The sequence below is a fragment of the Acomys russatus genome, chromosome 22 (genome assembly GCF_903995435.1).
Source record: "Acomys russatus chromosome 22, mAcoRus1.1, whole genome shotgun sequence".
NCBI classification, from domain to species: domain Eukaryota; kingdom Metazoa; phylum Chordata; class Mammalia; order Rodentia; family Muridae; genus Acomys; species Acomys russatus.
The window spans coordinates 42,846,336-42,898,817 of NC_067158.1; the positions used below are offsets into that span (position 1 = coordinate 42,846,336).

At 42.2% G+C, this 52,482-nt stretch overlaps 1 protein-coding gene across 1 annotated transcript; it reads left to right on the plus strand.

Moving 5' to 3' along the window:
* Positions 1–22,007: 22,007 nt before the first annotated feature.
* Pi4k2b (phosphatidylinositol 4-kinase type 2 beta) lies at positions 22,008–51,595 on the plus strand. The gene is made up of 10 exons (XM_051164796.1): positions 22,008–22,269; positions 30,143–30,279; positions 32,481–32,681; positions 33,273–33,404; positions 34,750–34,903; positions 36,260–36,327; positions 39,470–39,566; positions 42,197–42,330; positions 44,524–44,583; positions 50,747–51,595. The coding sequence occupies exons 1-10, from the start codon at positions 22,032–22,034 to the stop codon at positions 50,918–50,920; spliced, it is 1,395 nt and encodes a 464-aa protein (XP_051020753.1). The 5' UTR covers positions 22,008–22,031; the 3' UTR covers positions 50,921–51,595.
* Positions 51,596–52,482: the final 887 nt, after the last annotated feature.

Below are 52,482 nucleotides of genomic sequence, written 5' to 3' on the forward strand. Positions count from 1 at the left end.
TGAAGCCTAGTAAAAGATTTCAAGTAGTCGAAGCAATGTTCTCAAAGGGAGTTGTGAACTACCAGTCACTTCAACTTTGTTTTCTCTTGCTTCTCAGCCATATGCAATGGCTGATCACAGACTGGACCCTCCAATATTATGAGCCATGTATGTTTGTTCTTGATAAGTTAGTTTGTTTCAGGCACCTATTACAATGACAAAAAGCTGACTAGAAGATATTTAGTCCATTACTTTGCCTGTGGACAACCTCTGATCTGCCTTTTGCTATCATGGAGTTTTTCTTTGCTTCTTTGAGGGCTTAATTTGTTTAAATATCTATCTATCTATCTATCTATCTATCTATCTATCTATCTATCTATATGTTTATATGAGTGTTCTATTTGCAGGTATACCTACATGACAGAAGAGGGCATCCGATCCCATTACAGAAGGTTGTGAGTCACCATGTGGTTGCTGGGAATTGAACTCAGAACCTTTGGAAGAGCAGCCAGTGTAAGAAGAAGGATCTGAGGAGATGCCAGGCTTGCCTATAACAGTCTATCTCCTTAGTTACTAATCAAGATGCACAGGAAAATATTATTCTCTTCTTGAGGATAAAGATGGCTGCCTGACTTACCCTCCACTTAGACCCATCTCCTAAAGATCTTCTCACTGCTAGCCCAGAGACAAGCTTCCAGCATCATGAGTTTTTAGACAACAAACCACAGCCCCGAGCACATCAGTATATATTAAGGTTCAGCCTGGTCCTCTCCACATTGACCACAATGTCGTGCTTTCCTAAGACTCACTGCAATGTAGAAATTTCAGGATCAAAAAGACACAACACTCAATTCTACGCAGAATACAAAGAGCCTTCAGTCAGAAGGTTTCCAAACCTTTCCCTTAATTTAGATAACCCCTCCCCCTAATGAGTTAAGAGTGTTTTGAGGGGAGACTCCTGGAGTCCTATAGGTCTGTTTCAGACGACCTTGGAGGCTGGCCTTTCTTCTGACATGGGACACACCTTCCCTCTTTACACACTTCCCGCCAGGGCGAAACTGAGCTCCATCACCTCTGAGTATTATTCTCTTCTCTCAATTAAGACACACAGGAACATCTTTGTTCTCTCTGTTTTCAAATAGAAATATCCAGGCAACTTAGCATGGCCTCCGGCAAAGGAGCACTGACTAGATAGTGCATATGACATCACACGTTCTCCTTTGTCACTTCAAGTACAGGGCTCCTCTTCTGCAGCTCTACCAACCTCATCCACCCCAAGCAGTGTCACCTCTCACTCAGCTGCTACTTGAGAGTTTCCAGGGGCAAAGAAGAGAAATGAAGAAGAGGAGGAAGAAGGAGCTACCAAAGAGCCAACAGGACCAGTCATTGGCCTCCACATAGTTAGCAAGAACGGAACACAGCACTGCCTGCCTGATTCCAACTGTCAATCATTGGCCTTCCTCCCGCACTGAAACTGGCTGGCTCAGCATCTGCTCTGTCCTCACCACTTTCACCTACAGTGGATACCTTCTCCTGGAAATAGTGAAAAGGCTCTAATAGGGCATTTGCTTGTGCGTGTTTATGTTTGTTTTATTCCTACTGAATTTGCTAAGAGTAGGTGCTAATAGGTACCCTGTCAGAACTGAGGATTGAATTATCTGAGACTTGGGCCAAAACAGAGAAAAGCAGGCAAGGCAGGAAACATGCAAACTAATCCTTCTACAAAGGAGGTTCTCCACCTGTGCGTTGTGACCCCTTTTCGGGGGCCAAAAGACCCTTTCACAGGGGTTGCCTGACACCATCAGAAAACACAGGTACTTATATCAGGATTCTTAACAGTAGCAAAATTAGTTATGAAGTACCAATGAAATAATGTTATGGGTTGGGACAACACAACATGAGGAACTGTATTAAGGAGCAGCATTAGGAAGCTTGAGAAGCACTGCTCTAGATATCGTCATATCTGCAGTCAGTGTAACCTATGCATTTTGGTTGTTGGGGCCAATCAATTCTCTTTTTATAGTAAAGAAGTTAAGCTTAGCCTCTGGTGTTGAAACCCCAGAGGCAATGCTCCCAATGACATAACTGCCTCCCACCAAGCCTCACTTCTTTCTTTTTTAAATAATTTTAATATACTTTATTTTCACATTTTATTTAAGTTGATGGGCAAAATTGCATGCGTTTACTATATACAACATGATGTGTTGAGGAATTTATACGTTTTAGAATTGTTAAATCTAGCTTTTATTTAAGAGAAAATTGCTGTTTTGTTTTGTTGTTTTTAATTTTTATTTTATTAATTTATTCAGATTACAACTAAATTGTTTTGGGGGGAGCTTCTTTTTTGTTTATTAATTCATTCATATTACTTCTAAATTGTTATCTCATCCCTTATGTCCTCCCATTCCTCCCTCCCTCCCACTTTCACCCTATTCCCCTCCCTATGACTGTGACTGAGGGGGACCTCCTCCTCCTGTATATGCTCATAGGGTATCAAGTCTCTTCTTGGTATCCTGCTATCCTTCCTCTGAGTGCCACCAGGCCTCCCCATCCAGGGGACATGGTCAAATATGGGGCACCAGAGTTCATGTGAAAGTCAGTCCCCACTCTTCAGTCATCTGTGGAGAATGTCCTGTCCATTGGCTAGATCTGGGTAGGGGTTCGATGTTTACTGCACGTATTGTCCTTGGTTGGTGCCATAATTTGAGCAGAACCCCTGGACCCAGATCTGCCCATCATAATGTTCTTCTTGTAGGTTTTTAGGACCCTCTGGATTCTTCTATTTCCTCATTCTCCCTGCTTCTCTCACCTAGAGTCCCAATAGGATGTCCTCACATCTATCCCACTTTTCTGGTAGGCGAAGACTTTCATGGGACATGCCCCTTGGGATAGTGTCCAGTTATAAGTGATACAACTCAATTGTTATACCATCACTTGTATCCTCCCGTTTCTCCCTCCCTCCCACTTTCACCCTAGAGCTGATCACCCCCAAGCTTCCAGCACATGAAACTCCACACCATAAATCAGATCAATGACAGAAGCCTTTCAAGTTTGTGTCTTCCGGGAAGATAAAGGACTTAGCTACCAGTGCTAACTATTCACCTACTCTGTGAACCACATATCATCTGCCCTTTTAGTGTTCCAAAGCCAAAATAACAGCCATGTGCCTTACACAGAGGGAGGGGAAAGAGGTGTATAGAAAAAAAATGAGACTCAACCCAAAGAAGGCAAAGTAAACTCATTAGGGATGCTGCCAATTCCCGGGGCCTTAAATTCTGAACCAATCACCCCTTCCCCCCACACTAACACCCTGCAATGTTGAGAAGCAGGAGGAATTGGCATCCAGGAGGGACAGGGAGACAACTGCACATGAAGCCTCCTATTGCTCCACTAAAAAGATTTAGCACTAGAAAGCCACCAGGAAGTCTCACATGCCTCAAATTCATTACAGCCATAAAAAGCGCCGCCATATTTTCATGAACTATTAAAACAAACAGTTAAAAATAAAGCCCATTTGGTAGCCGATATCCTTTGCCCGATCGTATTTTTTCATGTGTACGTGAAGCAGCACAATTTGGTTAACTGCAATCCATCTCCATGTAACTGACTCAAATTTCCACATTCTCTCTGGCACCCTGCACTAATAAACTATGATCTCCTCAGCCGCATAATCGATAAATTGTACAGACTTGTATCTTAACATGAAATGCATTCTCTGTCTCTTTTTGCTTTTTGTCCACTGGCCTCTTGCTTAAGCAATTCGTAGTGAAATCTCTACAAAGATGGAGCACCGTGGGCATAGGATGAGTATCAGAAAAGAGTGTCGACATTTACGCCTATTATGTGCCCCTACACCCAATATTAGTCATTTCATTTAATACTGACTTTAGTCTTCAAAGCCAAGTGTTAACTGTCTCTGGTTTCCTGATGAGAAAGCTACAACAGGAGAAAAAAAATCACTTGGCCAAGTTTAAAATGTCACCAGCTTTGACAGGCATTGTTATAGCTGTGGGCTGATAACAATTTCCTTTACTCTCCACAGACTTCATATGCTACTCACTGAGGGGGTTCAAACTACTGCTCTGCTGTCTCAGACACCGTTGCAGCTGGGGCCTGAGCTGATCACCCCACCCAGCCATGGACACAGAAGGAAGGCGTGCTAGGGATTAGGGAGATTATTTCTTCCATATGAAACAACAAAATAAAATGCACGCGCATGAGGAGAACCTCCCCACTCTCCTTATTTTTGGATGCAGTCGTATAATGACATACAGGAGCTATCTTGAGACCACAGGGGCACAAGCCTATAGATAAAGGCCAACATCGCACTGAGCATCATGAGAAGTGAACCCTGATGACACCTTTGATCTCTCAGTTAACTACCTGGGTCTTAAGGGGATGCCTGGTGCACTGTCTTCGTTTCATTCCTGTTGCTGAGATTAAACACCCTGCCAAAAACAACGTAAGGGGGTGGGGGGTGGGGGGGCTGGGGCTGGGGTGGGGGGGAGGCTTGATTTGTTCCAGGTTCCGGGTGCTTCGCAGGAATCTTAAGTGTGGAGTCAGAGGAAAGGCTTGCATGCTAGTGCTCCTCAGCTCACCTTTTCAATTTGGTCCAGGGTCCTTAGCCCATGAGATGGTGCTTCCCCTCCTTCAGGGTGGATCTTCCCACCTCAATTAACCCAATTAAGCAAACCCCTCACTGGCATGTCCCTACAGGACAACCCAATCTAGACAAGTCTCTCTTGAGACCTTTCCCAGGCAACTCTGGAAGGTGTCAGGTTTACAGTTGAAACTAGCCAACACAGACCCAGCATTTGTTGAATAAGTATTACTCCAGTGTCTGTTACTATTGCAAAATGAGAGAGGCTGAGTTGTTTTGTTTTGTTTTGTTTTGTTTTTAATAAAGAAAAGAGGTTTATTCATGTTGCTGTTTTGGAGTCAAAGGTTGAATTGCCCAACTGCCTCTGATAAAGTCTCCCGTGAGCTGTGTTACAACATAGAGGATGACAGCGTGGAAGGAGTGCATGCGTGAGAGAGGGATCACATGGTGAAAAGGGAAGCCAGAGAGATTCAAGGCCCAGGATTTTTATAATACTTGCCCTCTCAGAACCCCACTGGATCCCCAGATAACCGCCTTAATCTATGCGCAGGCAATGCTCCCACTAGCCTAATCATCTCCTACTGGGCCCCACATCTTCAAGGGCCTGTAGCCTCCCAGCACGGTCACACTGGGAACAAGCTTCTCGCATGAAAACAAACCACATCCAAACTGTAGCAGTGACTTTCAAAGTCCATCCTCCTAGAAAAGAAAGGACACAGTACCAAAGCTAAATAAGTATACACGCATAAGAGAAACGAATCCAGTGTCCACAAGGGACGTGTGCAACAGTGGCCAGAGTAACTAAAAGCCAGAGACCTTTTATGAACATCCTCTCCTGGAGTGTGGATTTATGCACAGAACTTGCCCACATCGGCAAGAAGAGAATGGTTATGCAAAGCTAGTTATTGCAGAATTCATAACAGTGAAAATCTGGACCCATGCTTGTAATATATATCTTAAACCCTGCACTCAGAGGGCAGATCAGAAGCTGGAGGTCACTTTTTGATACATAGGCAGTTCAAGGCCATCTGGGACTAAGTGAGACCCTGTGCAGTGGTAAGTTTTTATGTCAACTTGTTATAAACTGCTGGAGCCATCTGTGAGGAAGGAGCCTCACTCAACTGAGAAAATGCTTCTGTAAGATTTGGCCATAAGCAAGCCTATAAGGCATTTTATTTTGTTTGTTTGATTTTTTTTCAAGGCAGAGTTTCTCTGTGTAGCCCTGGCTGTCACGGAACTCACTTTGTAAGCCAGGCCGGCCTCAAACTAGGAGATCCATCTGCCTCTGCCTCACAAGGGCTGGGGTGAAAGGCATGTGCCTCTGATGGAGGCAACTTGGCAGGTGGGGAGAAGGGTGGTGTAGGGGCAAAGGTAGGGAAGAAGAGGAACATTCACTATTTGCTTTACAAATTCCTTATCTAATTTTCTTTTTATTTCATTGTCATCGTTTTTGAATATTTTGTTTATTCTTTGAGAAGTTCGCCGAAGTATACAATGAACTACTTCATCCCACCTTCAAGTCCTTTTAACCCGAGTCCAACTGAGTTCGGGTAGCATTGGCTAGGTGCACATGGGTGTGACTGGCAACCTGCCAGCAGACAAGGCCTCAAAGAAAAATAACCGTCCCCAAGTAGTCACCAATATCCTCTCAGCTAGGGGTGGGACCTCATGAGCTCCTGTCCCACCCATGCTGGGACATCAACTGGCTTTTGTGTAGTTTTATGAAGGCAATAGCTACTCTGAGTTCATGAGAGTAAGAGCCATGTCTTGTCCAGAAGACAGCAGAATTTTGCAGCACCGCCCCGCCACCATCCTCCAGTTCTTCTATCCTTTCTCTCCCCTATTCCAAGATGATCCCTGAGCCTCCCAGGGTTTGATGTAGATATCTCTTTTAGAGACAAGCATTTCATCTCAGCACTTTCACCAGCTATGAGTCTCTTCACTGACTGTTGCTCATTGTTTCTCTGGTCGAAGTTGAAAGCAGCACTGGTCTATGGATATAGATGCACATATTTAGGAGGCAGTTTGACACCATGTCCACTTGGCAAAACAACAGTAATAGGTTCTCCCCTAGGGCCTACAATCTCCTTTACCGTGTACCTTTTACAGTTTTTACAGAACCGGACATGGATTCCCTACTGTCTAACAGGCCTCTGACCTAATTAGAAGGTGATTGGTTACCTCCATAACCTTCATGACAATATTGCACCAGTGGGATCAACTCGCCTGGCAGGACAGTATTGTAGCATTTGGGGTCCACTGCTGGGTAAGACCATTGATAACTTTTCTTGCAAATGGTCTACGTAACACCATCCAGCACCAGCTGCCAATCAAGAAAGAGATTTCCATGTTAGTTCCAGCTTGATTTCTCTATACTCTACAACCCAAGTATGTTGTGTCTTGTGTCATATGTACTTCGATTTTGTTTTACAATATATAACGCTTATGAACACATAATTTTATGGCTACTCTTTTAATTCATTATAAACAAATTGAATTGTATAAAATAATACGTATATTTGTCTTTGGAGGAAAGGATTTGAGAATTTTTTTTAATTAAAAAAGGTTTAGTGGGGTTTTATTTTGGGGGGGGTAGATGTTGAGACAGGGTTTCTCTGACAGTTTCAGTCTGACCCGAAACTCAATGTGTAGACCACTTTGGTCTCAGACTCAAATTAGTGTTGTTTTTAAGACATGGGGTTCTTGGTACACCCTCTAGACTGGCCCTGAACTCCTGGGCTCAGTGATGCTTCGTCCTCAGACTCCTTCTGGTATACTGCCGGCTTGAAATGTCCTTTTTCCACTTTTCCATGCGTTCTAGTATCCCCTTGATAAGCATTTGTTTCTTTTTATCTGCAGTGGCAACGTACACTTATTTCAAGGAGATGATGCTCTTGAAGGCCCTCTTTACCCTGTGAAGCGCTCGAGTATAAAAGCAATTTTATTACAACTGTAAAAGGTATTAACCGCTGGCCATGCCATTTTGCTGTGGCAGAGGGCGGATCCGCTAGCCACCTGCCAGAGCACTCAGCTCACGCGCCACCGGCACCTTCCAGAGAGTGGGAGGGAAGCCCGGTGAACCACTACCACCCACACGGAGCAACTGTCATACGTCCCTGGCAGAACTCCAGGTACCGAGCTGGAAAAACATTTCTTGGGGCTTTGCTTTTCAGCCCTGGCTGTACTTTAGAATCTCTGAGGGCGTTTTATTCTTTAAAGCCCCACCCCAAAGGTTATAACTCAGTTGCCTCAGGTGAGACCGATGTGTGGGTACTCTTTAACTGCTTCTCGGTTAGTGCCAATACTTTAGCGTGGTGAAAAGTGAAGACTTAGGTTGTTGCTGTAGATAAATTCTCTAGGCCGGCACGGAAGAGCTACCGGGCGTCTGTGGAAAAGTTTAACTCTCTAACCAAGAAATAGTGTTTTTTCATTTCCTTGAATCAGCCTAAATTGTCTTCTTCTTCTTCCTCTTCTTCTTCTTCCTCCTCCTCTTCTTACTCCCTCCCTCTTTTCTTCTTTTCTCCTCCTCCTTCTCCTCCTCCTATTCCTCCTCCTCCTCCTTCCCCTTCCTTCTTCTCCTTTCTCTTGTATAAAAAGAACTTTGTGGAACATGGTGGTGAACACCTTTAATCTCAGAGCTACAGAGGCAGAGAAAGGTAAGTATTTGTGAGTAAGGACAGCCAGAGCTATACAGAGAGAGAGACGCTGATTTTTTTTTTTAAAGGGGGGGGATTTTAAATGCTCTATGATATATTTAGAGTTTATAAAAGGTTCTCAGGAGAAAATGTCTTTTGGTGACTTCACTTAATTGAGATAGTGGCTATAAACTGTGAACAGGTGTTACTGTCGAAATCTGTGGTTCTCAATCTTCCCAGTCTTTATGGCTGCTGTGACCCACAACCATAACATTATTTTGTTGCTACTTTATAACCATAACTTTGCTGCTGCCTTGATTCTCAATGTAAATATCTGTGTTTTCCAGTGGTCTTAGGGAACACCTGTCAAAGGGTAGTTCACTTCTCAAAGGGGCCGTGGCCCACAGGTTGAGAACTGCTGGCCTAGGCAGTTCTGGACAGAAAGCCTTTCATCATGTACTACATCGTGGCATTTTATTATGAGGACCCTGTATAACCATGGACGCCCCAGAAAATTCAAATGAAAAGCTGAAAATTGCCTACCCAGTGATGTGACAGTTATGATAATGTCCCATGAGTCTGTGCTGATATTGGCGTACACAGACCTACTGCACTGCCAATCATGTGAAAGTGTCGCACATACACTTTTGTATGGAACACAATACTGCAAATGATAATTTATGATGGTACTAGATTATATGTTTGCTATTTATTTCAATAGCATTTTCAGGTATTTCCCCACTTATTAAAAAAAAAAAAAGTACTATAAAATAGCCTGTTGTGGTATACTGGCAGCAGGTTCTCAATATGTGGCCATAGACCAAGACTCTTTCTGTAGACCAGGCCTACCATCGCTTGCTGAGAGATGGGATTAAAGGTGTGTTCCACCATTCCTGTCTCCTCAGTGCCTGGCTATCTCTAATATATTTTTATTGCATACGTCTTTCTGTGCTAATTAGTGGCTATATCCTTGAGAGTATGGCCAAATATCTCACAGAAACAACTTCAGGAAAGAAAGAGTTGACTTGTGGTTTCAGAGATGGTGTTCATCACAGAGAGGAGCGAATGAAGGAGTCAAAGTATCCATCTCATGGCAGCCATGAAGCAGAGAGAGAGAAAGGAGATCCAGGGAGGAGTCCAGGGTAAGAAACAGGCACCAGGGACATGCTCTCGGTGACATCTCCTCTGAGCAGGCTCATTTCTACCCAGACTTTCATGTTATGGCCCTATCACCCCTCTATAAAGTCAGAACCCTCCAGTCTCTGGAGATGGCCTCACAGACACACCCAGAGGTCTGCATTACTAATGTGCCCTAGGCTTCCCTCCACCTCATCACAATGACAACGGAACTTGACTATCACAGAGGCCTAAAGCCTCAAGCTATAAAGCCTGTGTGTGCAGCAATCTTACCATTGAGGGCTATGACACTTGTACAATGGCGTAGTCACCAAGACCACATTCCTCAGGACATGGCCCCATCCTTCACTGATGCATGACCACATCCACATTCTCCTTAAGAGGTCACTGAGAAGGAAGAGCTCAAGGTTTTCCCCAAAGCTCATTACTACAGCCTTAAACCCAGGTGCTTCTTTCTCCAGCCACACAAGATCCTTATTAGGAAGCGGCCTACATCTTTGGGTCTCTCATGCTGTCACAAGAAGAGTGAGCAAAGCCTTGTGTGCTGCCTTTCCCACTGCAACCGCAAAGCCTCGAAGGCAAGGGAATGGTGCGTGTGTGGGCTGTGTCACCCAGCAGCAAGCACTGCCTACGACAGAGCCTGTGGGCACCTGCAAATGTTGAATGAATGACAGAATGCTGAATGAAACAATGAAGGATGGTCCAGAATCACTCTGTTGCCATTGTACAGAGCAGTTAACAGAGGTAACAGCAGGGAAGATTACACATCCCCAGAGCTTACAAAGACAGACCCGGAAACCGCCTAGGGAAGACAACAAGGGAGAAACTAAACAAGCAATGAGACAATGTCCAGACCACAGAAAACAATGAACTCAGGGCCATAGTCCATAGAATACAGCCTTCAAAGCCAAACAACCCTTGCAGATAAACAGTCAGGATTTTATCAGTAATGGATATCTTCCTTGATTTTTGTCCTCAATCAGAGAAAACTAGTTATGTTCCCTAAACCAATTACACTGAATGCCCTGCTTGGAGTCAGCCACTGCTCTTCTTCCACCGTGAAGCTTTCCAGACTTGTAGTGGCCAGATTCTCCAGGCCTTGAACATAAGCTCCCACCAGGGAAGGGATATGTTGAACTGTTCACTATGGGTCCAATGGATGGGTTAAAATAAACACACAGGTGCACCATGTTAGTTAGTAAGGAGAAGATGTTCGCATGAGCAGAGCTCTGACCGGCTCATAATGAAAACTTTCCTTGCTTCTCTGAAGTCTTTAACCCCATACAATGTGAGAAAAAGTAGATACAAGTCACCAAATAAGGGCCCAAGAAGACTCCCAGGGCAAGAGTCAAAGACTGGATGCTGCTCTCATTCGCTCATGGTACTCCGTGCTGTGACACAGACATTTTCTAAGTTCCATCTTTCTCTCATGCTCACTGGATGGTAAACATGAGTTGCCATTAATAATAATTTTCCACTGCACGTCCAGAACAATCCATCCAGAGAAAATTGGAACTTCTTCTTTACTGAGGTCCAGTCGCATCAATTTGATGCTCATTTTATAGAAAGGCCATTGAGCAAAATTAATGTACCCAAACAAATAGAGTTTGTCCTTGTAACTGATTCAGAGTATGACAGGAAACAAAGGGGCTGCCTTAATGGCCTCCTTGGGGAAATTTATTTTCAGAACATTGAGTTATTTTCTTCTACTCTATGAGATTAGATTAAAATCTTTTTTAAGAACAAGGAGAGAAAGTAAAACTTAGCTGTCTGTTTTCACAGACATCATTTGAGAGGCAGCCTCTAGCTTATACACTTGTCATTGTCCACATCAGATTAGACGGAAATCTTTGTGTTATTTTATTCCTTGCCACTTTCAGGTCTTTTCTATTTTCTCCATCCCACTCAAGCATGGTTTACCCCAAACATTTTAATATGAAGAGGAAAACAGGGAACTACCATAAGCCAGAAATGAGTGAGCTCCACCCTTTTAACAATATTACTATGTCTGTCTAAGAGATTGCTTTGGACAGTTCGAATGTGTCTTCCAAAGTTCATGTGAGAAATTTGATGATATATGAATTTGGGGCTTTTAAAAGATAGTTAGAGTTAGATGGGGTCATGAGGATGGGGCTTCTATGACATGTTAGTGGCTTGATAAGAGGAAAAAGAGAGACTCTAACTTGTACTGCCATATATCATACCAAGAAAGCCACCACCAAGGGTTCTTTGACTTCCCAATCACTAGAACCATATGCAAGGTAAACCCCTATTATTCATGCATTAATCAGTCTACTACAGGAATGGAACATGGCCTAAGAATACTATTGCTAAAGAACTCTGTCAGTTTCTACTGTCCTGGATAGGTCAATGTTATTATCTACTTTACACTCAGGAATAAGAGAAGGAAAAAAAAAAAAAATGCCCCTATGGTGTCTATGCAGAAAACATATTCTTCTCCATGTGATCTGCCTGCCTCCTAGCCTCTCATTATCATTATCAATGGTAATGATCAACGGTAAAGACAGCTAGTCTGGGGATAGGGAGATGGCCTAGTCGCAAAGCACTTGCTTATTAAGCATGGAAACCCGATTAAATCCCTAGGACCTGGTTAAAAAGCCTGAAGCAAAGGCCAGCACACACAATCCTAGTGTACGGGGGTGGTGGGGGCAGACGGATGGATCTTTAGAGCTTGCTGCCCAGCCAATGTAGGCAAATTGTCAAACTCCAGGTTCAGTGAGAGACCTTGTGACCTGGCCCCGAGTACCCACATCTTTAATGTTTGAACCTCACCACATGTGGTGCCTCTATAAAAAGGAGCTGAGTGTCATAGACCACTGTCTGTCTATGGAGTAATTATGGGTAAGCCGTTTAACATCACTAAACCCACTATTCCTACCACAAATATGGAGTCGGATGAGATGCATTAACTTGGTGTTTAGTGAGAGTCCTCTATGTGACAAGTCCTGTCCTGGCTAATGGGGTGGAGCAGTGAACTAACCAGATTTTGGCTCTTAGGATCATGCTGGTAATACAGAGAGGCAAGTAGGTTAATCTACGGTTGTCATATTAACCTATTGTCTTAGTTTCTTCTGCTGCTGTGAAAGAACAGTCTGACCAAAGCACCTTAAGGGAGAAAGGGTTTATTCTGTCATGGTGAGGGAAATCAAGGCAGCAGAACTTGAGTCAGCTTGCACCCACAGTCAAGAAGCAGAGACTGGGAGATCGCAAGGTGGCTTAGAGGATAAAGGTATTGCCGATCAAAGCTAGTGACATGTGTTGCAGGATCTTTGATCCCATTGTGATCCCTGAGATTGTGCACTGTCAAAGCCCGCCTTTTGTTTGGTGCGTTGAGCCCTAACACACACCTTTAATCCAAGAGCTTCCTGTGCACAGGATTTAATAAAGCCAATCCCAGGTCAAGAGGTGGAGCAAGAAACCAGCTGACAGCAATTAAAGAATAGGAGGAACTTTGAGTTGAGGGACACTTAAGACAGCTGTAGAAGTGGAAGGAGCTCCTGGGTTTTTAGCTTTTAGCTTTTAGCTTTTAGCTGTTTAGCTCTTCAGCTCTTCCTGAGCCCCTTGGCATTTGGCTTTTTGAGCTAGCAAGCCGTTGGTCTTGGGTGTTTTGGCCTTTTCCTTCTGGGCTGTCAGCTGAGCTAGTGAGCCTTTTGGGCCTTTTCCATCAGAAAGTGAGCTAAGTAGGAAGGTCAGCTAGGCGCTTTCTCTCTGGCTTTCTCAGCTAGCAGGTTTTCACCCCAGAGTCTGGCTCCTGAGTCTTTATTAGTCACAGAACGTTTGAGATTTTTGTTCATTAAAGCAACAGACATGAGTTCAAGTCCTGAAACCCACTTTAAGGTAGAGGGGAAGAACCAGCCCCACAGAGTTGTCCTCTGACATCCACACTTGCATGGTGGAATGCACATCCTCTTCTCCAATAATAATAATGAATGAAGAGGAGGAGGGTGGGGGAGTTGGACGATGATGATGAGAGCAAGTGCATCCTGCTGCTCCAATCTCTTTCTCTATTTATACAGCTCAGGGTCCCAGGCAGGAACTTGGGTCACCTATAGTGGACTGGTATTCCTACCTAAATGTAATCAGGCGAATTTCCCACAGGCAAATCCAGAGGCCCATCTCCAAGATGATTCTCGATTGAGCTGAGAATCAGCTCTAACCATCACACTTATGTTAGAAGTTAGTATTTGCATGCAGAAGAATGATGTCTAATTTGGGCTGGGCAGATGTGCCTTGCTAAAAACTCCTAGAGAATACTGAGATCCAGAAGAATAAGGTTTATCCATCATATTGAGAGTAGGTGTGTTCTGACTGAAGAGGGAGAAAGTGGTCCATGTAATAGTTTATGCCTATTTGGCTACAATTTTCACTTGATAAAGTGCAATGCAGTTGTTACTATGAAGCTACTGTGTAAAAATATGGTTCCCATCTGCAGTTAACTTTAATAGGGATTGCTCTCAACAAGGTAAATAGGTCTCGTGCTATTAGTTGAAAGGTCAAAAGAACAATTGAAATTTCCCAAGGAAACAATTCTGCCTCTAGCTGAGGCATCTACTCCTTCCTGAATGTCCATCCTGTAGGCCTTTCCTGGAAACGCTAAACTTTTCAGGTCCCACCACCTCAATAGCCAAGTTTTAAAAATTACTCACCTTACTGTTCTGTTTCTTTGGAGAATCTGACTGATGCAATCTAGGTGCAGGAGTACATCCAAGTCTTAAGACGAAGAGGAGGCCAGAGGGGCTGCCTTCATCAGTGAGGGGCAAAGGCCACGGGGCCTTGTATGTCTACACAAGTGTAGGAAGCTCAGACTCCTTCTGAGAATTTGGAAAACAAAGCATTCTGAAAGGCACAAAAAAACAAAACAAAAAAAAAACCTTGTTAACATGCACACGTGCATGGGAGCTACTGAAGCATGGAAGAGACATGGTTAAGGCTCAAACATCCTTTATCATAGATAAAGGGGGAGCCAATCATGGTGGCACCTGCATGTGATCCCAGCACTGGGAGATTAAAGCAAGAAGGCCAGAAGTTCAAGGCCATCTGCAGTTAGTTATATGTTCAGCTCCAGACCAAGGTAGCTATACAAGCCTCCCCCCTCCCCACACACACACACACACACACACGGGAAGAGAGAGTGGACGGCCGTAAATACTTTTATAATGATAACAAATGATTCTCAGGGAGCATGATGGTGTAAACTACGGTGGGAGTGGTACAAAGGAAGAAAAGCGGATGATTTAAGAGCCACTTCAGAAGCCAAACTAATGAGGTGAAGGATGGAGTAATGGAAGGACGTGTAGACTAAATCATGAGCAAAGTCAAGTACACACTGACAATTACTTAATAGCCTAACGTGACATTTGCAATTTTCTTTCCAGGCAGGAAGGGCTGTGGCTGTGCTTCGGATGCTCTTTTGCATCTCATTTATTGCCCAACAACCCCAACTCTGGGATTAGAAGCTAAAAATAGCATCAGCATGTGAGGGCTTTCAAAAGTTTATTAGCATATACTAGAATCCCAGAGTCAAACTCAGGGACTAGAAACTTCTATTCAGTCACGTGCAAGTGTTTCCAGAGTCAGAACTGATACCTTCCCATTGGTAGAACTTCCTTGGCCCGGTGAGGTACTTTAAATTGAGGCCAGCTTGAGGAAGGCGGGCAAAGAAGCAACTCCAAGAAGGTGTCACGCGGGGCATGTTACTGTAGGTGAGACCGCTCACTGGGTGGATCCAAGAGGTTTGGGCTTGTGGGTAAGTTTTGTACACTGCCTCCTGTCCCTAGTCCTGATGGACCTGTCGCCCAGTCGGTGAGAAAGGGAACTTCTAGCAAGGTCCAGGACATTCAAAATAATATATTTAGCCTGTGGTGTTCCGTGGGAAGGTTTTTAAACAAAGGTCTTTGGTTGTTGGAGATTTGGAAGCTGGTGGGGTCAGGTGAGATGGGACAGTGGGTACAATGCTTGGTGTGTAAATGTGAGGACTGGGACTAGAGTTTATATCCCTCTAGAATTCTCACCCACATAAATGCTGGAGGAGCATGGCCACCTACTTGTAATTCCAGAGCTTGGGAAGCAGAATGGAGGACCTCAGGGCAATCTGGCTAGGTATAACTTTTTCTAGTGATTATAGATAAATTGGCAACCATACAATCTGGATAATCGCTGAGCTCTGAATTCAAATGAGTGCCCCTAACTCAATGAAGGTGGAGATTGATTGAAAAAAGACACCAAGAACCAACCTTAGGCCTCTACACACATGCACACAAACACATCAGCACATGAACATGTGTCTACATGCTCACATGTAAAACACAAATGTATACATAACATAGAAAAAAAGGAGTTTGGTCTTTTTATCCATTTGCTTAAACATAAAAATGGGGCCTCCCCTGTGCGTTGTTTTCTTGTGGCCACTTCTTAAGTTTGTTCCTTTTTAAAGATTTTTTAAAAATGTATGTGTATGTGTATGTGTGTGTCTTTGTGTGTACATGCCAGTGGAGGCCAGGAAAGGGTGTAAGATTCCCCTAGAGTTGGATTGTAAGCTGCCTGACTTGAATGCAGGGAACTGAACTCTGGTCCTCTGGAAGAGGAGCGTGTGCTCTTGACCTCTGAGCCTTCTCTCCAGCTCCAGGGATTCCCTCTTCATGGCAGTCGCAGATTCTGGGAAAGTGATGCTTTTAAACACACTGGGGCTTGACAGCGATGCCTTCCACCACTTTATAATGGATTGGAGAGCATCCTTCTCCCCAACTCATGTCAACTTATTTGGATATAGGATCTTTGAAGATGTTAAGGTGAATCCAGTCTCTGGTGTCCTGATAAGAGTAAGATAGACAGAGCAGGCCATGGTGGCACACGCCTTTAATCCCAGCACTCGGGAGGCAGAGGCTGGTAGATCGCTGTGAGTTCAAGGCCAGCCTCGTCTACAAAGGGAATCCAGGACAGCCAAAGCTACACAGAGAAACCCTGTCTCGAAAAACCAATAACTAACTAACTAACTAAATAAATAAATAAATACATAAAAATAAAATATTAAGATAGACAGGGATTGGAGGTACACCCCTTTAATCCCAGCACTTAGGAGGCAGAAGCAGGTGGATCTCTGAGAGTTCAGCACCTACCTGGTCTACATAGCAAGTTCCAGGACAACCAGGGCTACATAAAGATACCCTGTCTCAAAACAAACAAACAAACAAACAAACAAACAAACAGAATAGGAGAAGACTCACAGGAACCCCTAGAGGAGAAGCCAAGTGACTGATAGAAAGGACATAGACCACTATCCGAGAATGTGATACAAAGTAACTGACTCTGCTTTAAAGGAAATAGAAAAATAGTTTATTCTGAGCAACTATGAGTAATCATGGCCTAGAAATACCATTTCGTGCTTAACAACATGTTCCACCATGGAAGAGGGGACACGTGCAGCTGCAGAACAAAAGAAAGTCACAAATCAAGGTGGGAGCACCAGGTAGGTGGGGCTACAGCAAAGCAGGCTGATTCCTTATACAGCTTAGGATGTTTCTTAGGTATAGGGCTGGTGGAAGCTGGGGCCTGCTAAGATTAGCGCTATATCCTAATGATGTTATTAATCACTAGAATGATACGTTAGGTACAAAAGGTGTGGTGATTGGCTGTTACATTTACTAAGCACAGCTCACAATTATTTCACCTCTACACAACTACTGTGTTCTAGTTAGTCCAGGTCAGTCAGACAGCCTGCAGGATTAATATAGGATCAGTTTCTTCAGGAAATTTGAGCACACAGCTGCAGGAGCCCCTGGTTGTGAGAAGAAAGTAAGGGAGGTACCTTCAGAGGACGCATGTGCCCACTCCTAACACCTTCATTCTGATCCACTAGACTCCAGATCTGTGATTTCTTACAGGGGCCCCGGAAGAGTAGCAGTGAAAGTATCACATGAGTTACTAAAGGCATTAGAATTTACAGAGTTCAAACATGAGGTGTTGACACAGTGAGACAGACAAAAAGACATATGCACACCCGTGTGTGTGTGTGTGTGTGTGTGTGTGTGTGTGTTGCTAGGGATTGAACTTAGACTTTCATACACTCTAAGCAAGTGCCCTATCATGAGGATGTATCCTTAGCCTGACACTGGGACATGTTTTTTTTTTTAATTTTAAAAATTATTTTATTTTTGTACATATACATTTATATTATTACACATATATACAATAGATTACCTCTGGCAAGAAGAACCATGACACAATCAGGAATTACATAAATGTTACATTCTTACTGTTTTGGCTATTTGTATTTGACAGCCTTGAAGAAGACATCTTTCCTATGTTGGTGCATCTAAATTTCTAAATGTAAATTAATCTCCATCACGTGTTGTCATTATCAACTTAGAACACCTATCTAGACCTAAAAACATCTTAACCTCTAAACAATTAAGCCTTATGGTAAAACTAAGCTACCTGGTCTTCAACTCCCTCCGAGACAAAACAAAACAGGGTTTCCTCTGTGTAGTCCTGGCTATCCTGGAACTCACTCTGTAGACCAGGCTGGCCTCAAACTCATAGATCCACCTGCCTTTTGAATGCTGGGATTAAAGGCATGCACCACCACAGCTCAGCCGATTGCCATGATTTTGCTAGTAAAAATATTTTCCATAATTCATCTATATACTTGGAAAGATTGTTTCCCTCAGTGTATAAATCTCTAAAAAAATAAAATAAAATGATGAGCAAAATTGATACTGAATCTTGTCTCACATAAGAGGTAATATTTCTTTACTAACTCACGAACTGAAAAAAACTATTACGCTATTCATTTCACTAAAAGATGTATTTGTAATAAAATATGTCATAGGAGAGTATATCAGACTAGCCCTCTAATGGATCAAAATTATAAACTTTGGACAAAAATCTAAACAATTATTTGAAGATGCTGGCATCCAGCCAGAAGCAGGCAGGCAGAAACTGACGGCATGGCTACTCCTTAAAGGATGTTAACATAATGAGTGAGATTTGTGTTCAAACATTTTGCTTGAGGGCATTTCCTACTATGTACGATGTAAGGCAGCTGGCACTCACTCAGAAAGCTACCATCTTTCTGGGTTAAGGACTTATGGGATGTAGCTAGTGTTCTCAAAGCAGCTGGACATATAGGAGGGCGGTTCTGAGGACTCGCCGAGGTACAGAGCTCCCAAATCTGCACATGTACTCTACCCAAATCCTTGCTGCCATGGGGAGACTATACAAGGAGTCCAAGGAAACAACAGCTGGATTGTTGAAAAACATTATTATGAGTCTGACAGAATTTAGAGGCTCAGTTGCATATCACCCACTGGATGGATGAATGGATATATATCTGTGTGTATATATACACATATAAAAGAACATGAAATATAAATTTTGGCTTGTAGTCAAGAAGTAGGAGAAGAGAGCCAGAGAGATAGCTCAGTGGTTAAGAACACTGTCTGTTCTTCCACCCACATGGCAGCTCACAATTGTAACTGCAAGAGCTGACACCTTCACACAGACATACATGCAGGCTAAACATCAATGCACATAAAATAAATATAAATTATTTTTAAAAAAGAAGTAGAAGAAACTGACTGCAATCTATCCCAGACTTCATTTAAACAGTCATTATGTTTTCAAGCACTCAAGAAAATACCTGCAATCCCAACACTCAGGGAGGCAGAGGCAGGGGATGTTTGTGAGTTCAAGGCCAGCCTGGTCTACAAAGTGAGTCCAGGACAGCCAAGGCTACATAGAAAAACTCGGTCTCAAAATGAACAAACAAGCAAACAAACAAAAAAGAAAAAGAAAATACAGGGGAACAAAGGCGAGTGGGAATAAGAGTTGGACTGGGAGAAGAAATGGGAAGGGGCTGGGATCAGGCTATAAAGTATTTAAATAAATATAACTTTAAAAAAAACTTTGTTAAAAATACAATGTCTGAGCTGGGTATGGTGGCACAGGCCAGGCCCACAATTCCAACATTCAGGAGGCTGGATCTCTCTGAGTTTGAGGCCAGCCTGATCTACAAAGCAAGTCCAGGACAGCCAAGGATACACAGAAAGACCTCTGTCCCCAAAACCAAGAATGCAAACATTACAATGTCTGTCATTTTAGCTAGAAAAAGATGCACATTGTTTCTTAATAACATCTTTTTAATTAAAAAACAAAACAAAACACATGGTTGTGATGAGTTAACAATATACGGGAATCTCAGCAGAGAAATGTGTGGAGGTTCTAGAACTAAGAATAAGGTTTGCAGCCAGGCGGTGGTGGTGTACACCTTTAATCCCAGCACTCAGGAGGCAGAGGCAGGCGGATCGCTGTAAGTTCAAGGCCAGCCTGGTCTACAAAGCGAGTCCAGGACAGCAAAGGCTACACAGAGAAACCCTGTCTCAGAAAAAAACCAAAAAACAACCAAGCAAACAAACAAACAAAAAAAAGATGGCAGATAAGGTAGCTACATTTTTTACAGGGTTTTTGTATTTTATGACACTTAGTATAATAGACTTCAAGGCAGGAAAATAACTCGAGATAAGAAAAATAGCTCATAATAGTTATTAAGAAGGCCAAATTAGGGCTGTGCAGGGCTTGACCCTGATCTTGGGCTTTATTCATCAGGACCTACAGGCTGGAAAGAGGACACTAACTTTTGCAAATTGTTCTTTGACCTTCACACACATACATGTAATTTTTTACTTAAAAAAGTAAATCTATTAGGAAGTCAAAAAAGCCAACCATCCAAAAGAGACAAATCCACCATAATAAAGATTGTAATAACCTCCTCTTAGTACCAGATGAGAAAGCCTCTGGCCAAATGGGCAACCTGAACAACACTGTCAACACTCAATTATTTATAGAATCAACTGGGAGAACAAAACCACCCAACTGCCTTGTGACGGTGGTGCACACCTTTAACCCCAGCGCTTGAAGCAGAGGCAGAGGCAGAGGCAGGAGGATCTCTGATTTGGGGCCAGCCTCATCTACATAGTGAGTTCCAGGGCTACTCAGAGAAACCCTGTCTTGAAAACAACCAACCAACAAACAAACAAAATAAAACCATCTACTGTAGAATATATTTTCTTTATAAAATGCAAATAGAATGTTTGCCAGTGATATACCATGTTGGGCTATGAAATGTCATATTTTTGTATCTTTGTTGTTCACAGCATACTTGTCCTAGGTTGCTTTCCGTTGTTGTGATAGATACCGCGACCCAGAGAAAATTGGGTTTATCTGGCTTACATTTACACATCACAATATACCACTGAGAGAAGTCAGGGTAGGAGCTCAAACAGAAATCTGAAGGCAGGAACTCAAGACCATGAAAGAACACTGCTTACTTGTTTACTCTCTATGGCTGGCTCAGGGTCACCTGCCCAGTAGGTAGTGTGCTTCCATGGAAGTCATTAAGAAATGCCTCAGGGGACTGGAGAGATGGCTCAGAAGCCAAGTGGACTGACTGCTCCTCCAGAGGTCCTGAGTTCAACTCCCAGCAACCAAATGGTGGCTCACCATTCATAATAATAAATAAATATTTAAAAGAAAGAAAAAAAGAAATGCTTCAAAGATACACCCACAGGCTAATCGTATGGAGCCAATTCTTCAATCGAGGGTCCCTCTGCCCAGAAGACTCTATTTTGTGTCAAGTTGACAAAAATTAACCAGCCCAATACTTAAAACTAGAAATAACAGTTTCTGGGGAGCCCTTAAATATTTGAAAATGTACACATTTCAAAGAAGTAGGTCATAGAAGAAAAATCCTAAGAAAAATTAGAAACTATTTTCAGCTGAGTCAAAAATGAAAGCACAATACATAAAAAAACCAGTAGGATGCAGCTAAAGCAAAGCTCTGAGGGCAACTCATAGCTCTAAAGGCATTATATTTAAAAGACATAATGCTTTAAACAACTAGAAAAAGAAAAGTGAAATAATTTAGTAAGAAGTAAAAAAAAAAGTGAAGTAGAAAGCAAAAAATTAACACAGACAAAATATGGCCTTTGAAAAAGATTTCTAAATGATGATACACCTTAGTTTAGATTAGTCAAAGCAGAAGAAAACTTTGTTACCACTACCAAGTACGTCTAAGCAGAAATTCCCTGCTCGATATTAGTTCCAAATAAATATATTTAATGTATAGATTATGGTAACAAGACTTAGGTTATGTCTAGAGAGATGCTCCCCGCTCTATTGCAAGCACTTAGTCAAATAATAATACATAACATATGGGCTATAAAAACAGGAGAAGCTCCCAGCCTTCATGAACTTTTAGTGGAAAGTGCTAGTGAAATAAATAAATGTATATAATGTATGTAGTAATAAGGAGGACTATTTAGGTTGGAAGGGATGCACCTCCGAAGACTCGACGCTGGTCCTGACTCCACGCTGGATCCGCAGCAACTGCACACAACACCTCCCTGAGCAGAGACACAGGTGGCTTGCTGCGCCCTGCCCCGCCCCACCCTCGCTTGTCCCACCCCCGGTCCTTCGGCGCAGGCGTAAGGCGGGCGTCCCGGGGCTCGAGGGGCGGGGCGTGGCCGGCGGCTGGGCGTGGCGGGCGCTGGCTGGTCGACTGGTGAGGTGGCGTCGGTGCGAGCGGTCCGCCGCGGTTTGGCGCGATGCTGAGGTCCCAGCCAGGAGCTTGGCAGCTCTGAGCGTCCGAACCGCCCGCGGAGGCCATGGCGGAGGCCTGCGAGCCCACCCGCCCCCCGGAAGACGAGGAGGAGGAGCGGGAGCCGCTGCTGCCCCGAGTCGCCTGGGCCCAGCCGCGGAGGGGCGCGCCCGGGAGCGCCTTGAGGCTGCAGCGGGACGAGGGCGCGGTCGTCCCCAACGAGCCCTCCACCAAGGACCTGTCGGTGACGTCGACCTCTCTAAGCTCCTCCACCGAGCTGGACCAGACCCGCGTCCCGAACTCAGGTGCGACCCGAATGCGCGCGCAGCCCGACCTCTGCGTGCAGCCCGCCCTTCCCTGCCTCAGTTTCCTCTCACCTCTCCCTCCGTGGCAGGCAGACAGGGACCACTAAAGTCTCACTCTTGAGGCTCCCCAAAAGAGTCAGTCCAAGTGGGAACCAAATATTGAGGGAAACTTCACCCAGGACCGTGCCGTAAGTTGTTTGTTTCAAGTTTGGACTTAAGTTCCGAATTAAGAACTGACAAGGATCCAGAAAGTTCGCCTCGGAGTTGTGAGTTTGCTGGGTGGATGACAGCCTAGAGTTGTAAAACAAAAACAAAAACAAAAACAAAAAGGACCATTTGCCGCGCAGACAAGTTTCAAAACTTTCTGCTAAATGTTGCTATTATGACGTTAGCCAGAGGGGGCAGAGGCGGGTGAAATCCTGCAGCCAGCTCTCCGCAAAATAGATTTGTGCGTTTCAAAAGGAAAATACCTTTTCATTATCATGTGGGCTCATTTTAAGTGGACTGGTTTCCTTTGAAAGGGAGGCTAACAGACGATGTTTAAACTAAAATTAGGGCATGCTATTGCAGGCCTCGGTATCTGTGTGGCGAGTTTGGGCCGGAGGAGTGGAGTTTGGCTAGTTTGACATGGAGTAGGTCATCTGGAGTCCAGACAGGCTTGTTGTTTTTGTTTATTTGTGGGTTTGGTTGTTTTGGTTTGGTTGATTTTTTTTGTTTTTGTTTTTGATACGGGGTTTTCTCTATGTAGCTCTGGCTGCCTTGGAACTTCATCAATAGACCAGAGATCCGCCTGCATCTGCCGCCCAGGTGCTGGCATTAAAGGCAGGAGCACTACCACCCGGCACTAGATGGGCTTATTCAAACAAACAAACAAACAAACAAACAACCGTCCTACTTATAGATGCTAGGATGGATCCAAAGAAGCGGTATGTGCGACCGTTTATGGAAAAGCCACAAGGAAGGTAGTTTTTATTTCTATTGCTTATTTTTGCAGATGTTGCTAAGTTTTACTTGACCTACTAATAAGCTAATGTGACTTGAAAGGATTTTGGACAGAGCAATTCAGGAGTTCTAACTGAACTTTTATTCAAACACAAACACTCTAATAAGAGACCTAAAGGAATCTGTCTCTGACCTGCATTAAATGCATGCCGGTCATTACCGCGGCATTGGCAGATGGACGGACTAACAGAGCAAAGCCGTGAGAAGTTTTTCCGCTTTTACAAATGAACCTCTGTTCAACCAGCTGCAGTGGACACCTGGCCATATATGATGTAGGATCCAGTCTGTGAGGTAGCTGAGATCCATATGGCTGCTACTAGCCTTTTCTTGCCCCAGAGTTACCTTGTGTGTTAGATTTAAATAAAGCCTCAGGTCTTAAAAGCACTTACTGTTTGACAGGGTTTTTTTTTCCTCCTGTTTGTTGTAAATACTAGTAAGGCTTGAAAAAGTCAAAAGAGGATAAGAATACAGTAGTTAGAATACAAGTGGATAATCAGAATTCCTAGCTTCCCAGTGGTGATGTTTATATCACAGTTTACCGTTTGTTAAGATGATTTTTTGACATTGCATCAGTTCTTACAGCAGCACACAGTAGGCTAGTTGTCACTGACCCTCTTTGTTGTGAGAGCTGAAAATTAATAAAATTGTAATGACTCGGTAGAACTTAAACAGTAAGTAGTTTGCACAAAGTCAGATATCCAGGAAGTGGTAAAACTAAGCAGCCTACCTCTTTCTTTCTTTCTTTTTCGTTTTTCTTTCTTTTTTTTTCCCAGGTCCTGAACTTTGTCCATTTTGCGATAGAACTTTGTGTTATAAAACAACTGCTACTTTGGTGTGTTATATAGGTTTTTAGTTTTTATAGGATATTAAAATAGTTTCAAACTTAAAAACTAATTAAAATGTTTAAGACTTTTAAAGGGTTTATGATGGAATAATTTAACTAGATTTTTAAGTTTAATTATTTTAAAAGTGTTTTGTTTTGTTTTGTTTTTGTCTGTTTACCTACCCACCATTCAGTTGTCATGAAAACCATCTTTAATGGCTATCGTGGTCTCGCTTTGTAGAAAGGGCTGGCCTCAAACTCACAGCGATCCGCCTGCCTCTGCCTCCAGAGTGCTGAGATTAAAGGCATGCGTCACTGTGCGCAGCTGAGCTTTATGTTCTTGAGCCAGTGGAGAATGTCATGCACCTATTATCTTTATATTAACAGTGTAGTTGGCAAAGTCTAGAAGTCGAATAAAGTGTAATGTTAAGTCAGTGTTCAGTCGTCCATGTCAGTGATTCAGATTATAATAAAGATGGTAGTTAATACCTGTGTGCTGGTTGTGCATGCTGGGCATAGTGCTCTGCACGTCATGTGTAATAATAGATCATAGCTTGGCGTGGTGGTACATACCTGTAATCTCAGTAGTTAGATGGGGAAAACAGAAGGACAGTCATGAGTTCAAGGCTAGCCTGGGCTGTATACAGTAAGTACCGTGCTGGCCAGGGTTGCATAGCAAGATAGTCTCACTCACTCACTCACCCTCTCTAAAAGAAAGAAAGAAAAGGTAAAAATAAAGGGTTTTAGAAAGAAGCAGGGGGTAGAGAGAGGGCCTGACAGTTAACAGAGGACTCAGCATCCGCATGGTGGTTCACAGCTTTTGTAACTCCAGTTCTTCCTTGGCATCTGATGCAGTCTCTGATCTCCATGACACCAGGCATGCGCATGATGCACATACACAAAGGCAAAACATTCACACCATAAGATGAAATAAGTAAATGTAAAAAGTAAATAAAAAGGCAGAAATATACCTTCCTGAAGCCCATTTCAGAGGAAGGAATTCTGATAACTGGTGATAGCTGTGTTGCCTGCTCAAGGATCAAGAGGCCTTAACTATTTTAGGGAAAGTTTTATAAGGATACATGTTTCCTGTGTCTTGACAGTCCACCATTACTGAGCTTTGAAAGCAAGCAATTATGGTAATAAAGTTTATTGCTCAGCCAGTGCTTAAAATACAGTTATTACAAGCTGAAAATACTGACTCTCTCCTGTAATTCTAGCACAGAGACAGCTGAGGCAAGGAGAATCCAGCATGGGTTTAAGGCCAGTTTTGGGTACATACTGATCAAGGCCAGCCTGGCCTTATCTACAAAACAAAACAAAATTTGTGGCTATTCTTATCCATTTGTTATAGAAATGGACACCATTCTCAAATATTTGATTATTTATTGGGTGCCAGTAGAAACAGTAGTGACCTGTATCAAATGGTGGCCTGTGGTTGACTATGTCCCAACACAGCTTAGTAGCCCAGTGGAGGTAATGGTCATTAGCACAATTCTGATGGGCTGTGTATGGGACCTGACAGGGAAAAGCTAAAGGTTCCTGGGAGGCCTGGGACACAGGTCTTAGAGGAGAGGACCAGGAGAGTGGCATCAGATGGAACCTTTGAGGCTTGTTTAATCACAAAACTCATTAGCACTTTTTCTAGAAGAAATTCTAACTAGTCGGTAAGATGTAGTTTAATCTTCAAGGATGGATGAGTACTTGTTGACGTATTTCAATGAAACCATGTTGTTACCATGCCTGCTGACGTCCTGCCACTGTAAAAGGAAACACAATAGCTTTTTAGGGACTGACCTTTCCAGAGCACCCACAATAGCCTTTGGTGTGGTCAAACGGACACTTTGTTAACTTTTTAGACTGATTTATTGAGGTCTGTTCATGTAACACATCAGAAATCAGAACAAAGTTCTGTGCTTTCCCAGATTTCAGGTCATTTTGTTACAGTTTTTACTGAACAGTGAATGAGAGTCGTGGGAAGCTTGGTTTTCTGTGGGAACAGTAAAGACAAGTCAGCCGGTAAGCTGGATGGATGCCTTTGAAAATCAGAAACCCGAGAAAGGCTGGAACTTGACTACGAGGCCAGCCCCTCTCAGAGGTGACCCAAATGGTGTTGAAAAGATAATATTGAGGTTCTCCTTAGAAAGTACTTTTGAGGACCAAAGTGATGACTGGAGAGTTAAGAAGGCTCACTGCTCTTGTAGTAGTAGACCCAAGTAAAGTTCAGTTCCTGAAACCCAGGTAGGGCAGTTCACAACACTAGTGCCCTCTTGTGGACCCTGGAGGCATCTCTACACACACACACACACACACACACACACACACACACACACACACACACACACACACACACACACACACACTGCACACATACTCTTAATTAAAAATCCTTTTTAAAAGAAGAAAGAAAAATTTGAGAATTTTCTAACGTGGACACAAATCAAAATAAGTTTATTCCTTAAAAGTATGAACGTAAGCCTTTAATCCCAGCACTCAGGAGGCAGAGACAGGCGATTACTGTGAGTTCAAAGCCAGACTTGTCTACAAAGGAAGTCCAGGACAGCCAGGGCTACACAGAGAAATCCTGTCTCGGAAAACAAAAACAAACAAACAAAAAGTATGAACATAATTTCATCAAGAAGAGCCAGGAGTGTAGTATAGTGGTACTCAAGGGACTCTTAAGTGTAGTTCCTTATATAGCCCTTCCCAAAAAGAAAATACAATTAACTATGTCTTCTACTACTGACACTCCAACCAGATTATCCATGGCACATCAGGCACAAAACAATGTGATATCTGTGGGTGTTCTTCAAGTTAAACCCACTACTGATGTGTACTTAAATCACCAAAATATGCGGAGCTGTAGGATGTAATTGCCAAGGACACAGTTAGTGAAAAATTAGCTACTGAAAACCAATTGCTTTGATTTGAAAATAGTTGGGAAGTAGCCTTTTCTCATGATAATAAAAGAAGGACCAGGTTTGTTTGTTTGTTTGGATGGTTGGTTGGGTTTTGTTGTTGTTGTTGTTTGTTTGCTTTTAAACATATAAATACCTTTATAGATTGTGTTGGTAAATCCAGGGCATCTTCAAATAAGAGAATGGCCATTTCCAGTGGGAAGGCTACTGTTTGATTAAGAGGCTCAGAATATCCTGGCTTATTGTGCAGAAATCCCTCTTGGCTTATCTTATTTTTGTTTGAAGCTGAATTACTAAATATTTAGAGAGTGGTTGTGAATTCCTTGACTGCACGGAGGAGAATCTGTGTGATAAACTCTAAAGTGTAACCCACGTGCCAGTTAAGTAACATTTAATAGTAACTGTGTAGGTGTAGTATCCAAAGGGTCTGCTGAAGATGGGAGGGACCACAGTGGTCTCTGAGTTGAGTCATTTTATTATAAACTGGCAGTGTACGGCAGCATCATAAGGCCTCTTGTTTTGAGTTGCTATCAAGACTAGAGCGTCTCTCTTCTGCAGTGGGTTTCTTGGTTCTGGAAGCCCTGTCTTATGGAGAAACCGTGGAAAACTAAAGCATGGCCCTGGAGAGACGGCTCAGTGTGTAAGATCACTACATACATGGCAAGCTCACTGCCATCTGTAACTCCTGTGCCAGGGACTCCAAGCCCGCCTTGGCCTCCGCAGGCACCAGGCACTTGGTGCACTTACAAATATGCCAGTAATACATGTAAAATAAAAATAATACAGCTTTTTTTTTTTTTTTTAATCTCAAAGAAAAGAAAAATGGAGGCATGAACTAGGTAGGAAACTAGGCCATGGAAAGCCTGAACACTTTGAGGTGGAGGTGAAGAGTGAGAGACTTGGGGGAACATGGGGGTAAGTAGACTTTGACTTTGCTCCAGATAGGAGGTCAAGGGTAGAGAGCGAAGCTGCGAGAGACTTCATTTCTGGAAAAAGAGGTTTGTGTTTGTTTTTATGCATACAAAAAACATCAGTAAGGAAAAGAAATGATAGTTCTTTGAAATCATTTTGTGTACATTCCCTCTCATGATCACTTGCTGGGGATATATTTTGAAAGGCACCCTAGCACTAGGAATAAGGTTGAAGTAAATAACTTTGCAAGATTCTTCTGCTTTTAAGAAGCCATCCACTGGGGCTGAAGAGATGGCTCTGCTCACGAGAGGACCTGGGTTCAGTTCCCAGCACCCACACGGCTGTTTGCAACCAGTTCCAACTGAAGGGGGATCCAGCACTGTCTTCTGCCCTGTCAGGTGCCAGGCGGGCACATGTTGCATATACATACATGCAGTAAAACTTTCATGCACGGGAATTATAAATATTTTTAAAGGAACCTGTAAATCTCTGATGTGGAAGACATATCATTTGACTAATGGTTACTGGTGCCTGTATTATTCAAATAAATACGGATGCCCACTACACATTGATCCCTATCCAGAGTCACCAAGGTTCGCCGCTTCGTTCTTAAGGATTGTTTGGAATGAGCATCTTGGTTGTATAGACATGATTAAACTACTTTGCTTATTCTCTTGAGTAGGCAAAGTATGTCCAAATAGTCTTTTTTTGTAATATTTTTGTCAGCAAAGACTTAAAAAAATAGTTAACATTTTTATTTCTGTCTGAATTAAAGAAAGCAGATTGTGTTTTGAATTTTCATAATAATGTACACAGAAAATTGAAGTACCTTCCAAATTAAAGTGGAAGTGGCTTTCGGCTTGTCTTTGCATCCTAAATGATTCCTTATTAATTTATCAACAGGTGATTGTTGCCTGCTTATTATGTTCTGGGAACTACGGGAACTACACGTTCTGGGGACACAACAGTAAAAAAATTCTTGTCTGCTCAGAGCACGAAACAAATCAGGAGATATGCTCAAATAAAGTGGAGATTATCAGGAGTTGGGCCAGGGAAGGTAGAGGCTTAGAGTGAAATGGGAAATCTTTTGTAACTTTGTTTGATACAAAGGAGTGACATGACTGTGAATTGGGTTGATACAATTTAGGAAGGAGTTGATGGGGTGATTTCATTGTAGGAGTAGAGGTTTTGAGTTTGTGTCTTGGATACTTACAGCTTGTTGATAGGTCAGATGTGGAAAGTGAGAGTTAGATCATTGTTGAATCCAAGGTTTTTGGCCTAGGCAACCTGAAGATACAGCATCCGCACCACCTGGAGAAGAGCAGCGTGGCTGTGTTTGGGAGACGCGGTAGAGATAGGGAGTTGAGTTTTGAGGGGAGTAAATCTTGAGCTGTCTTTTAGCAGCCAAGAAAAGAGGTTGGGTACAGTAGTGAGGGAAGGAAAACAGGGCAGCATGAACTGGGGTTGGGTGTGGGTAGGGAGGCTGTGGAGAGAGGTGAGGCCCTGATGTAAATGCTCTTGTGATCCCTGGGGCTCACCAGCTAGCCAGGCTAGGCTAATTGGCAGGCCCCAGTTCCCAAAGAGAGACCCTGTCCATTCTCCCAAAAAAGCTGGGTCCAGGGAGGTAAGGATGCTTGCTGCCACACCTGACCACCAGAGTTTGATCCTCAGGACCCATGCGGCGGAAACAGAAAAGATTCTTAAAGTTGTCCTCTGGCTTCCATGCATGAAAACATGAACACCTATCAAACAGTAAATGAGTAAATGAATGAATGTTTAAGGAGATGGAGCTCAAGAGATGGATTGGAACCCTGACTGACCTTCCAGAAGACATGAGTTGTGTAACTCCAGTTGCAGGCTGTCTTTTGAGCCTGTCTAGCCTCCCAGGGTACCAGGCACAGACATATGTGCTGCCAAATGCCCATAGTCATCAAAAGAGAAAGAAGAGAGAAAAGAAAAACATCTAAATATTTTTAAAAGGAGGAACATCCAAGTTTGACCTTTGGCCTCCATGTGTGTACACCCAAATGCACACAGATGCACCCCTGGGGTGAAAACACACACACACACACACACACACACACACACACACACACGATCAGCCAAGGGAATCAAAGCTGACTATCTGTACCTTACTTACTTCCTGAAGCCACTCCCACAGGTCAGTAGGATGTATATGCACACAGCTGGTCTAATGCAGTGATTGCTGTTATTTCAGAAATAAATTCATTCGTGGGAGATCCAGAATTTGCTGATATCATACTGAGAGCAGAGCAAGCAATAGACGTTGGAGTTTTACCAGAAAGAATCTCTCAAGGGTCAAGTGGAAGTTACTTTGTGAAGGATTCTAAAATGGTGAGAACTTCACATGTATTATATAAATCTTGGAAGACACTGCTGTAAATGTGAACTGTCTGAGTTTCTGAAACTATTTTCCTGTTACATCTGTTTGTTCCCTCTTTTCCAAAATAAAGGTCAGTGGTTTCTGTTGTTTACTAAACACTCAATAATATAGAAATGGAGTTGATAGTTCGCATTGTAGTCTGCTATTCTGTTACTGTCTGTTTGATTTCAAGCATTTAATTTTATACTCGTTTTTACTTTTGAATTCGTTAAATTCATATTCACAGTCCCTCCTTTATAGTCCATAATACCATATTAACCAAGTACAGTGGAAGTTGGAACTTTCAAATCCTGTCTATTGCCATTTCCCAATGCTTGGCTTATTTTTTTAAGGTATAGTTTATGCCCCAGGAATAATTTCCTAGCAGAATGCTAAGGAAAAGAGGCATTGGAGTGCAGCAACTGGAAGTGAGCTCTGATTCTGGAGTGGAAAAGAGAAGTGGATAGGCACTTTCTTCCACTGAGTCCAGAGTTTTCCAGAAATGGTGCTCTTTCCTAAAAGCTTCATGTGGTACATAACCTACAGTCCTTCTTCATGAGGGAGAAAGTTTCTCATTTCAACCCCACTTCCAATAATTGAAGTTATATTTTAAAAGTGATTTTTAAAAACAACAACAAATACCTGGGTATATGTGCCATGGTCAAACACACATTTCTTTTATAAGGGAGTAGGAATTTTAGAGACAGGATCTTATGTGTCGCAGGCTGGTGAACACCTGCTCTGCCTGCCTTGTGAGTGCTGGGCTTACAGGTGTGTATTGCCTGGGTTTATGTGGTTCTGGTGCTAGAAGCCAAGGCATGCCAGGCAAGCCCTCTACCAGCTGGGTCACATCCAAACCAGCCCCCCTTCCATTTGTTTGTTTGTTTGTTTGTTTTTTCGAGACAGGTTCTCTCTGTGTAGCCTTGGCTGTCCTCGACTCAACTCGTAGACCAGGTTGGCCTTGAACTCACAGAGATCCGTCTGCCTCTACCTCCTGAGTATGGAGATAAAGGTGTGCTCCACTACACCCAGCTTGTATTTTTATTTGTCTGAGATAGTTGAGCCTTGAATTTAATGAATATATTTTATTAGATTAGTACTAACAATTGTAGAAACTTTTGGACACCTATAAAGATTTTTTTATTCTTTATTTTTTATTTTGCAACAAGAATTTTGGGGCAAGAGAGATGGCTCAGAGGTTAAGAGCACTGACTGTTCTTCCAAAGGTCCTGAGTTCAAGTCCCAGCAACCACATAGTGGCTCATAACCATCTATAACACCTCTTCTGGTGTGCAGGCATACATGTAGGCAGAACACTGTTTATGTAGTAAATAAATAAATTTTAAAAAGAAAAAGGAAAAAAAAAGAATGTTGTTACATGTCTCCGGCCATCCCAGAACTCACTGTGCTCCTGCCTTAGCTAATCCACTAAGTGCTGGGATTACGAGTGTGTGACAACACCCATGGCCAAAAATTTTCTTGCTGTGAGAGACTTAAGGTGGGTTCCTGAAAAACATAACAGGAGAAATCTTAGGTAAAGGCTGCTGATTGTATAGATGTTCAGTTTGTTATTTTTAAGTCAGTTTTTAAGAATTACTTGAGTTGGGCGTGGTGGCACACACCAGTAATCCCAGCACTCTGGGAGGCAGAGTTGGAGGCCAGCCTGGTCTACAGTTCTGTTCTGAGTACTGGAGATAAACTGGAATGGACTCCTCCTCTTTTTAGAATATTTAGCACAGCAGGGATAGTGAGTGGGTGTATAATTGGATATTTAGCAGACCATAAGTAATATACAACACTGTTATAAAAAGCAGCCCGAGGCAGGAGAACCTCTTAAGATTGTGAGTTTGAAATCAGCTAGCCAGGGGGTCAGGTGAGTGGAGAAAGGGGGCATATCCAATGTTATTTTGTAAATACAGTAATACAAAACACATGAAATTAATCTGATTAAATGGCATGAGGCCTCTAAAGTTTGTTAGAGCAAAGTTTGAAAACCACTGATACTGGGGATTATTGATTTTAAATTGCAGTTAATTCTTACAGTGTGATTGGAATCAGTCATCTTAGTACTTGTGAGTTATGTGTGAATCTTATTTATTGCCATGCATTTGGTAATCGCTAACCACCTGTCCTTAAAAGTCTAATAGGATTTCTACCTCCCCCCCCCCCATAGAATATTATTGGTGTGTTTAAACCCAAATCAGAAGAGCCTTACAGCCAGCTGAACCCAAAGTGGACCAAGTACTTCCATAAGGTTTGCTGTCCCTGCTGCTTTGGCCGAGGCTGCCTGCTTCCTAACCAGGGCTACCTGTCTGAAGCTGGCGCCTACCTGGTGGATGCCAAGCTTCGGCTGGGCATTGTGCCTAAGACAAAGGTAAAGGAAAGTTTGCCTTCAGACCATACCTGTACTTAGAGCTTATTTACTTGTGGACACTTGAGTGATAATTCCCAGTGATAGCGCCTAAAGTGGAGTTCCCTTTGTGGTAATTCAGAAGTCTGGAGCAGCTGGTAGCATGCTCTCTGGTATAGGTCCGTACAGTAGCCAAGGGAGATATCTCTTGTTTCTGTGAGCTCACAGGATGCTAACAAAAAAGGGGGAAAGGGCTAGTATTTAGAAAGCAGAAAAGAGTCAGGGATAGCTCTAGAGACCTCTTGGTACCATAATACTGCCCCTGTGTTCTTTGGGGCCTTTATGTAATTTCATTTGACGCCTTCTTCAAAATCTTCCTTTCTAAGTTCTGTATTTCAAGGCTCTTATTTTTTTCCACTGAAAACTTTCAACTGTTTTTTTAATACCTTTTTTGAAAGAAATATAGGCCATTTAAAATTCTCTGACCTTTGTGTTTTATAGGTTCTCTATGAGCTTTGTTAGAGGATTAGATCTTGCTCCTTTACAGCTTTAGAGTGAATCTGATGGTCTGTGTGAACAGCAACACTTTGATCCCAACTTTAACCATTTTTCTAGGTGGTCTGGCTTGTCAGTGAGACGTTTAACTACAGTGCTATCGACCGGGCAAAATCAAGAGGCAAAAAGTATGCCTTAGAGAAAGTGCCAAAAGTAGGTAGAAAGTTCCATCGGATAGGACTTCCTCCCAAGGTAAGCCACTCCAATGAGCTTTGCTTTCAGCTTTGCAGCAGGAAATATATTTCCTAAGGAGCTCTGAGGGGATAGAAAAAGGATGCCCAGACAGAGTGTGGGTGCCAGCACTTGGCGGGCATGCTCGGTACTCAGTTCTTTTCTGGGAAGGAAGCTTACTGAATTAGGACGAGTCAAGAAGTGGTGTGAAAGGCTTTGTAAAGTTGCTGTGAAAAGCACAGGTCTAGACTTAGAGTTAGAACTAGGTTCCCATCTTAGTTTTTATGAAGTGAGATGAAAACAACAGCTGCCTTTCAGGTTGCTAGGACACTGAAGACCTTCACATCAGGTAGTTGGCAAGTAGCATAGACTCAGGAAAAACACTGTGTGTGTTCTCTACCAGCCAGGTTTATTATTTACCATTTTCAAATAAACCCGAGGATCTTTTGGTTCCTGGCTAAGCTAATGGAAAAGGCATCCCAGAAAAATATCTAGCATTTTTAAAAAATACATTTCACTTATAATTTTATTGTTGCTGTGCAAGTGTCTAAAGAATTGAGTAAAAATTTACTATCTATTTTTCTATTTAATTGCATTCCAGGCAGTCATTTCGGACTTTTTTACTATTTTCTTGGATGTGCTAAAATAAATGTGACTAAAGGAAGCTAAAATTTCTAACAAGCATTTAAAATGTTAAGCTGGGCAGCAAGCTTCTTTGTGGTGATTTATTTGTTTACAATTATGAGGCAGAGTAGGTCACTCATTACTGTATGTCATCTGCTGATGAAATTTGTATTCTGATATCAATGTATTTAACTTGTAATTTTAATAATAAAAATGCATCTTCAAATAGCCATATATTCAAGGAAAAGAGTTTTTAAATCCATTAGAAAGGCGATAGTCAGTCGATTAAATTTTTAAAATTTATAACACAAGCTTTGACCTGCCTAAAGAATCCATTGTATTTTAAATTTTATTTTATTCTTTTACCTGATGTTATGAAATAAATACAGAAACGCTGCTTCAGTGAGAAAATTACAATGTCATGGAATAACCAAGACAGTGTACAGTTTGGCCTCTCAGTTAATGTCACTTTGATGCCTATTTTTAGGAAGTTGCATTCTTTTTGTTGGTGTTTTGTTTTGTTTTTGTTGTTTTGGGGGTTTTTTGTTTGTTTGGTTTTGGTTTTTTGAGACTGGGTTTCTCTGTGTATCCTTGGCTGTCCTGGATTCTCTTTGTGTACTAGGCCGGCCTTGAACTCACAGCGATCCGCCTGTATCTGCTGCCTCGGTGCTGGCATTGAAGGTGTGCGCCAGCGCCTTTATGCTTGTGCTTTCCTCTCTAACTATAGTTCTTGAAATTACAGGTCGGTTCCTTTCAGCTGTTTATGAAAGATTACAAGGAGGCTGAGTATTGGCTTAGGAGGTTTGAAGCTGAGCCTCTGCCTGAAAATATTAGAAAACAGTTTCAGTCGCAGTTTGAAAGATTAGTAATCTTGGATTACATCATCAGAAACACAGGTACTGACTTCTCTCGTTTGTTCAGTCTCTTCCGTTGTAAACCAAAGCCATAACTGTTGGTTCAAGAGAATCCCAAGGCCCAGTCCTCTTCCATCTTGGAGAACAGAGGCAGCACTGACCCTCCTGGCCAGGTAGTCCTGTGCTGAGGACCTGATTCATATTAGGGCACAGAGAACACTTCCTGTACCCTGAGGTGGAGTTGCCTAAAAGCAGGACAAAGCCAGAGACTAGAAATGCTATCTCCATACATGAGAAAATTCTTATTTTGATGTTGGTAACTATTATTTTGACTGTGAAACATTAAGCTTTCTGTTTGTGCTGTACTGTGAGGAGGTCAAAACTGGCTCCCTGGACTCTCAAGGCAGTATTTCAGGAGAACTTATTCAATATGCATCTTCTCAAATACCACCCTCTGCAGAAATTACAGGTCAGGGCCAGGCCTTTGCTTCACAAGGCCTCCTGGTAATTCCTAAGTGGCCTACAGCTTGGGAACCACTGCTTTTAAGTTTGTTTTTCATTATATTAGCTTCTGAAAAGCATCATATAATTTTCTCAATTGACTTTCTTAATTAAATGGTCTTAGGTTAATATTAAAACTGGTCCAGAGTACTCGAATGTTGACATTGGGTGAGGCTACTTTGAGTGTGCCTACCAGCCAGGGTGAATGTGCTTTCTTCCTCAAATAAATTAACCCTGCCCTAGCCATTGCCCTTACTTTACAGAGTGGTTCTGAGGGTCAAACCAGTTAATACAGGTGAAGCACTTAAGACAATAATCTAGCACAGAGGAAAGTTTAGTAAAAATCAGCTTATACTGACCGTGTTTTTAAAGTTGTGTTAAATCATAACTTTTCTGTTGTCTTAGCTAGGGTTTTTATTGCTGTGATGAAACACCATGGCCAAAAGGCAAGTTAGGGCAGAAAGGGTTTATTTGGCTTATGCTTCCAAATTGCTGCTCATCATCAAATGAAGTCAGGACAGGGACTCAAACAGGGTAGGAACCTGGAGGGAGGAGCTGGTGCAGAGGCCATGGAGGGGTGCTGCTTACTGGCTTGCTCGCCATGGCTTGTTCAACTGCTTTCTTATAGAACCCAGGACCACCCACAATAGGCTGGGCCCTCCCCTAACAACCACTAATTAATGAAATGCCTTACAGCCAGATCTTATGGAGGCATTTTTCTCAATTGAGGTTCCTTCCTTTCAGATAACAGTTTGACATAAGACTAGTCACCATATTCATAATCTGTGGTACAGAAAACCAACAAAAATCTCAAAAACTAGGGGATTAGATTTCGCCCCTTAGTATGAAGCCACACTATCTGCAAATATCAACTAACAGACTTGTTTCTTTTTAAAGACAGGGGAAATGATAATTGGCTTGTCAAATATGAAAGCATGAAATATGCGAAGAAAATTGAAAGTGAGGTAAGGAAAGTTTAGTGAGTAAAGGTATATATTCAGTTTATATAACAAATTTCTTGGCCGGGCTGTGGGTGGTGCACACTTTTAATCCCAGCACTCGGGAGGCAGAGGCAGATGGATCTCTGTGAGTTCAAGGCCAGCCTGGTCTACAAAGTGGGTTCTAAGACAGCAAAGGCTACACAGAGAAACCCTGTTTCAAAAAACTTAAAAAAAAAATAAAACAAGAGCCGGGCGGTGGTGGCGCATGCCTTTAATCCCAGCACTCTGGAGGCAGAGGCAGGTGGATCGCTGTGAGTTTGAGGCCAGCCTGATCTACAAAGTGAGTCCAGGATGGCCAAGGCTACACAGAGAAACCTTGTCTCAAAAAACTAAAAAAATAAATAAATAAATAAAATAAAATAAAACAAATTTCTTGAAGTTCTTTACCTTGTTGCTGCTGGTAATGGGGGCTTATTTTTGTTGTTTGGTTTTATTTATTATTTATTTATTTATTTATTTATTTTGGTTTTTCAAGACAGGGTTTCTCTGTGTAGCCTTGGCTGTCCTGGGCTCGCTTTGTAGACCAGGCTGACCTCAAACTCACAGAAGTCTGCCTCTGCCTCCTGAGTGCTGAGATTATAGGTGTGTGTCACAGTGCCCGGCTTGGTTTTATTTTTTACTTTTTTATCTCAGGGTCTCACATAGCCCAGGCTGGCCTCAAACTTGCTCTATAGCTGTAGTTGACTTTGAATTCTTAATTCTGTTTCCCAAGTGCTGGATTACATGTGTTCACTGCCCACCCAGATAGATTCTTGGTTTCTGTTCCTTTTTCTCTGTTTTCTTTCTTCTATCACATTGCATTTTATATGTGTTTGGAGTTGGATGTTTATGAGCAACTATATGTGAAGGCCAGGGGTCAGCTTTGGGTGTCATTCCTCAGAAGCCATCCCCCTTGTTTTTGAGACAGGATATTTCATTGAAGCTTGCCAAGTAAGCTAGGCTGGCTGGCTATTGAGTTCCTGGAATCTGTCTCTCTCTGTCTTCTTGGCACTAGCATTACAGGTGTGCACTGCTAAACCTGGGTTTTTACAAGAGTTATGGGTATAAAACTCGGGGTCTTGGTTTTGTGCTGCAAAGCATTTTACCAACAAAGTTATATTCCCAGGTCTGTACTACACTTCTAGAACAATGCACCCCCTCCTTTTTCCTTTCCTTCTTTCTTTCTTTTTCTTTTTTTTGTTTTTGTTTTTGTTTTTGTTTTTGTTTTTGTTTTTTTGAGACAGGGTCTCTCTGTGTAGCCTTGGCTGTCCTGGACTCACTTTGTGGACCAGAATGGCCTCGAACTCACAGTGATCCGCCTGCCTCTGCTTCCCGAGTGCTGGGATTAAAGGCGTCACCACGACCACCTGGCTCCTGTCTCTTTTCTATGTGTATTGGCGACCACGTATGATATTCATTCAGTACTTTTGTAAGCCTTTTGACAATTTTAGGCACATTACCTTTTATGCAATAATGGCTTCTGATATCTAGGGACATGTTTGTATTTCCGGATTCTGTTTCTTTTCTGAGTGTTTTAATTTAGTGTTAGATAATAACAACATTACATAATAAAATAGAATGTATGTTTACTTGTGAATCATATCCTCTGAACTTTTTTTAGATTTTCTTATTTATTTATTATTTATTTATACAGTATTCTGCCCATATGTGTGTCTGCACACCAGAAGAGGGCACCAGATCTCACTACAAATAGTTGTGGGACACCTTGTGGTTGCTGGGAATTGAACTCAGGGCCTTTGGAAGAACAGACAGTGCTCTTAACCTCTGAGAAATCTCTCCAAACCCTCCTCTGAACTTTTAAGAAAATACTTCTACTCATAACAAACTGGCTTAAACTTACATAATAGACTGTATAGATGCTTTACGTTATCAGAATTACAGATTTCAGATTCGTTGCTATCAATTTTGGGTACCGTTACTTTTGTATTGCTGTGAAAAGGCACCAAGACAACCAACTTATAGAAAGGAAAAGTTTATTGGGGCTTTCAGAGGATTGGAGTCGGCGGGCGTCGCAGCAGGGAGCATGGCAGCAGGTAGGCAGGCGTGCTGGCGGAGCAGTAGCCGAGAGCTCAAGGCAGGGAGCTAACTGGGAATGTCATGGACTTTTGAAACTTAGAGCCAACCGCAGTGACACACCTCCTCCAACAAAACCTCATCTAATCATTTCCAAACATTTCCACCAACTGGGCACAAAGTATTCAAACATGTGAGCCGTGGGGACCATTCTCATTCACAAGCGTAGATTTTAGACAGCTTACATCAGAAACACTTTCAGGACGGTTTGAGAACAGCGTACACTTTGTGGAATCTTTAAAATAATTTCTTCACCGTTCACACTCTGTTCTCAAGCTGCCACTCAAGCCCCTGCATCGCTTTGAGACGTTTGCACGTTTGAGTGTTATCCAGGAAATTTGAAAATTGGTATGCATAGCACTTAGCTGTATCAAAAAACAAACGTTAGTAATAAAGTAACTTAAAAGTTTGCTTAGCAGAAGAAACTGATGGAGGCTGGAGAGATGGCTCAGTGGTTAAGATCACTAGCTGCTTTTCCAGATAACCTGAGTTCAATTCCCAGCACCCACACGGTGCCTCACAGCCCTCTCTGTAACTCCAGTTCCAGGAACTATGTCGCCCTCTTCTGGTCGTTGCTTGTACCATGAGTACATGGAGGCGAAACACCTACATACATAAAATCAAATAATTATTTTAAGAAAAGTAACAGGACCTGGAAAACTGCCTCAGAGGTTAAGAGCACTGGCTGCTCTTCCAAAGGTCCTGAGTTCAATTCCCAACAACCACAGAAACTATATCTATAATGAGATCTGGTACCTTCTTCTGGTGTGCAGGCACACAGGCAAGCAGAACATTGTATATATAATAAATAATAAATCATTGAAAAAATAGCAATTATGAAATGTTCACTGTTTATAAAGATTGTCTCTTCTTTCTTGTGTGATTTTTTTTTTTTAATTCTTTCTGGAAACCTAATTCTAATTTTATACATTTTCAAGAGAGCATGCCCTGAAACCTCAGTAATTATTGCAATTGATCCCTTTGAAATTTTTTTTTATAGAATGTATCAATAGATCATTTTTCTTCCCTTTAGGAATCAAACTGGATTAATAAAGAATTGCTCATCAAAGTAGCTGCAATTGATAATGGGCTAGCGTTTCCCTTTAAACACCCTGATGAATGGAGAACATGTAAGTATTTAGAGTTCTCTCAGATGGGAAAGGTACAGAATTGACAGATGGAAATAGCAAATGAAACTAGATACAGTGTGGTCACTCAATAGGGCTCAATTCTAGCCCCTGGGGCTTTGATGGTACGAGTGACTTGGGTCTTGCCACGTATTGTTTGTATACTGTTGGATGACATTGTTTGGTTTTAGTCTTGGAAATAGGTTTGATAATTCTAATTTTTAAGGTTTTAGCATAGGAATGATTATCAGAATGTCTTGGTAGAGATGATGTTTTGGGCTCCGTTCCTTTAGCAAGATTCAGACCTCCCATGCTTCTTCATGATACTCCTCCTGACTCTCCTGGGCCAGGTAATTGTTTTTGATACATTTGGGGCCAGTTTGGGGATTTTTTTTTTCTTGCTCTGTTTTTCAAAACAGGGTTTCTATGTCTGGAATTCACTCTGTGGACCAGGCTGGCCTCTAACTCAGAGATCCACCTGCCTCTGTCTCCCGAGTCCTGGGATTAAAGGTGTGGGCGACCACCACCAGCTATGGGACATTTTTGTTGCATTTTAAATTGTCCATGTCTTGAATTATTTCTTCTTCTCCTCTTCCTCCCACCTTCTTCCTCTCTCTCTCTCTCTTGTTTTTCCTGAGACATATTTAACTTCCACCATTTTGTTGTAGGTATGCAACATAAAGCAACAGCTGGTTTATTTTAACCCAGTCTTAGTCTTTTAATAGGTAGCTTTTGGACTTACCTATTTTTTTAAATTTTACCATAAATTCTAATTTGCCTCTTTCTCTTTTCCCTTTTTATGGAACTGATTTGAACTGTCTTGTGCTTGCATTTTATTTTTTTCACTGATTATTTGAAACCTTTATGCAAATTGCTTTTTTTTTTTTTTTTAAAGTGGTAGGTTTATAAACATCCTATAAAACATCTGGGAAGTTTTGTCAAACATGTGGTTGGGGATCTAGGGTCTGGAACTTACAGAAGAATTGGTATTAAGGGTGTAAGGATGTTTTAGCTGCTGTCTTTATAGTGAAAGCCATGGCTTTATTTACTGTCATCCAGGGAAGTCATGGAGAACAAACATCATTGCCTGATACAATGCCAGGAACATAAATACACAATAAAAGTTTGATGAGTGCCCAATGAGTGAAGGGAAAGGGGACTAATAGAGACTGGGGGAACTGTAACATTAAAAGAGAGGCGAGAAAGCCAGCAGACAAGACAGAAAACTTTGAGAGAGAGAGTGGCACTCACAAAGCCACAGTGGAAGAATGTCATAAAAGGGATAAAGCATGGCACATGACTAGGGTTAAGTCGCCTGACTGCAGGTGGGCTGTGAGAGGTCTGCAGGCAGGCTGGGGGTGCAGGAGATGGCGGATGGTGAGAGTAGCTGAAGGGCATGGATAGGAGCAGAGAGAGACAAAGAATAAGAGCTTTTTAAATGAGACTGTTAAGGAAATGAAGAGAGGAAAGAGCTTAGAGGAATGTGGGCCATACATGTAAAACACACAGTGCAAGTCTCACACTGTGCAGAGGTGGATAGAGCTAAGGGATGGATCCAAGGGCACTTGGCTTTCCTCATTCTGTGAGCAGATGCCTTATGGAAGCAGCTTAAGGGAGGAGGGATTTCTTCTGTCTCGTGGTTAAGGGGGATACAGTCCACCTGTAATAGGGAAAGGAAAGCAGGAAGTGGGTCTGTGCCTACGTGGCAGTGCTCCTGTAGCCTGCATTCTACAGGCAGAAGCAAGCAGATCTCCAAGGCCAAGGCCAGCCTGGTCTGTATGACATGTTCCAGGCTAGGTAGGGCTATAGCAAGAAACCTCTGTGGGGGAGGGGAACGGAAGCTGAGGCAGCTGCTTCACATTTTAACCATTTAACTAGACTCTAATTCCCTAACTCCACTTTTGTAGCCCTGCATTCGCTGCTCAGGCCCCATACCCAGAAGGTTCCACAGCTTTCCAAACATCACCACATACCAGGAGTTCAAACACATGACGTTGTGAGGGCCGTATCACATTCAAACCACAACAAGTAGAGTTACCTAGATGATTCTGGAATCGATCTACCTGTCTCCTCACTTTCTAGAAGAGTCTACTGATCCACTAATCTTCTAGTCTATGGCTAAGCTACTTCCAGTTCTAGGCTCATGAATGATTTTTTTTTTTAATCCTTTAAAGCCTTTTATTTACTTATTTAAAGTGTTAGAGCTTCCTTTATAAGTTCCTCAATTCCTGACCACGTGTAGCTATGGAAGGTGATCTCATCCATGGGACTAGATCTGGGTGTGTGAATGACTGTAGGTTCCTACCAATATCTTAACCCCAAATGTGATGTGTTCTGATCTGGTTTTTTGAGATAGGGCTGTTTGAATTAGACTCACTATCAAATCCTGCCTCTTTACTGTGTGAAGCTCAGAAACAGAACAACTTCAGACAAGACTGTCCTGTGTGTTGGCATCCTGACTGGCCCTCTGAGCCTACGGTCTGAATAGCCTGTACTATAAAGGAACACTGTGTTCTGAGACTTTCTTTTTCCTTTCCTTTACTTGGGAAAAGCTGGGAATTTAAGGAGAGAAGTGGATAAATGTGGGCTGAATAAGCCATTACTCTACTCAGTAACATCTATTCTCCCACTAGATCCGTTTCACTGGGCTTGGCTTCCTCAAGCAAAAGTTCCTTTTTCTGAAGAGACCCGAAACTTGATTCTACCCTATATTTCTGACATGAACTTTGTACAAGATTTGTGTGAAGATCTTTATGAACTTTTTAAGGTAAACAGACATTTAATTTTGGTGGTGTTTTAGCTTCACAGCTATACATTTGTTTTCCATGTTAAATTTTACTTTTCATTTTTATTTCTGTGGTGCTAAGGATTGAACTGAGGGCCTTCTGCTTGCTGTACAAAGATTTGACCACTGAGCTGTATCTTCAGCCCCAGAATTGTTTCAAATGGCTGTTAGGACTATGACTGGCCCACTCAATGCAATGCCTGTATCTTCCTCATGGCTTGGGGGCACTAGCAGTCTGAGGTCATGGTGGGGGCGTGAGCAGCTTCTGGGCAGCTTTCCTCCAGCTTGCATTCCACTGACTTCTCATTCATTACATCCTCAAATGCTTAAGAGAGCAGGTTAGCTCTGGGGGGGCTGCTTCTAAGGGAACTAACCCTATTCCTGGGAGGTTCACCACCATGACGCGATTGCAGCTCAGAGACCTCATGCATAACATCAGAGATGAGTCATCGCACTAGGACACGCACCCCTTCTTGCCATAATAAGCCCAGGCTTTCTTATTTATATTTAACTTTAAACGTATCCCTGAAGTACTATTTTTATCATCTATTGGTGAAATTAATGTTGAGAAAAGTCAAGCTTATTGCCCAGATTTGGAATGTAAACATAGATCTGTATTATATCAGCATTTAAAAAAATATTCTTTATCTTTTTGGTGTATGGGTGTTTGGTCTGCATGTAAATCTGTGTCGTGTGTGTGTGTGTGTGTGTGTGTGTGTGTGTGTGTGTGTGTGTGTGTGTGTTGCCCACAGAGAGTGGAAGAGGCCAGAAGAGGGTGTTGGATTGCCTGGGATTGGGGTTTTAGGGGGTTGTGAACAGCCATGTTGATGGTAGGAAGGATGGACAGTGCTCTTGCCCACCGAGTCATCTCTCCAGCCTAGCATGACTTTCATTGAGTGCCAATAGCTTACTCTTGGCTGCAGATGGGTAGATGTTTGCATAGTTTTTAGGGAGGAAAAATTAAGTAAACATTTGTCCATATGCTAATTTTAAAATATTTAAAAATATTTAGTTTTGATTACCAAAGAAAATGTAGTCTTTAAAAATCGGCTACATTCGGGATGGAGAGGTGGATCAGCAGTTAAGAACACTGTCTCCTCTTCCAGAGGTCCTGAGTTCAATTCCCAGCTCTCATTCACATAAAATAAATAAATAAATCTTAAAAAAACAAAAAAGACGACATTAAGCCTCATTTGCAGATACTTGTGCTTATGGCATAGCCTGGCACAACAGAGAAGAATTAACAACTTTGTTTTTCTAATACATACACTTTTAAAGTTATATTTACAAGACCTTGTTCATTGAATTTTTTACAAAATTATTCTTTTTTTTTTTTTTTTTTTTTTGTCTTTTTGGTTTTTCGAGACAGGGTTTCTCTGTGTAGTATTCCTAGCTGTCCTGGAACTCTCTTTGTAGACCAGGCTAGCCTGGAACTCACAGAGATCCGCCTGCTTCTGCTTCCCTAGTACACAAAATTACTCTTTTAATTGTAATGTATGTTTTATGATCCGATAAGGCTTAATTCATATAAAAAGCCTAAATTCATTGGCTCATAGTAAATCCTTTCTGGAACAAGATTGGGGACTTTTCAAAAGTAGACCAGATTAAAACGGTAATTTTCACTATGTTTTCAATTGGAAAGCTTTCTTTCTTTCTTTTTTTTTTTTACATTTAAAAAAAAATTTTTATTAATTTATTCTTGTTACATTTCAATGATTATCCCATCCCTTGTATCCTCCCATTCTTCCCTCCCTCCCATTTCCCCCTTACTCCCCTGCCCTATGACTGTGACTGAGGGACACTTCCTCCCCCTGTATATGTTCATAGGGTATCAAGTCTCTTCTTGGTAGTCTGCTATCCTTCCTCTGAGTGCCACCAGGTCTCCCCCTCCAGGGGACATGGTCAAATATGAGGCACCAGAGTTCATGTGAAAGTCATACCCCACTCTCCACTCAACTGTGCAGAATGTCCTGTCCATTGGCTAGATCTGGGTAGGGGTTTAAAGTTTACCGCCTGCATTGTCCTTGGCTGGTACCTTAGTTTGAGCGGGACCCCTGGCCCAAATGAAAAGCTTTCTTATTTGCTACATAGAGAGACTTGTTTTAAAATTTGGTGTTTATTTTAAAGGTGTCGGTGTTGTGAATTATATTAACCACCTCCCCCTTTCTATAACAGATTGACAAAGGATTTGACAAAGCTGCTTTTGAGAGCCAGATGTCTGTGATGAGAGGCCAGGTAGGTCACTGTCTGGTACTGTTTGTTAAGAAGAATGTCTCCTTGAGACGGTTACTGACTTCCCCCACTGTGATGGAAGTGTGGCTCTAATGCTGCCTGTGATGCGGAACTGAGACAGCTCAGATGACTGTATGTGACACTGATTTAAGTAGTATTTCACCTCTATTGCCCTATAAATTAACTGGGGTTTTCCCCCTTATGTGTTGTTTGCTCAGCAGAATTGCTTGCTCCTGCCCCTTTAAGTATTCCACATGGAATCCAGGATGCACAGTGCATACATGCAAACAGTCTTCCACTGGACTACATCCTCAGCCTCATTTGTGCCCATTTTGATGCTTATTTTATGAGTGATTCTGCCTCTCTTTTGCTTCCTCTTCCTCAGATACACTTGTACAAACATTTCCCTACCAAATTCTTTTGCCAGTAGGTAATTTTCCATCTGGAACACACTTGGCTTTTCTAGAGCAGTTACGTCAGCAAGGTTGAGTGCTGACTGTGAGAGAACTACCTAATTTCAGCTTAGTCCTTTTATTCTTTCCTCCTTAGCACCTGGATCTGAGATAAGGGCCCTGGGTGTGTTGTCGTGAGCCTGAAGGTCATGCTCACTTATAAGCGGTAACATTTGCTTCACCTATGTTCCAGAAGAAAAGACTTGAGATAAAAACTGGCTTTAGTGACTCCAAACCAATGCCTCATTCTAAAAGACTGTATTTAATATAACACAGCTATTTGATACTGTGTTGTGTCAAAGATGCGTCTAGTTTTTGCACTGTTATGTTATACACAGTGGTATAATGGAACAGGTAATGAGATCAGATGCTCATTAATTCACCAAATATTTACGGATATAACTAGTGAGATAAAGCTAGACTGCAGAGGTTCTTAAGAGCTAGAGCATGAATTCCACATGGGAGGGTTACGAACGTTAGGAGTTTAGCATTGGAGAGAAGTTGTGACAGGATGGAAGTAATTTAAGGGAGAACTCCTACCGTGGGCTACTTTTGTGCGCTCTCTGAAACTGTGTGTAAGGTTTTGTGTCTGTGTGTGTGTTGAGTGAGGGGCAGGTAAGACTTAGTCTCAGCATCAGGATTCCTAATGGCAAAGAGGCTGTGAAGTGAAGGACAGTCTTGCTGATGCGCTTCACAGATGAGTCAGGCCGGGGAGCCCAGCTAGGAGGCTGCCGTGCAAGTAGGAGGGATTAGGGAGCAGTGGTTATTCCCATAAAGCAGAGCGTTGCCATCCCCAAATGGATTTGAACTACATGGTTTTTTCCTGTTCTTTAGGTTGACTTATTATGTATGCAATTTTGAACTACATGTTTAGGTAGAAAGAACTAAGGCCCAATTTGACTTTTTGCTCCCAACAGATTAACTCAACAGATGAGTATGGTTCATCTTCTAGACTTTTGTCCCTGCGGGTGTAGACTAGTCTGCTGTTATCCTCTTGGAGATCCGTCCCAAGTTCTCAAGCAGCCACCTGAAACTAAGCAGTGTAGGCAAATAACCTATGACAAAATTTGATTAGCAGTGCCAGTAAGAAAACAAAATCATTATAACAATATACTGAAACTTACAAATTGCTTGCTTTTTAAATTTTTCTTTTAAAAATTTCAAACTGAAGTTAACTGTGATAGGTAACTGAAACCCATAGATAAGAGGGAACTCTTATGTGTTTATCTTAGGGATGCCATTTTATTATAAACAATGTTGTAAGCTTCATTTATGCATTTAAGTTCACACATAAAGAATTAAACAAAAACTATAAAAACTACATGATGACACTGAACTCTGAACTTAGATAAGACATGCCAGTTGGTATCTGCTATCCTGAGTTGATGTATTCATAGCCTCTCCACAGAGGAGTTATGTCTGACACAAATAGGTACAGCAGAGCTGGGCTTGACAATGTACACTCATAATTCCAGTACTGTGTAGGCTGAGGCAAAAGCATACTCAGTTCAAATCAGTATGGGCTATATAGCAGGATCTTGTCTCCAAAAGAGGAAGAGAGAAAAAAGTACATGACAGGTCAAGATCTGAAGAGAGAAAGGAGCAAAATGGTAGTATCTCAATTATGTAACTTAATTTGATATTCTAATTTTATTTAGTTTTTTTTCAATATATATGGTTTGTGTACATGTATGGTGCTGGTGTGTGCACACATGCACATGTATGTACATGCATGTAGAAGCCCGAGGTAGACAATGGGTATCTTCTTCGGTTGCTTTCTTCCTTACACAGTGAGATAGAGTCTCTCCTTGAGCTCAGAGCTTGCTGTTTTGCCTGGTCTGGCTAGCCAGCTTGCTTTGGGGCGCTCCTGCCTCTGCTTTTCTTGCCCGTGCCGGTAGACTACAAGCCTAACCTGCTTTCTGTAGATTCTGGGAATCCAGGTTCTGTCTGGTCCTCATGCTTGCATGGCCAGTGAGCCATCTCCCAGACTCAGTTTTCTACTGTTAATTTAATTTTGACCTTTCTGATAGCCAAAAAACTTAATATACCTTGACCACAGACCTGGTTGTGGGGCTCTCTGATTTTAGCTTTTTATTTTTCAAACTATCCTAAAAATGAATTATTCTTTCTTTTAAACTAAGTTTGCATGTGGGAATGGGACTCAGCAATAACAGCAAAATGACAGTGGTTTTGTGTATTCCAAACAACAGTACCATGACTTCTGTCACTTCCCCAAGTCGAGACGTTTGTGGTGTTTCTGGCATCTCATTCTCTCTCTAGTGCTCTTGGCTTTGTTCGTTTGTCCTTCGGTGGGACGTGGTTTTTGACACAGACTTTCTGTGTAGCCCTGATTGTCTTGTAACTCATTATTTACACCAGACTGGCCTTGAATCTATAGGGGATCCACCTGCCTCTGTCTCTATGAACTATGGCAAAGTGGTGTAGAAAAATCACATAGCAAAACTAGTGAGAGGGGCCAGGCATGGCAGAGGGACATGTGTGGTGGCATGCTTCTTTATTCCTAGCAGAAGCAGGCAGATAGATCTCCGTGAGTTTGAGGCCAGCTTGGCTGGTGTACATAAGCAAGTTCCAGGAAAGAAAGAGAGAGAAGAGAAGAGAAAGGGAAAGCTAAAACTTTAGTCCCTTCTTAATACTTGGCCCTTCACTGGATGTGTTTATGTTCATCAACTTTTCGCAGCATACCTGCATTTTCTGTGGGAGAAGCTTAACTCAGGGGCTGTGAAATTGGGGCACTGCGTGTGGTGGCGCACGCCTTTAATCCCAGCACTCAGGAGACAGAGGTAGGTGGATCGGATCACTGTGAGTTTGAGGCCCATCTGGTCTACAAAGTGAGTCCAGGACAACTGAGGCTACCCAGAGAAACCTTGTCTCCAAAAAGTAACCCTCCACAAAAAAGGACGGAAATTAGGGCACTGTCCAAGTGCTGCACCGTTAGTCAGTGTCTCTGCCTGAGGCTTCACCATCTCTTCTGGATTTAGTGACATATTCTAAGTGACGTCCCTACTTGTCTTTCCTTCTGTCTTTCACAGTAAAACTCTGAGGAATACAGTGCTCTTGGATAGCTTAAGAGAGTTCTGGGTTCACTCCCCTGTTATGGCTGACACTCAGGCTGCTGATGTAACCAACAAAGCCACTGGCAGCTTGACTGCACCCAATCCCCCTGCTCTTTCCCTCAGTTTAGCATCTCAGTGCTCCTCCTCCTCGCTTCCCGGAGATGCCCTGGTGCATGCTTCTCTTAGAGGGCAACTTGGTCTTAGGCAGTTTCTTTACCAGGGACTCCACAGTGCTCTCTGCGAATACACTCTTGTCAGTTTTCCTTAAAGAGCTAGCAAGATGGCTCCACATGTAAAGCGCTTGGTGCCAAGCCCTCATATCTGGGTCACTGCCCTGGTCCCACATGCTAAAATGAGAGAACTGACTTCTACAAGTTGTCCTCTGACGTCCAGTGCATTCCGGCAGTAGTACACATGTGATAAATTAATGGAATTGTAAAAAATAAACTTGGTTTTTAAATGAACATGCTGAGCAGGGTGCTGTTCAGCAGAAACAGCATAGTAACCTTGTTACCTGAACTGTGAGCATCTGTGAGGAATGCGATCAATGCACTCGGCCTCTGCCACGACTGAGACCTATTGGGCTGCTGAGATGGCTCATGAGTAATGGTGCTTTCTGCCAGCCTCATGACCTGAGTTCCATTTCTAGTACCTATGTGGTGGAAGGAGAGGGGAGGACCAACTTCTTCAGGTTGTCATCTGCTTTCCACATGTGTGCCATGGCACATATGTCCACCCATACACACACACACACACACACACACACACACATGTGCGCGCGAACACAAAATACATGGATGTTTTTCAAGTAATTCTCTTGGATTTATGCATATAATATAAATTTGCATACCATTTAAGCAGTGAAAAGAGCAAGCGGTGTGTCAGGATGAGACTGGGTTGGAAGTGGGGAGGGCACTGTTCTCTGGAAGTGGGGTGTGCCACTCTGCGTTGCTGTCATTTGCTTACATGGCCATTTGTTGTGAGTTCTAGAGTGCACATGGTTTTCCCCTCTGTTCAGTTCCTCTCCCAACACAGGTGGGGGGCTGCTCTGTAAAGGTTTCTTTAGTAATAAAGCAAGACTTTCCTGTGTCTTCTGAATTCCCAGAGAATACTAATAGTCAAGACAGATGAGGATTGAATTCTGTCCACTCCTGTACAATGATCTGAAAATTGGTATCATGTAATTTTCATTTTCTTGTATCTTTTTGTCTCCCAGGTTCTCTGTAAAGATCACATATTGTTTATAGAGTCCAGCAATATCATGCATTACTTAAAATGGCATATTTACATTTGGATTAACATGTTTGGAATAGATTTTTGTTGTATTGTTTTTTGGTTGTTTTTTGTTGTTGTTGTTTTGGTTTGGTTTTGGGTTTTTTGTTTTTGTTTTTGTTTTGTTTTGTTTTTTGGTTTTTCGAGACAGGGTTTCTCTATGTAGCCTTGGCTGTCCTAGACTCGCTTTGTAGACCAGGCTGGCCTTGAACACTCAGTGATCCACCTGCCTCTGCCTCCTGAGTGCTGGGATTAAAGACTGAGTTTGAAATAGATTTTTTTTAATCCAAATTAATTAGAAGAAACTAGTCAGAACTCTACTTTTTGTAGTCATAGTAGTCTACGTTTTTAGGTTCATGGTACAAACAGTGCTCATAAAGTTAAACTTTGTAAGTTGTTGTTACATAATAGCCTAGAAACTTTTAAAGATATTGTAAAATACAATCTAACTACAATTGCTAGTAATGATTTATTTCCCTGATAAAATAGCTGAAATAGTTGGATCTAGAAACATATGATTTATGCTATTCAAAGTACTATGAAGTTTGCTCGCTTGTGTGTCTGTCTGTTGAAGCTTACTGCTTATCACTTCTTTCATAAGAACCAGAGAAATGCATGGCATGTGCATATCAGATGTGTTCAGATCCCTGGAGAGGAGGTAATGACATGCCAAGAGTACAGAATACATAACATGCTTCTACTTAACTGTGCAGGAGAGAGAGCAAGTGAGTTGTTACAGTAGTATCTATAATGCGGGACATGGTGCCACAGTAAACAGAACCAGTAAAAATAATATATATTATATACGTAGAATTATTACACACATATTATATACATGTACTATATACTTATATGTTACTTTTACTGGTTTTGTTTTCCCTATTTGAAAGTAGGGCTTTAAAAGCTACATTTTAAGTGGATGACTTCCTGGCTTCTCCCCTCTACTCTGGGGCTGCTTCGTGTTCTCCCCTTATCACACACAGTTTACCTGTTAATGCTGCTGACCCTTGTCCCCTACTAAAATGAAGGCAGAAATTATGTGTGTTTGTTTCAGTAGTCCTGTCCCAGCACACAGAAGGAAAGCCTTGGGGGTGCCGCAAAGGCAGTGCCTTTATTTGTTGAGTGAGTAGTAAGTCAAACATTGAAGATGCCATTAAGTTCTCTATTATGTATACAATCTTTTGATGTCTTTAGTCTCTGATTTCACTGCTGCTGGATGTTGGTACATTCTGCAGTAGTTTAAAGTTCCAGGTGGCAAAAGCCATCTAATTCTAATCTTGTATATATGTGTATTTAAATGTATATATACATATGGCTCGTATTTATAGCACTTACTCCAGCTTGACGAGGGTCTCTGTCTTTCCACAGATCTTAAACCTCACTCAGGCACTGAGAGATGGGAAGAGTCCTGTGCAGCTGGTGCAGATGCCGTGTGTGATCGTGGAGTGCAGTAAAAGTGGTGGGCGGGGGCGGGTTGTACACCTAGGCAGTTCCTTCACTCAGACGGTCCACTGCAGGAAGCCGTTCTTTTCTTGCTGGTAGCAGATGTAAGGGGAACAGCTGTGTGGTGTTCCTGTGCTGATAAAATATTACAATGGTGTAACTCTGCTGCTGAGAGCACCAGTTGCCAAAACCTCAAATAATTCAAGTCTTTAAATATATAGAAAATAATACTATATTTTGAATGTAATCAGAAGTTTACGATTTTTTGTCCAAATATTAAATTTCTATTTCAGGGAAGTGATATATCGCCTATATTGTGTTTTTATAGACAAATTGTATGTTATGTTTTTACTTTAAAAAGTAATTTTATGGTTTACACATGCTAGCATGGCTATAATTCTATGGAATTGCAACTAGAAGGGAAATGTTGACTTTGACTGGAGTAGCATTGTATATACTTTTTAAACATGAGAAGAATCTTCTTGCATTCATTCCAAAAGACCTTTGAGGGTGACCAAGACAGAAACGGCTCTTGTAGAGTTGCCAGTAGATAGAGCAGGAAGGAAGGATAAAGCAACTTTACCTTTACTTAAAAAGCTGCTGTTTTAAAACTGGAATCAAGTGCCCAAAGGTGGTTGTCACTGGGAACCTGAAAGTTAAATTTTGCCTAAATGACAGGTGACTATTTTAATTTTTGTACTTTGGTATATTTGTTGATGAATTATTCTGTTTTAGTGAGGGAGAAAAATATGACATCTCCTCTCCTCCCTCCATTTTTCTTTTCTTTTTGAGACAAGGTTTCTCTGTGTTATCTTGGTAGACCAGGCTGGCCTCAAACTCATAGTGATCCGCCTGCCTCTGCCTCCCGAGTGCTGGGATCCAGTGCTCTTTTGGCTTTTGAGATGGCGTTTCTCTGTGTAACAGCCCTGGCTGTCCTGAATCTCACTCTGTAGAGCAGGCTGGCCTCAAACTCACAGAGATCCTCCTCCTTCTGCCAAATGCTGGGTTTAAAGGCACGTTCCGCCACCACCTGGCCTTCCTCTCTTTTTTTTTAAAAAAGGAAATAACTGAGAATTGAATGGAATAATATTTAATTAAGGTAGAGCTCCAGTATTTTAAAATTACAACATTGCCCCCCAAATTACTGTTTGTTTCTCATATGGGAATCAAATAATTGGAAATTAGTACTTCCAAATACTAATTTTAATCAGTTTAGTACTGCAGTTAGTGTTAAACAACACTGCAAGGTAAACCATACCCTGACATGCATACTGACCTCAGTTTGGGATCTTGAGTCATGAAGCCTTGGAAGAGAAGACCCGCTCTGAATCAGAAGGGAAACGTCACTCAGACCATCCACGCTGGCTTTAAACTGTTGTTCTCTGTTGCATCGTGAGCATCTGTGTGCTCTTTGGATTCTGTAGCACTGTTAGTCACCAACAGATGTAAACAGAAATGAGCCGAAAAGAAAAACAAGACTGCAGAGAAGAAAGCATTGATGTCTTGCTTAGGGCTCAAACCCAGTAACACCTGTGCTCGGAACTCCTGGGCAGTGGCTGGTTGGGCTCACTGTTCTGTTTTAAGTTTGCTGTCTTATGATTTTTTAGTGGGCTATTTTTGTATCCAGGTGGTAAGTTAGCGTGTGGCAGACACATGCTCTT

Bases quoted from the DNA above. Each gene is read 5' to 3' on its own strand.
- Pi4k2b (XM_051164796.1), top strand. From the start codon at position 22,032: ATGGCGGAGGCCTGCGAGCCCACCCGCCCCCCGGAAGACGAGGAGGAG. The intron at 32,682-33,272 runs GTAAAGGAAAGT...CCATTTTTCTAG, and splicing joins GCATTGTGCCTAAGACAAAG to GTGGTCTGGCTTGTCAGTGA. The intron at 44,584-50,746 runs GTAGGTCACTGT...GTCTTTCCACAG, and splicing joins TGTCTGTGATGAGAGGCCAG to ATCTTAAACCTCACTCAGGC.